Genomic DNA, 58,333 nt, shown 5'->3' on the forward strand with positions numbered 1-58,333 from the left:
AGAGAGAGAGAGAGACAGAGAGACAGAGAGAGACAGAGAGAGACAGACAGAGAGAGAGTGTTGCTGATATTTTCAGGGGTCCTGAGACTGTTCTTCAGGCAGAGAGTGAATTGATGAGGACACTGGCAATGTGTATTATGGCTTTGTTAAGCTTTGTCTCCCCAGGAACAGAGATTGCTGAGAATTTGCCTTGGGTCAGGATGAAGAAGAGACCTCTCTTTGGGTATTAAATGCTGTGATGGTATCTTAACCTTGCTGTAGCTCAGGGGTAGATGGCCTTTGTGCTCTCCACTGCCCTTTTGAGAATGTTCTTGGCATTAACTGATGATAATTGTAATTTGGTTGTAATCCAGGGTTGGGAAACTTGACTTTTTGTGCTCTGTGATTGACCAAATGAATATACTTTGTTTATGATTGGAAACTAATCTTAATCTCCATTTGAGAAGAGAGACTTTGTGATTTACTAAATGAATGTACCTTCCAGGGGTGGAGTAGTACTTGGAAATTATTGAATCACACTTGGTGAATGCTGTATTTTGATTTTCTCTGTTCTGTGAATGTTTTGCCTTAATTTGTCACTGAATAAAATGGAGAGTTACTATGCTGGTGTTCTGAACCTTGGAAGTTGCCTTTGCTTGGCATTACAGTCCCCTATTCTATTGTTAATGTATTTTTTGCTTAATGGGAAGACCTTCTCCATCCATTAATAGGTCAATGTGACCTGTTTGAGTCACTTGGAAACCTGAGTCTGTAATGGGAGGACCTTATGGAAGGGTGGAGCAGGGAGGGTGGAACAGAGCCTAGAGGAAGTTGGTCAGAGCAGTTGGAGCTGAGGGAGAGAGGAGAAGCAGGCAGCACTCTTTGAGGGTTTGTCTATGGGAAGGTCCTAGCAGAGGGGAAGGCTTGGAGATGGCGGTGCCCCTGTAGGGTTATACGTATAGATTTCTTTGTTGCTGCGATGGATTTGGCTTTCTGGTGTTTGAATAAATGTTTTGATTCCGTCAGAATTGTGCCAGAATGTTCATAGCCATTGTAGGTGCTGGGAATATCGCTTTGGTGCTAAACCTGTCTAATTTTCATTTTTCTTTGAGGCTTTGCTTGTTGCTGTTTTCCCTTCTTTTGTGTTGGTGTCTTGGCCTTCCCTGTAGTATACTTTAGTAGATCTATATGGTCAAGTTCTTTGTTGTTATTGTTTCCTCCTTTGGACTCTGCTCACCTGAGGGTAGGGATGTCCTGTCCTGAGCTTCAGGCTTTCTCATGTTGCTATTTTCAGAGCTAGCTCTGAAATTCTATAAGTTTTTAGTTCTTTCTGGGTGGTATGATTCAGGGAGAGCTGCGGTCACTGCTCTCTGGCTCTTTGATTTAATCTTTACCCAGGCAGGGCCCTGTTCCTCCGCAGCCATAAGTACCAGCACTCCTCTTGGCCCTGATGCTGAGTAGGTGCTTTGTTCTCCATCATGAGACCTCTGCTCTCTTGTGACTGACCACAAGCACTCCTCTCTGACCTGGAACTGCTATCCAGAATTGCTTCTAAGCAAGGGAGTTTCCAGTCAGTACCACCAAGTACCAGCAAAAGATCCCCTGAGCAGTTGTCTGACCCTCCTAACCATCTCTTGGCTGAGAGCTCCTGAAGTTGCTACTGCCAATGTTGCTATTTCTTTTCTTGTCTTTTTTTTTTGCTTTTTGGGGGGGAAATTGGGGTTAAGAGACTTGCCCAAGGTCACATGGCTAATGAGTGTTAAGTGTCTGAGGCACTTTGATTTGAACTCAGGTCCTCCTGACTCCAGGACTGGTGTTCTATTCACTGCACCACCTAGCTGCCACCAATGTTGCTATTTCTAACCCCACCACTGGTGCTGCCATTGTGTGCACCCCAGGTCAGTCCCTACTCCTGTATTATAGACCTTTCGCACTGACCTCTTAAATTGTCTTTGACTGGGAAAATGCCTCACCTTGGATCTCATTGACTCTACCACTCCAGAATTTGATTTGAGAGATTATTTTAAAGTTGTTTGGGGGGGGGGGGATATTGGAAGAGTTTAAATCCATTGCTGACTCTACTTTGCCATCTTGGTCCCATACTCTTAGTAATTACTTGTCAAAATTCCTTTCTAAATATGTCCATTTTCTTTAAGAAAATAATTTGTTATATTTCCACTTGAACACTCAATTATTGCTAGCATACTAGAGTTTATGTTGTTTTGGTTTTCAATGATTTTAGCTGCCTCAGCTCACCTCTAGTTAGATTAATTCCTTAATTTCTAACCTTATTTCATCTAACTTGAATTTAGGAATTAACTCATTTATGAATTGTACTGTATCGCTAGTTCTGGGATTCTACAAGCTTTTAGTTTTCACAAGGTGGTATGATTCAGGGAGAGCTGCGGTCACTTCCCTCTGGCTCTTTGATCTAATCTTTACCCAAGTGGAAACTGCAAGTACCAGCACCACTCTTAGCCCTGGCTCTGTGACCAGGTGCTTTGTTCTCTGGCGTGAGTGCCTCTTCTCTGCCTTGAAACTGTCACCTGTTTCTAATCTGTTCTATGCACGTATGTAACTTGGAGCTAAGGAGGTTACTAATAAAAAGCAGTATGAAGTTCTTATCTATAACTGGGAAGATCCACTTTTAATTTTGTCATGGGAATATTACTGGAATATTATAAAAAAAACTTTCATATCTTCCAATAATTTCATACAGACTTGTGGTTTTCCCACTTCAAGGGTCAGTACCATTTTCACTAAAGCAATTTTAAAAGGGATATTGTTATTTCTGATTTGTTCTGATGTATCTTGCCTTCTTGTGGTACTATGAGTGCCCTTTGCCTCACTGCCCCATATGTTAAGTTAATCATCATGATAGTTCCCAGTAAAAAGAACCTGCAAACCTATGCTCATCCTGAGCAATTCATTTTATCTATCTCAGTCTCCATAACATTTTTACTACATAACTGGGTAGTTGTGAGGAAAGTGCTGTACAAAAGTGACAGTTTAGTAAGATAGGTAGATCGATCGATAGATCGATAGATAGAAATTAATAGATAGTAGTTGTTATGTTTACCTAAATATCACAGAGACCATTTTCTACATTCTAAATTGTTTTCATTGAGCTCAGTAACTATTTTTTAAATCCAGTTGAATAGATTCCCCTAAACTACTCTGTCTGCTTGGTTTTAACTCCACAAACATTATGCCTTTCATAGCATAAGTTCATCACCTGTAATTTCATCATCTTGGAAATTGATCCAGCTTTGATATTCAACACCTAGGTATTCCCATTTGCTTCTCCCTTCATATTGAAGGCCAGGGTTGGAGGGCAGAGCAAGAAACTCCCCTCTGAGTCTCATTTTCTTTTTCATTTCCAATAGATGCTTTACTTATTTTCCACTCCATGAACATCATTCCCCAAGACAGATACCCTCTGGCCACCCCAACCACATTTTCAGTTTCCTTTTGTATATTGCCTTGTCCCATTAGATTGAAGGCAGAGATTTTTGTTTTCTTATTTATATACCCAATACTTAGATGCATATAGAAAGCTCTCAATGTTTATTGATCTTTAAAATAATGACATTTTCCCCCTATGGGATGCTAATAAATGGTTAATTTAAAAAATTCTTTTCCTATTAGTCATTTTTGTCCAATGTAAACATAACCAATTTGTACTTAAGAATATATATTCTATTGTCCTTTTTTTAAACAGACCCAGAGGAATCACAACAAAATGGTCTATGGACTACTAGGGAATCACAGAGTTTTTCAAGGGTTCTTTAAATCTATATGCAAATTGATAAGTAAACAAACTTTTATAGACTAGTCCATATATGAGTGCATATACATAGTGTGTTTCTAATTTTTGAGAGAATTAGAGATTCATAAAGGAACTTGGTGATCAGCTAGTTCAGTGCATACACAAAAGAATTCAAAGTAAAATAAGAACCTTGTTCTTGAAGCCCTCCCTTCTCTAAGAAATGGGGAGCTCTCTACTCCCTTGAAGCATTTCAATTGTATAGGGACATAATTTCAACTAATGATAATTTGGGGTAATATATTTTCTCAATGAGCAGATACTACACATGGAGAATAAACAAAATCTGCTTATATGAAAAAGTGGTATTGATACTAGAAATCAGGAACTACTGGCCTAGAACTCAGTTGGTTTAATTGATTATGCCAGCTGTCCACAATTAGACCACACTTCTCATTTTCAGCAACCTGTGGTCTACATCATTACTTAAGGTTACCTCAGAGAGGGTCAAGATTGAATAGAACTGAATATTTCTAAAAATCTGTTTCTGATCATCTAAGGCTACATTTGCAATTGCTATTACTCCACTCATGAGATTTCCTTGTGAGGCTAACCCTAGAGTGCTGAGTGGGGATTTCCTGTTCAGCCAAGTTTTTTTTTTAACTTTTATAGGAATAAGGATCTGTATTCTCCTGATTATAAAAATTCTAAAGCAGAAGTACTTACAGTTATGTGACTCTGGAGCCACATTTGCAATCACTATTAACCAAAAGAGTCACATGACTACTGTAGCCTCAGTGGAGTCTAGTATAACATAATTGTCTAATGTAGACTATGGAGGTCTTGAAGAGCTGATAGGCTGTGTCAGATAACTTTACATGCAGTTTTAGCCTTCATCTGATTTTCACTTCTCAGCTTTATTGCAGGGGGAGGGATTGGACAGGAAAATGATGCAGGCACAAGGAGAACGTCTCATAAATACTTTTATTTACAAGATGTTAAATAGACTAAATCTTCACCTCTTCCCACCCCCAATTCAAGAACAGTAGGCCTGAGTGGCCATCTGATGGCATGGATAACTCCTGTTGTGTTGGGGAAGAAAATTTCCCTCCCCACTTGTAAGGAGAGGACAGTGATCTTTGAGCTTGGGTGGTACAACCCACAATGGGAGCTCAGTTAAGTGGAAGACAGGGAACAAAGAAAGGCAGAGCTGGAGAACATACAACCATATGCTTGTGAACACACAGAGCAGAGAAGTGTATTTAGAGAACAATAACTTCTCAGCTATGTCATTTCATTTTATAGGTCTTTATAAGACTGCATACTATCAAACTACTGACAAATGGTAAGGGGCATTTAGTGCAGGCAGGATTCTAATGAAAGGCAAATTGCACCACAGACACTTGTAAAAAAAGTTTCCTTCCTTGTCTTTTGTAGACCAAGTAATAAATGCAATAGATAAAGTTGACATGTATATGTGGCTCCAAATCTAGTAGAGGGATAGGCATGTTTCTAAACAAGAAATAAAACAAGAACTCCTGATAATTTAATCTGGAAATTTGGCAAGTTGGCTCTTGACTTTCCCTAGGCTTAGGAAGAAATATAGCAGATGTATCTAATATGGGAGAGGCAGTGTCTTGGGGTCCAGAGAGACCTGGGCTTGAATTGTAACTGACACTTATTAACTTTGTTGCCCCAAATTAATCTTTTAATCTCGCTGAGCCCCCTAGGTCCCTTCTATTGATTCTTTCCTCTCTTCTTTATAATGCTGTTCAGTTTCAGGCCCTCCTTACTTGCCATCTAAACTAACTGTTCTAACTGATCTTGCTTCCAGACTATTTCTCTTCCAATCCATCCTATATGATGCTGCCAGATTAATCTTCCTAATGCTCAGGTCATATCACATCACTAAATAAAATCTCTCAAAACCTATCTATTGCCGGCTGTCAAGGTCCAAACTCCTTACCTTGGTATGTAAGGCCACTGATGATCTAACTCTATTAAATGAATAAATGAATGGCCATTTGCTAAATTCTTACTATATGGAAAGCAATTTGCTGAGTGTTGGGGATACAAAGAGACAAGACAAGCAAGACAATCCCTGCTTTCAATGAGCTCACATTCTCAAAGGGAAGGCAATACATATTGGGAGTTTAACCACGAAGTCCTTAAATGCCGCAGCAAGGTGGAGAGTAATGCATCTTCTTTGGCTTGATTTTCTTTAATAAAAGCCATACCCATCCATTATTATCTCATATCAATCTTCTTCATGTGCTTTCTGCTCCAGCCAACCTGGACTTCTTGGTATGTTCAGAATTCACACATCACTTCTTTATTCACGATCTCATTCCTTGCTTAGGATTCCATCTTCTTACATCTCTACCGATTTAAATGTTATATACACTTGAAAGGCCAAATCAAATACTGTTTTTGTAATGTAATCCCACCTGATTCTAGTATCCCCTGCCCCTGGAGCTCCTCTTTCTCTCTGAGTGGAGAAGGCTGATGGACAAAGGAGAATTCCTCCTGGACCCTCCATGTAAGGAGAGAACTCAGAACAGCTTCCTCATAATTTCCCACCTACCTGAACTCTTTTGTACTTCATCATGCCTCCCCTACACACACACGCACACCCCACTGTCAGTTATGCTACCCCATCCATTCTCCCATTAGATTGTGGGGTCATTGAGGGAAAGAACTTTCTTCTGCCTTTCACAATTTAATGGTCAAGACCACTAGGAAACTATGTTAAAGAAAATAGGCATGTGGAGGATAAATGAGAGATAATCTTAAAGAGAAAGCACCAGCATGCATTCTTTCAGAATGTAAGATTTTAACTCAGACTTGAAGGGAACCAGGGAGGTTATGAGGTCAAGACAAGGAGGGACAACTTTTCATGCATGAGGTACAGTCAATGAAAATGCCTGGAGTCTGGAGATGTTCTACCATCTTATGTGAGGAATGGTAAGGAGGTCAGGGTCACCGATTGTAGACTATGTGGCAGGGAATAATATGTAAGGATATTGAAATGGTAGAAAGGGACTAGGTTATGAAGACCTTTACAATCCATACAAAGGATTTTTTTTTGATCCTGAAGGTAATAGGGAGACACTGGAATTAATTGAGTAGGGCAGTGATTTGATCAGACCTATATTTTAAGACTACATTAATAACTGAGTGCAAGTTGGGCTGGAGCATTGAGAGACTTGTTGCAGGGAGACTCACCAGTATACTTTTTCAATAGTCAGGATATATAATGCTGAGGGTCTACACCAAAGATGGTAGCAACATATAAGGAGAAAAGGGGGAAGGAAAAAATCATATATCAAATACCTATGACATGGTAGACAGTGTGCTAAGCCCTTTACAAACGTTTCATTTCATCCTCCCCAAAACTCAAGAGGTGGGTGCTATTATTATCCCCATTTTACAGTTGAAGAAACTGAGGCAGACAGAAATTACGTGATTTTCCTAGGTTACCACATAGTAAATCTAAAGTTGAATTTAAACTGGTCTTCCAGACACCTTAGCACCTAGGTGTTCCTGGGAGAGCCAATCCTGGAATCATGAAAGTCTGAGTTGAAATCTGACCTCATCTACTTAGTATCTGTATGATTCAGGGCATGTCACTTAACCCTGTTTGCCTCAGTTTACTCCTTTGTAAAATGAGAAGGAAATGGTATGTTTGCCAAGGAAGTCTCAAAGTGGAGTCATGAAGAGTTGGACACAACTGAAAGGACTGAATAATAATAACAACAGCTTCCAGACTCCAGGACCAGGGCTTTATCCACTGCACTACCTACTTACTGTATAAGACACATGTTGCAAATGCAGAACTGACAGTACTTAGGAATAGATTAGGTCAACTAGGTGGCACAGTACATAGACCCAGAGTTAACAACACTAATTTTCCTGAGTTCAAATCTGGCCTCAGACACTTACTAAGTGTTTGACTCTGGACAAGTCACTTTTAATCCTGTTTGCCTCAGTTTCCTCATCTGGAAAATGATCTGGAGAAGTAAATGGCAAATCACTCCAGTATCTTTGCCAAGAAAACCCCAAAGGGAATCATGAAGGATTGGACATGATTGAAAATGACTGAACAACAACAACAAAGAAACACGTTGAAAATGAGAGGAGTCAAGGATGGCACAAGGATGGTGCTCCAGTTATGAGACTGGATGGCAGTGAGGATGGTAGTACTCTCAAAAGTACTAAAGAAATTTGGAAGGAGGGATGATCCTTGGGAAAAGATCGTGAGTTCAGTTTTGAACATATTACATTTTATTTCTCCGTAAGATATACAAGTGGAGATGTTCAATTAGCAGTTTGAGATGGGAGCCTGGGGGTCAAGAGAGAGATTAGGGCTGGCAATATCGATCTGCATGGTATAGTGAACAAAGCACTAGATCTTGAGTCAAGAAGACCTAAACTGGAAGCCTGCCTAAAAAATTGAATAGCTATGTGATACTAGGGTAGTCACCTTGCCTCTGTTTCTCTTGGTTTCCTCAAATGTAAAATAAGTATAATAATATGTAACTCCCAGGCTTATTGTGAGGATTAGACAAAATAATATCTGTAAAAAACACTCACAAATCTTAAAGATATATGTATATAAAATACATGCATATATACATATATTAGCTAATATTACTATCATCATGGGCATAGAGGCAATAATTTAATTAATGAGATCTGATGAGATCACCTAGTGAAATAATGTAGGAGAAAAGAAGAGGGGTCAGGACAAAATCTTAAGAGACATCCACACTTAGAAGGAACGACTTGGATAAAGATATAAAGAGGAGACTGAGAAAGAGTAGTCAGATAGAAAACTCAGGCACTAAAAGAAGTATTTGAAACTGAAATGTTGTTTTAAATACTATGCTGTTTTCTAAGTAAACCTATAGTAATGTAAGGCCAAAAAAATTAACTACCTTGGTTAATGGATTCATGGATTTAAAGCTGTAGAAATTTTACAGATCATTAAGTTCAAATCCTCATAAATGAGGAAACTGAGCTGCAGAACATTCTTATGATTGCTAAATGACTAATACAAGGTTACAAAGGTAGCAGAGCAGATGTTTGAATTTAGAGCCTCCAAATTCAAATTTACTGTTGTTTTTTTTGAAAATGCTGGAAGTTTTAGAGATGAATCATACATTAGCCCTGCGATATATTTTACATCATAGAGTGTAGCAAAACAAAAAGATAAAATGGCAATAACAATGTCAAAAGGTACCATTTACTTCTAACAATCAGGGCTCAATGATATTTATTTCTGTAGAAGATATAATCAAGAGGTGCCTGTTTCCATTCTGTTTGTTTTAATTTCATCTATTCTGCCATTTTGCTATCCTTTTCCTACCTTGAAGCACAGCGGCTTTGTACCTCTCCTTCATTATGTCTTCAGACATCTTCACATCATCATACCACATGTATTTTTTTGTTTTTCAGGCAACTGGAGGAAAACTATATCAGGAATTCCCGAGAAAAATTAAAGGGGAAACAATGTCTCTCTCCCACAGACCTCACACAGGATAGGAACAGACTTGTACTTTAAAAAAAAATCTTGTCAAACATACACTTTGACTTCACAAAAGCCCCATGGGGATTGAGATTATTTCCACTTTTGGGGCAAAGAAAGTAAGGCCCAGAGAAAGGTTAAGTGACTTACCTATATATCCTGACAATTACTAAATATAAGGATTAGGGTTCAAATACAGGCCCTCTCAAATCCATAAAACTATCGATTACTCTGTGATACCTATCTCCCAAAGGACAATTCAGTTATATACACGCATTTGTGATCAATTGACTGTACCGACAATGAGGAATTGCACAGAGAACGCATCATAAAAAAATGTCATCAGGGTGAGAAATGACCAGCAATAGCAGAGAATAATGTAAGAATAACCTACAATCTCCATTGAGATAGTTACAATGTCAAGGGATATAGAAGGAGGCTCCGCGAGTTGCAGAGGGTCATTTGTTGAGAATTTGCTTGAGGACATGGACAAGACTATAGGAAAAGAATATGTGTACAGATTGGGACCTGCACCAGTGAAGGGAGAACCCTGTGGATTAGATCACAGAGCCACTGAGAGCATCAAAGCATAGTAATGGACATACAAGCAACGCTGCGTAAATATTTGTTTATTGATTGATTTCTGTGGATACAATAAAGGACTTTATTGTATCAACACTTTATATGGTGACTTTCCCTTTTACCCACTTTATCCTTTTTCCTTATCTTCACTCTTTCATGTAGAAGATAAGTTCTCTGAGTGACAGATTCCACCTTTTCTCCCTTTTGTCTCCCCGTATTCTTCCTCCCACAAATTATACTTGAAGCCTCCTTTCTTCTCTTGGGTACTGAGACAATGGGCACTAAATGCATCTTTTTTCTTATTTTTTTTCCTTCCCTTTTCCCTCCCAAAGTCCTTTCACCTACTAGCCACAGGAAACTCAGTTTCCTTAGAGATAATTCCCTCAATGCCAGTGGGATCATCCGTAGGAGCCTACTGCCCTGGAAGAAGAGATCAATACTACTGTACTGCTACTTCTATCTCACCGGCAGAGAAAATGGGAGGGGGAAGTAAGAAGAAGGGGAGGAGGGAGGAAAGGAGGGAGGGCCAGTCTCATATTGCAAGACTTCAATCTTGCTCTCCTTATGCTAGTTTGGAGGAGTCTGATCCTGCCTGCACACGGGCTCTGAGCTGTCTGCCAGAGAAAACTCACTCCTTCACAGAGGAGTGAAAACTTGGGTACTTCTTTCTGCCCTTAAAGGAAAAAAGAAAAGAAGAGAAAAGCTTCCAGCACTTCTGGGAAAAGAGCTCTGGGCAAAGCAGCAGACTTCTGAACGCATTCTGTTATAATTCCTCCCATTTCTCCTTCCAAGGCTGGGATTTCTGGATTTTCTCTGGAAAAAGGAATAGTCTCCAAAAGTGCATCTTTGTTGTTTTTGTCATTGTCACCGTTGTTGATGTCACTTCAGCCGTCCGAGTGAAGCTTTGGAGTAGGGATGGTTGCATTCTTCTCCCTTCTGGATGTGGCAAGATGAAGAGGGGTCCAGAAGGGTGACCTCAGACCCCAGTCAACGAAAGGGTCCCTGACGTTTGGCTCGTGGCATTGTCTCCCCCTGGGTGGGGCAGGGTGGAGGTGGTGGTGAGGCGTGGACTTGGGAAAACGCTGGTGTTGTGGAATAAAAAGCCCGGGAGCCCAGAATTCGTGGAAGCCCTCATTCCACGAGTCTTATCCATGAGTTTCTAGCTTTTGCCTCCTCTGGCACCGTTTGAAGACGATGGGGTCTGCAGACTGATGAGCGGGACGGCGCTTTTCCAAACTGCAGGTAAATGTGCCTGTTGGGGGCTTTCTTCACACCTCCTTCTCCATTCCCCACACACATTTTCCTGCTGGTTCGGAAAGGGAAAAAGAGATAACTGCAATTGTCAAAGTGGCTTAATCTTGGTAGGGAAAGGAGAAAAGGGGGAGAGAGAGAAATAGGTCTTGGGGTGGCTCATGTATTATCCCTAGAGGAAATCTGGGAGGCCAGAGAGAAGACTCAGTTTTAACTGCTTCCAGCTATTTTTCTTTTACAAGCTTAGGGGCTAGTTAAAACCCTCAAACTCTGCAGGGTATATGCTGACTGCTGCAGAGAAGAAGACTGGAATCTACGGAGGTTGGATTTGAATCAGTTCCCTTACAAAGCTCGGCTGCCTCCGAGGTGCCTTTGTGCGCCGGCTATATGCATACATACAACTAGATATAGATGTGTCTATGTGTTTATGTGTGTATATATGTGCGTAGGTGTGCGTGTGTCTTTACACACACACACGTATATACATACATAATGCCTTTTTGCGCTGAGACCCTAGAGAATCGTCAATGGGATTTCCAGGTGGGGCAGAATCTACGCTTGAAATGGCCAAGAGAGGGAGAAAGGAAGATGCAGCTCTCCCACTTCCCACTGCGCTCTCTAAACACTGAGAGCATCCCCCATCCCCCATCCCCCACCCTCAATCCCCGTTCTCTTTCCTCTAGAGGTCAACCTTTCAACCTTAGAAAGGAAAGTAAGCTAAAACCCAGACTATGAGTTCCGCGACAGAGGAACTAAAGCTCCCGCGATTATTCTCGCTTCGGCGAAGGAAGCTGGGGAAGTCAGCAGCGTGCCCTAAAGGGAGAATGAGATCTGGCGTCAATCCGGGAGAGAAGCTGCTGGGGAGCCCGCCTCAGGCAGCCCCTGTTATTAGTATTAGCGTAATTTATGGCGCTCCTCTCCCGGTGCACGAGCAGAGGATCTGGAGCTGGTCCAGAAGCAGAGAGAGCAGGCCGGCCCAAATAAATTGTTCGCCTCCCTGAGAGAAAGGAAGTTTGACTCATTCCCTCCCCGCCCCAATTTGTCTCTGGTTAGCGGTGCAGTCTGGAGTAGCCTCCAGAGAGCCACCAAGAGACTTCGGAAACTGGCTGAAGACCCGGGATGTGCAGCTACTGCTCCGGGTCCTGAGTTCTTCCCCACCCCCCTCCCCTCCTGGAACCCGAGCCCTGGGAGATCCCTGTGGATTCTAGCTAGCCAGACGGTCGGTTTCCCTTGAGTTCTCCAAAGAGGGAATAAGAAGTGGAAGGAAAGACAGGCAGAGAGGAGAAAATGGGTGAAGTGTGGGAATCATTGCTGCAGGAAGCCTAAAATGAGTAACAGTCGGCTCGCCTTCCTCTTTGGTCAGGCAGCCAGCGGATCAGAGAAACTTTGGATGTCTTAGTAATATCCCTTTCAAAAAAGGCTGCTACTACCTACGGCAGATTTGAGTAGCAAGGGGACATAAAGGAGTAAATGACTCAGGCCAGAGTAGAAACTCTTCCCCTGACATAGTGCCACAGTTCATCTCTAAAGAACTAGATTCAACTATCCCCTCTGTATAGAACAGCCTTCCTTTTTCCTCACCATATCTAAGATGGGAAAATGAGTTTGGAGCAAATGTAGTTTCCTGGGTCATTTAATTCTTCCAGTCATCTTCTAATTTCTGTATTGTTTTGTTTCCTTTTGTTCCAAGTGGTAAGGGTGAGGAAAGTCATTTTATCTACTGTGGATTTTATAATTTTCAAGGAGTCTGGGAAATGAAACAACCGATATGTTTTAAAATTTGTTTTCCTTCCATATGAAGTAGAACTATTTTGACTTAAAGCAACGTATATCTTAAAAGAGGTAGGATTATTATTTTTAAAAATTCAGTGTAATCATTGTTGGACCACTGTCATAATATTCTTATCCCCAAAAGGTGCATTGTTGTGTGAAAAAATGAAAAGCAGATCCCTATTTCCATTAATGCTTTTTTAATGTCTCCAGTCCTTTTGCTCATTTAAATGGCCTTGGTCTCTGAAGACCCTTCCACCCCTGAAATTCTGGGAAAGATAGTTGTTTGCTATTCTTCTCATAAAAGTTTCCATAGACGACTTCAAACAACCATCATCAACACTATGATGTCCCTTGACAAACAACCTCTAGCATGAAATAGTGCATGTAATTCTGTTAACAAAAATAATGCTCTTATTCAAACAAAACACTATTGGAATTAATGTCTTTCCACACCCTAGCAAGGTTTTTATTGGTTCATAGCTGGAAATGTCATGAAAGAATGAAAATAGCAGAAGAAGTTTAAGAAAATCTTTGACAGGAAGAACGTTGCCCTGGAAAATGTTATCAATTATCACTAATAAGAATGAAAAATTTAAAAGTATATCAATGAAAGTAGAAGAAACCAAATTTCTTTTGCAAGGGTGAGGGTTGCAGCAGAAACATTCTTATCTTTTAATCTAATCATTTTTTTTGTGAAAGAGAGGATCATAGTTAAATTTGAGATTATACAAAGAATAAGAAGCTTAGAAAGTAACCAACCACTCTGAGTTGATGGAATATAAAACAAAATATAAGAGGAAAGTTAAAATGTATGTTGGTTTTCTGAAATGACTTAAGGGTGCTAAACATTCATTTATTATTTGAAGTCTAAGAAAGTTGTCACTTAATATAAACTAAAAAGTGTTCTGGAAAAAGAAACCAATGGCACATCAAAGCTAAAATCATATTTTGTTGTTTTTGTTGTTGTTTTTATCATCATCACCATCATCATTATTATTATAAAACAGGTGCCAAAAATAATGAAGTTTGACAAGATGCAGAAGGCAACTTTGGAAGCACTCTCCGTGGTGCTGATCCTGTTTTGGGGACATCCTCAGGATTCACTTGCATGCCCTCACCCATGTGCATGCTATGTTCCTACAGAAGTTCACTGCACATTTCGATCTTTAGCTTCAGTGCCAGCAAGGATTTCTAAGCATGTGGAAAGAATCAATTTGGGGTTTGTACCACAATTTTCTAAGAACTTTAAAAATATGTATATTTTTCTTCTTAATAACCTCTGAATGATTAAATATACATGGGGAATGGAGGGAAGGCTTTATATTAAATGCTGTCCTTTCATAAAATCAACCATAATTACTTCTCATGTGAAACTGGTTTCACAAGGTCTAAAAACAAAGATGCCTCTTACCAACCTCAATCTTAATTTTAGAGATGTGGTTTTGTCTTAATGATTCTGAGAAATTAATGTAGATCCTGCCAATTCCTTTACATATGGGATGACATAAGAACTTTCTGAAAATATTTTAGCAGAGTGAAAAGAATGAGTGGAACATTGTGACTTTTAAAAAGTCATATAGGTACTTAGTATTGACTTATAGAAAAAGTTGATATTAAATTTTAACAATTTGAAAAAAAATCATCTTCCAGGGATATTTTTATGTGTCAAATTGAACTGTCTTTTTTCATTCTTTTGGATTTTGCTGTTGTGATTTTACTTTTATTACTTTTGCTTATCGATTATCCCTTCAATATAATTTCTGTGGTCCTTTTAACTATGGAAAGATGGTAGATAATTCAGAAATTTCAGGAAAAAAGGAAAATAAATGCCTGAAAATCTTCCTTGTTGGATTATTTTCTTGAAAATGAAGTGCTGTAATTTTTAAAAGGAAGTAATAACTTCTATAATTACATAAGTAAAATTTAAATATACAACAATGTTTAAGAGAGTATAATTAGATTCTGTGGTCACAGGTGAAACAGTAGAATGAGACAGTAAAAGAAAGTAAAGATAATAAGGAAAACTTTCCAAGTCTGAGACAATAGATCATGTAGTACTACTCCCAACAATGGTGCAGGAACCCTCTTGGTTTGAGTCCCTTGAAAATCAGACAGTGATGGTGATAACATAGTCTGGGAAATATTGGCATTTCTATCAATCTGACATTTGTTCATGTTTATTATTTTTCCCATGGGGAGATAATCTCATTCTGGAGCATGAGTTCCATATTTTGGTTTACAGAGATGGAAAGGAGACTTAGATTCCTTGTTTCTTCCCTCTGCTTTTCATCTATATATGCTCTGATTATCTGATCTTCCTATTTCAGAATTATTCCATTCATGTATGTAGCTGGGAATATAACTAATAAACATTTATGAGTGTCCATTCTGCATGCCACCCAGTCAAAAGACACAATGAAGCAATTCTCCTGTGGATAATTGTTAAAAGGTAGAATTATATGGTTTTCCTTTCCATGATTTAGTTGAGAAGTAAGTAAGGAGAAATGTGATTTGAATCTTGTCAAATAATACAAGAGGTATTGAATATGACCTCTTTAATGGAATACTAGTAGATCTCTGAATGTGCTGGAGTTCTTAGCAAATCAAATAATAATAGTGGTGACAGTTGACCCTTTGTAACACTTCACAGTTTACAGAACTCTTCTCACAACTACCTTTGGAAGGTGAAAAGGACAAAGATTCAGCCTTGAATCCTAACACAAGCTTAAATTTTTTTTCACATATATCCATAAATTTAGTTTCCTTAGTGTCAAACTTTATTCTCCTCTCTAGTTGAAAGCAATGATTACTTTTATTCAGCACCGGAGATAAATAATTAGAAATGGGAAAGAGGAAGCAGTTAAAAAATTATTGAATATGGGCAGTATATTGTGATAACTTTTCTACATAAAACAGCAGAGATAACAAAGTGGGAACTCACTGCTGGGTTTTGTTTTTGTTTTTGTTTTTGAAAGTGAATGGCAACAAGATTTTTTTAATCCTATGTTAATATTGTAGAAATGTGACATTTAATTCAAGAAATAAATTGCTTCAAAATGTACTGCTATTAGCTTTACAATTTTGAAAAATGGATCAATATAATTCTGCTCTACCTATGTTTAGCTACAATAATGTTATCTTGAGGGAAGGAATACCCCCAAAAGAAAAAAAAATATGGCATTGTGCAATGTGACAAAGTAGAGGAAAGGAGAGGTAGATGTCTGCTGCATACAAAATTGAGAATCTGAGTTGTCTTTTTAGTAGTTTGGAAAGGTTTTAAAACTTTCAAGAGGAAGCTGAAATTATTGGCAGGATACTGAGGAAAGGTCATATTACTACACAGCTGTATACAACATACCCAATCAGTATATGATGAGTGATCTTCTGTTTCTACACATGATTATCTGGAAGAATTTCCTATAAATTATTTTCCAAATATAAGAAGGGAAAAAATGATTTTTGTCTGCCTGACTGGCCTTTTATTTTTTTAGAAGTGGTTTCATCAAACTTTTTTGGACACCTTTCTAGAATTTCTTAAGTGAACCATAAATAATAAATTATGCATTTTGAAACTTTGATTTCTTGGGTAGACAACATTGCTCTGCCAGTCCTAAACAATTATGTCCCTTTTCATATGAGGAAGGGAGAAGACCTGCCCTAACCTCCATTCTCACAGACTGCTTTCTAGACAATTTTTATCTTTTTAGAATTTGAACATCACTTCAACCTGGAAGTTCTTTAGCTTTCTGCTTCCTCCTGGAAATAGCTTCAGGAAATTTATATAGGAGTGATCAAGCTTATTCTTTGATATGCCCCATTCTAGCACATTCAGTGGGATCACAGATTGAAACTTGGAAGGGATTCTAAAGGTTATATGATCCAACCTCCTTATTTTATCTAAAAGAAAACTCCAATTCAGAGGGGGCAAAGTGACATTCCCCAGATTTCACAGGTTGTAAGAGATAGAGTTGGGTCTTGAACCCTGATCCCATCACTATTAATCCAGTCCTCTTTCCCTTAGACTACATTGTCTAAGACTACATTGCCCAGGCCAGGGCAAATGGACTCACTCCTATGTTGAGCCACTAATGAATAAGGGTGACTCACTCCGGCTTATGTATTGGTGTTGCCCATTGAAATACTTGGTCCTCTCCTTCTTAGAGGCCAGAATGTGGATTACTAAAGATTAATATTTATTTAGGTCCTTCAAAATGGGTCCATACACTGACAGAAGGAAGTAGGAGAAAGAGGGGAGCATCCCAGGAATTGGACATTAATATTTATGGAAAACAATATGCATTTGATTCATACTAAATGTGCATTTTCTACTCCAGCATAGCATTATCTACTGCATTCCTGACCTCCTTCCTTCTAAAATGGTTTCTTTAAAATATAGTGTCTTCTGGAACAATTATTGTCTCTGTTGTCTCTTTAATTCCCTCTCCATGGGAGAGAAGGTTTCTAGTAATGGAAAGAGCATTTTCTTATCATAACACATGGGGTTGAGTCTATTTCTGCTAATACTTCTGCTAACATGGGTCACATTAATGATCCTCATATTCATTGTATGTAAAATGAGGGCCTAAGATGATTTTTAAGATGCCTTCTATCTTCTGATCCAGTGAGGTGCTAACTTTGCAAAGACATGCATAGCTAAAAGACCCACAGGGAAATTTGACTTACAAGTAACAAGTTATGACAATTTCCCTTTGATGGTATTTCTGTTGTCATTCTAATAAGAAAACATGTACCACCTTACATCTAATTTACATCTGGCAGAGAGGTAGAGAAAATGTTATTTTAGGGATGAATAAATGAAGGCTTCAAGAAGCTAAGCAATTTACTCATTTTGTTGTTATTCAGTCATGTCCAGCCTTTTGTGGCCCCATTTGGGGTTTTCTTGGTAAAAATACTGGGATGGTTTTCCATTTCCTTCTCCAGTTCTTTTTATAGATGAGGAAACAGGAAAACAAAGATCTTTTCCAGGGTCAAACAGCTCGTAAGTGTCTGAGGCCAGATTTGAACTCAGGGAGATGAGTATGCATGAAGAGAAGTCTTTTGACTCTGGGTCCAGTATTCTACCCACTGTACCATCTAGTTGCCCCATAATTTACTTATAGTCCCATACTTATCCTAAGTTATATTTGTGTGTGTGTGTGTGTGTGTGTGTGTGTATTCTTACCTATATTTATTATACCCAAGTCTCCTGACTTGGGTATAATAATTGACTTGAATTCTTCCAAAATTTTATTTTCCAGTATAGCATACTGCCTTGCTATATAATGGATAAACAATCACAGGCCTGAAAGGTACAGTAATGAGTAAATAGTCAAGAGGAATTTAAGCATGCCTTTAAACACTTTATTTCAAAAACAAAACTTGGCAAATTGTGTAGCAAGAATTATCTAAGTGCCAAGTATTCAGATACTAATGAACACATGTACTAATATAAATTATTGATAAATAAAGTCTATTAAAATGATCATGTTAGAGGCAGATGTGGTTGAATGGTTAGAGAATTGTCTTAGAATCATGAAAAAATCTGTGTTTAATTCTTACTCTGATACATGCTATCTATGTGACCTGGGGGAAAGTCAATTAATCTCTCAGTTCTCCTAGGCAATTCTGGCAGAGCAGATCAGTAGAGAGAGTTTTATCACTGGGAGCTCCTATATTTATGAAATCACAGATCTAGCCCCCCCCCAAAGAAAATACTTTTAATTTAAGTTTCTTTATAACTTATCCTCATATAATTACACATATGGTCTCAGATACATTCTCTGTTCTTCTGAAGTTTATAATGCCAAGAATGACTGTCTATCAGGAAGAAAAAGGGAAACAAGTTTAATGGGCACAATGAGGTAGTAAGCTGTTTCCACAAGTGCTTATTCAGATTGATATTTCTAAATCTGACTAATCAATTATTTCTGAACTTAGATTTTTTTTAAAGCAATCAGTATCTTTCTGCATAACACCTTACAGGATTTTAAAATGTGTGAAGCAGAAGGGATCTGGAAGGCATTTATTCTAACACTATGATTTTACAGATGAGGAAAATAAAATTTATCTAAGGAGCACAGGAGCTAGAGAATGGGCAAGGAAGCAGGAAGACCTGAGTTCAAATGTGCCCCCAGAATTTAGTAGCTTTGTAATTCTTGGCAATTCACTTAACACTTTGCCTTAGTTTCCTCGTCTACTAAAAAAAAAAAGAATTGGAGAAAGACATGGCAAACTACTCCAGTATTTTTGCCAGAAAATTCAAAATGTAACAAGCAGTCAGATAAGACTGAAACAACTGTATGACAACAACAATAAATAGTATCTAAGATGTTAAGTGACTTGCCATGAATCAAATGGCTAGTAAATGGTGACCTCAGTCTTCTAACCACTGCGCTGGCCCTACATTAACCATTCCATACTTCCTCCCTCCTGAGGATCGCCTTGCCTTTTGTTTCTAACTTTGTCATTCTTTCTGTTTCCATATGTTCATTTATCATCTATCTTGTTTATAATTCCCTGCTTTCTTTTATCATACTTTTTTCTTTTCTTTTTGCTCTTTGGAGGGCAATTGGGGTTAAGTGACTTGCCCAAGTTCACATGACTAGTTTTTGTGTTAAGTGTCTGAGGCTGGATTTGAACTCAGGTCCTCCTGACTCCAAGGCTGGTGCTATATTCACTGCACCACCTAGCCACCCCCCCTACTTTTTTTTTTCTTATTGCCCATAGAAAGGCCTTGATTCCAAAGAAAAACCATATATACCTATGTCATTGAGAAAAGAAACTTACCTATAACTCCATGATCCTACTGATATGATCATAGATAGTCATAGATGTTAGATCTCAAGCAGAATTTGGAGAGTATTGAATGCAACTTCTTTACTTTAGAGATAAGAAACTAAGGTGGTTAAGTGGAGAGGTTTTCATTTACTCAAGTGGCACAGGTAGTCGGTGGCAGAAGCAAGATATAAATCCACCCCCTGTAATTTCAAATCCTATTTTTCTACTATAAAATGCTATATTCAATCTGATTGAGTTTACTAGCAAAAAAAATAATAGTCCCAGAAAAATGTTTTATGGGGCAATCTACCTCTCTTATTTGAGTTGCAAATTATGTAACAGAATCATGATCGTAGGTTTTAGAACAGGATGTAGTTATCCAGTTTGGTTATTGTTCAACCTATAGCACTAGTATAGGTCCTCAAGTGTGTCCCTTTGAATCCAAACTTCACAGAACAAATCCCCTTAATAAAGTGATTTGTTCTGTACAACTTGGGTTCCGTCAAAAGGCCACACCCAAGGACCTAGAAGAGCACATGTAGCATTGAGGCCGCAGGTTCCCCACTCTGGTTATAGGGTTTTCAGTGCAAAAACATAATGTGGAAAATGACATTTTTGGGGGTGGTAGGGGCTTGGCTTCTTATTGGTACAGATTCATTAACTGTCTTACTTGAGCTTTATGATGTCATACAAACTGATAGTTCATTGATTTCATGGGCATTTTATTGAAATATCCTTACTACAGAATAGATACATAACATTAGGTCTTCCCAAGATAAATATGAGGAATCTATGGATTTGAATTCATCAATAGGTCATATTGTTTAAATAAATCTTGAGAGGCAGCAAGGTGTGGTGAACATAGAGATGGCCTTTGAAACATAATAGCCTAAATTCAAATCCCACCTCATTCATATATATATATATATATATATATATATATATATATATATATATATATATATATATATATCATATGACTCCTGGCAAGGCATTTGACTTGACAATGACTCTAGGCATTCCCTAAGTTTATATGTTATAGGAAAGTTGTCTCTCTGAACTAGCAAGAAGAGTGTCCTTGTAAGCATCTCCCTTCTTCAGTAAAATCCTGGGTCCAGACCCCCTAAAATGCTTATTACTCTTTCTATTTGAATGAAGTATATCTTTATGAACAGTATGTCGAAAATAATACGAAACTGAGTCAGACCCTAAAGGCTCCACTGAAGTCATTGCCTAAATGGGAGATGTTCAGTAGTCAGAAACTAGTTGAGAGTCATAATGCTTGTGTATCAAAGGCATAATCCCATGGAGAAGGGTTAGAAATCCAGGATCTCTGCTTCTGTAGATTCATATAGAAATAACTTGTGATAACACCTGGCAACCACGCTTTCAAGGGAATCGTGTACAAATATGTAAGCCTTAAATGAGACCATCAGAGAGGCACAGAAAACATTCATCGTAAGATGGAGAAACCCAGACTTTTAAGAATATGGTAGACACTTGTACATAAATTACCCTGACCTCTGACTTCATTGAAGGAACTTGTTTCACTGTCTCCTTCATGCTCAACTCACTCAGCTTCATCTTGGAGCTCAGTGAACAAGATTAGCCTTTCTGTTAGTAGCTGTAGTCCTTTGCTGTTGGCTTCCTGGTTGTATACTCTGCAAATAGTTTCCACACATGACAGGGATTATCTATAGGTGCATCTGCTTCTGACAACTTCTATGTGTTAATATACTTCCCACTGTACTTACCTGACTACTTTCAATCCCAGCCTATTAGTCTAACAGTCAGGAGATCAAGCATTACACTTGGTGTCAGCAAGAACTGGGTTTAAGTCTGCCTCAGATACTTGCTTGTGATCCTGGGCAAGTCACTTAACTTCTCTATGCCTCAGTTCTTTCATCTGTAACATGAAGAGGTTGGACTAAATGGCCACTAAAATCTCTTTCCACTCTAAATCTTTGATCCTATGATTCTGGTTCTGCTACTGACTAGCTATATATTCTAACAAGACTTCAGTTGCCTAATAAGAAAACTGTGAGAATTAGACTAGAAGATTTTCAAAGTTCCTTCAATTTCCAACATTCAATGATTCTACAAAGATAGTAGTTAACTGGCATGGATTTGGTTCTTGCTGAATCAGTTCTTTTCATTTACATTCTATTCAGGAAAACTCAACATAAGCTCATAATTGGAATAGAGAATTTAGTGAATACAGGATATTTCAAAATCAGTGTGTGAAACATGGCTAAAATGGAGGTTTGGAAATATGTGCACACACATATATTCTGTGTGTGTGTGTGTAAGATACACACGTATATATGCACATTTATCGTATGCATTGTTTTCAGTATTCCTGCCTTTGTTGGAGAACAATTTTAGGTGTAAGAAGGGAATGTTTGAAAACCTCATCCATTCATATATTATAATAATGCCGTCTTTTTTCCTTTTTCTTTTGGTAAGATAGTATTATGTAATAATGTGGACATTAAAGTAGTCCTCTGAAGTCATTGAAATTATAGAAGGGAATAGTTTTGCTGTTGGGGATTTTGTTTTCTGTACTCATAATCTTGTAACTAGAAGTTTCTTTCTAAAGTTGGCTACAAGGAGAAACACTATGTGTGCTTGATCCTTGGTCCTACCTATTGATTTAAAGATTAGGAGTCTAGGACTGAACACATCTGCTTCTAGGAAAATGAGGCAAGTTGTAAACAAAGCCTTGAGGAGCTTAGTATCTAAGTATCTAGCTCCTCTCTCTCTGTCTCTCTGTCTCTGTCTCTCTCTGTCTCTGTCTCTCTGTCTCTGTCTCTCTGTCTCTTTCACTCCTCTAGACACACATGCACAAATACACACACAGAGACACAGACACAGACATAGACACACACACACACACACACACACACACTTTCCTGAAGTCTAATTATTTAGTCACCACTTGTCCCTTATTAGCCAAATGGCTCTATGAAATAAAATCAGAAACTTTTTGGTCTGTTGGCTTAAAACAAGTCATGACATTTTCAAAATAGATTCTTTTGAAGCAGAATAGTTTGACATTGTCTTCCCCAAGCTGATATACATTGTTAGCAATCTCTTTCCCCATTTTTCTCAAAATGGAGTCTTTAGTGATTGAATCTTTAAAGTTTTCAGAAGTGGGAATAAACCATGATATGGATTTTCTAGCCATTTAAGAATATATTGCTGGTAAATATATTTGCAGATTCTGAATTTTTTTAGGCACTAATGGCTACGATTTTTAAAATTTTTTTTTTGGAGGGGGAAGGTAGGGCAATTAGGGTTAAGGGACTTCCCCAAGGTCACATGGCTAGTAAACCTTAAGTGTCTGAGGCGAGATTTGAACTCAGGTCCTCCTGACTCCAGGGCCGGTGCTCTATTCACTGCGCCACCTAGCTGCCCCTGACTATGACTTTTGATCAGAGCATCCTGTGAAGCATCATGAAATGAAATTTTCCAGGGCTGCTTTTTTAACCTCTATTTCTGCAGACTGTATACTATGAATTGAAGGTAGCACCATGGTGCTTCTGATGACCTCTATTGTCAATCTTTTTCCCAACTGGAATTGTTCAGATGCCATATATTACTACTACTTCTGAGAAGCATTTTAATGAGGAAACATATGGATCAGTAATGATCAAAATTTTATGTCCCATTTATTACTTTTTATTTAAAAATAAAGTAACAACAAAGAACAATGCCTGCTTAATTGAAATGGTAAATGTTAAAGTAAAAATTCCAGTAACTAGGCTCCAATGGAATGGTAGCCTCATGAAGAATGCTTCATTTAGCTTTTGGACCCTGCATTTCATTGGAACAAAGGTAGACTGGTGTTCTTTAGGATCTGAGCCAATTTAAGTTTAAAATTCCCAGCTAGTTAACTTGCACCTGGGCAAGCAGACTGGTGGATCTTACATGTATACATTCTAACAATGCACTGTTTCTTTCTTCTCTAGGTTTAATAGCATACAGTCCATATCAGAAAACTCATTTGCAGGCCTTACCAAACTGGAGCTGCTCATGATTCATGGCAATGACATCCCAAGCATACCTAATGGAGCTTTAAAAGATCTAATCTCTCTTCAGGTAAAACTTGGAATTTATGAACATCGCTAATTACAGCCTATGTAATCCATTAGCAAGGACTGAAAAAATAGCTTTCTTTAACGATCAATAAAATGGCCATTTCTTGACATTTAAAGAGGAAGTACAAAATAATAATTTCACCATTTTTTGATCTTGCTCCCTATTCTTTTCTGTGGCATTTAAACATGAACAATAATATTCTTTCTTGTCATTGTAGGTCTTCAAGTTCAGTTATAATAAGTTGAGAGTCATAACAGCACAAACCCTCCAGGGGCTTTCCAATTTAATGAGACTACACATTGACCACAATAAGATTGAATTCATCCATCCCCAAGCCTTTAATGGTTTAACTTCCTTGAGGTTACTCCATTTGGAAGGAAACTTGCTTCATCAGCTTCATCCTAGCACATTTTCCACATTTGCTTTTCTGGATTATTTTAGACTCTCTACAATAAGACACCTGTACTTATCTGAAAATGCCATCAGAACTCTGCCAGTTGGAATGCTCTCAAACATGCCGCTTCTGGAAAACCTTTATCTCCATGGAAATCCATGGTCTTGTGACTGTGGGTTAAAATGGCTTCTTGAATGGGATGCAAGATCAAAAGGTAAGATTTTAATATAATTTAGCCAACAGATGTTAGGAAGTACCTACTGTATGCAGTACACCCTACTATATAGGGGTATACTCTGACCCTGCTGGTAAGATATTACAGCATTCAAATTATTCTGTCTAACCATTAACAAAAGAAATTCAAGCTCCATACACATAAGCCAAATTTACCCATCTGTACTCGAGTGAGACAAACACACACACACACACACACACCACACCTTTTAAAATGAAACTTTGATTCCACATATGGAAATTTAGAGTATTGTCATTTTGGGCAATGCATCTTACATGATACATAAACTAGATTTAATTCAGAGGAGGGTGGCTGGGATGATGAATGATCTGAAAACTGTACTGTCTGAGGTGAAATAGAAGGAAGTGGCAATGTGGAAATGAGAGATGAGAAAGTAGGAGGGATAGCATTGGCATCTTCAAAACTTTGAAGAGTTGCCATCAAAAATATAAAAACCAAATCAATGAGTATTTATTAAGTTTATCTACTATGCCAACCACGTCACTAGGCACAGACTTTTAAAGTTTTTTTTTTTTAATCAAAACATGGCTGCTATGTCATTGAGCAGTCTAATAGGGTAACGTGACATATTCACAGTCACCAAACTCAGAATTTCAGATTTGGAAGGGACTTATATGTCTAGTCCAACTCAAACCTGAAAAAAGTAGTTAATACAATGTACATTTGATTGAAAACCTCTGATGAATGGGAACGCACTTGCTTCTCTGGCAGCTGAAAAGTTGAATGTAAAATAATACATGATAAGGACATAGGAAAAGTACAAAGAAAATGCAACAGGAAAAAGGACTAGGCTTATTTTATGTTGCTCCAGAGGACAGAGTTAGAAGGGATGTGAGTTAAAAGGGAGATGCATTTCTGCTCAATATGAGACAGATGAAACATTTATTAAGCTATGCCAAGCACTAGAGATATAAATAAAAGTAGTTAAGGAAGTTCCTTCATTCATAGAGCTTATATGCTAATAGGGAAGGACAACACATAAAGAGAAGCTGGAATGCAAGGAGTGGGGTTATATGTGGAGATGGCCAGGAGACATGTAGAGGCCTGGTTCTAGAGAAAATGAAGACAACATTCACTTTAAGAGAGTCTGGAATCTTGGGGAAGAGGTGAAAGGTTCCAATTGAAGTGGGTGAGAAATGACTGAAAGTAGTTGAATTTAGGGAATGTAAATGAAACATTTTTCATTTTTCCTCCCAAAATCAAATGGACTGATTCCCAAAACAGTGGCTCCCCATCACAAAGGATGTTTGTCCTACACTGAATATGAATTCTAACTAAAATACCTCCTAATTTTTCAGTTTTGTGATTTTAATTAGATATTTGACTGCCAATTGTAATGCTCTCAAAAGATGCTGAGATTGTATCAATGAAACAATTCCTACATTCTAGGGGGTTACATGGGAGTCACCTTAGGAAGAAATGTACAACAAATGTTACGACATAAGGAAAGTAGCATGGAAGAGTAAGAAAGTTGAAGAAAAGTTGAAAATTCTGCAAAGCTAGGGCAAGTGTGTATTTTTGAGTCTATGACAGCTTAGGTAGGTCAGAGATAAACTATCTGGTTTTCAGTTACAAAACACTTCATTTTTTAGGAAAGCTTTAAGATTACTTTGTCTTAAAATCTTAATTGAAGACCTTCTCTAAGCATAGAAATGAATTTATGCATCATTGCAATGGGGTTAACCTAATTTTGTGTTTAAGTCACATGATGAATGTAACCGAAACACATTTTCTTGTTCACTTTTGAAACGAGAGTGGTAATGTTTAATGAATTCTAATGCAATTAAGTATCTTCTCACTGATTCTGAAGGTATCAAAGTTTAGACTGTCATAAATATCCAGGGGGAAATAGCAATAATATAGACTTCAGTGATTTAAGATTTGAAAAATAATTTTAAAAAAGTACCTCATTTCATCATCTCAACAGCTATGTGAGATAAGTACTATAGTTAATATTAATCCCATTTTACAGATAAGGAAATGGAGGCTGAGAGGTGAAATTTATTGTCCTGAATTATACAGCTACTAGGAGACTAAGACAGAATTCATAGCCAGGTTTTCCTGATTTCAAGTCCGGAATTTCATCGGTCATATATCATGTTGCACTGTGGCATCCAAGTCAATTAAAATCAGAAAACATTTTTAAACATTTACTACATGCATGATACTGCAAAGATGAAATTGACATAGACTTCAAGGACCTCACAACCTAAAAGAAGCAAGATAGCCTGAAAACACAGAATATGGAAAAGTCAAGGGAGAATACCTCAGTTCCTTTTTGGGGGGGGCTTTTTTGGAGGGGGGAGGGCAGGACAATTGGGGTTAAGTGACTTGCCTAAGGCCACACAGCTAGAAAGTGTTAAATGTCTGAGGCCAGATCTGAACTCAGGTCCTCCTGACTCCAGGGCCAGTGCTCTATTCACTGTGCCACCTAGCCACCCCAAATACCTCAGTGCTTAATCTGGGTGGGTGAAATCTTTATGATCTTACAGTATGCTTTAATTTTTCACTTATTATGTCAAGAGAATTATCTAAATTTCCAGATTATTTAAGGTGAAAAATAATTCTTGTGAAAAGAAAAGAAGTTAAATCTGGCATATTTCACACTGGGACCTTCTCCTTTGAACTAAGCATTATTCTAATGGCTTTGTCAAACTGCAATAATTTGTGCCATTACCTTGATTTCATGTTCCAGCATGCCCCTATTTCCCTACAGAAATTGAGTGCATAACTGGATGATCTTAGAATCACAGATTACTGACTGGTAAGGAACCCAGAGTCATCTGACCCAACGCTTTTTGTTAGAGACATTTTAATGAATTCATTTTATTGGTTAGATACCTTTTTCTTTAAACTTCCACTTTTCTAAATAAAGAAGGTTCAGGGTTTAAATTGCCCAAATGATCATAGATTACCCTTCCCCAATACCTAACTTCTGTTAATGTAATTATTATTTCCTCATTCATACATTTATCTAAGTGGCCTGAACAAATAGTGACTTCTAATATGCCCATCTACATATAATGAAAAAGTATTCTATGCCTTCACACATTCCAATTTTTTGTATACAGCTGCAAACTATTGATTCCATACTAATTATATTGACTTGCTAGCTTTTAAAGCTATTTTTGATTAATGCATATTCTAACTTTATTTGTTTAAATAAGCAATTCTATACAACATTTGGAAATATATTAGACCCTAGTGATGCTACCATCTATATAAATATGTTATGTATAAAATTCTATCCCTTGCAACAGAAACTAACATTTTGCTTTAGTTATTGGTTGCCAGTGTTTGTCCTACCTTAATTTTTTTTTCCTGGATGGCTTTTCTCTCTCTTTAACTTTCTTAATTTCCTAACTAGTACTAACCTACACACATGCATACATACACACACACATATGCAGAGTAGGAGTATTTTATTTTTGTCTTTCTGTCCACAGTGCCTATCACAGTGCTCCACACATATTAAGCATTTAATAAATGTTTGTTGAAATTATTGACAATAATTAATGGTCTGTAAGAGCAGTTGTAATTGCCTAACTGCCCTAATAAGTGTTTCCTTGTGACTGAGTCTTCAAAATATACATTCTTTAACTATAATACAGCAATAATAATCATTTCTCTTGAAGGTTATGTGATGGTTTCAGATCTCTCCTTGTCACCTGGGCCACTTATCTTTTAGACGCTTCACTACTCCTTAGCTTTTATTATTCAATTCTATAAAGTGAAAAGGAAAATAAGAAAATGTCTATTGTCAGTTTTGTGACTGTTCCATTTCAGGTTCAGTGAAGGCAGAGGCTACAAAATTATAGAAAATTTGTTTTGAATTATCCATAATTTTCAATGATTTGTTTTACTCTTCCATAAATAGCTTTTCATAGATTGACATCCTTTCTATAAATAGTCAAATTGGAAATTGTAAAGGAAGTCAAGGAATTTTACAGATGGAAGTGGTTTTAAATGTTGTCTAGTCCAATGCTATTTTGTAAGCTACTCTCATCTCTCAGTTCAGTTCTTGCCCTATCTTTTTAATCCTTCACTGGATCGATGATCTCATTAATGTAAGCTCCCATTTAGGTCTTCTCAGTGTATACAATTCTTATGCATGCCCTCTGTAACACTTCTTAATATATCACACATTTATTTTAAATTGTGTGTAGTCACCAAGATACAGATGATTCTAATACTGTCATACTTAGAGGCATTGTGGCATAGGGAGTAGTTAGCTGGGTAGTGGATAGTTAACTGGACTTGAAATTAGGTGATCATTATTCTGAACCCCACTTTAGACAATCATTAGCCATATACTCATAGGTAATTGCTTAGAGATACATTTCATTCAGCCTGTAAAATAGAGATATGAATATTTGTACTACCCGAATCACAGTGTTGTAATGCAGAAAGTGATTGGCAAAACTTAAATTAATATTTAAATGTGAATTATTATTCTTACTGGACTGGCTATGTGAATTACCATTCTTTGTGCATTAAATTGACTATCATTATTTAGTTCATTAAATGGATTCAATTGCTTAATTTTAGGGATTTTGAAATGTAAAAAGGACAAAGCATATGAAGGCGGCCAGCTGTGTTCCACGTGTTCCAGTCCCAAGCAGCTGAACAAGCAGGAGATTCACAATTTGAAAGACATTCTTTGTACTAAGCCAGTCATGCAGTCTCCTCTCAAACAGAACTTCAGTAGCAGCAGCAATGAGGAGGAGGCTGAAGAGGAGGAGGGGGAGGAGGACAGCTCGCTCGCTCTGGAAGAGGTTCAATTCTCTCCCTGGAACATCACTTTAAACATGACTGATGAGCATGGAAATACAGTGGACTTGGCTTGTGAAATCGTGAAGCCCACGGATGTTTCAAAACTTCAGCTGAACCAAAGTGATCCCCGGGAAATTGATATTAATGCTACCATTGCCTTGGAATTACAATGCCCAATGAACCGAGAAAAGTATGAGAAGCTCTGGAAGTTGATAGCTTACTATAGTGAGGTCCCAGTAACATTACAACGGGAGATCATGCTCAGCAAAGACCCCCAAATCTGTTACCAATACAGACAAGACACAAATGATGATGCCCTCTACTACACAGGAGTGAAAGCCCAGATTCTGGCTCAACCATCATGGGTGATGCAACCGTCTGTAGATATTCAACTGAATCGGCGCCAGAGTACGGCCAAAAAGGTACTGTTATCGTTGTATACACAGTTTTCACAAATAATCCCAATCAAAGACTTGAGGCAGCAAAGGAGCAAAACCTGGGTAATGATTGAACAGGGTGAGAAAGTGAAAACAGCTCAAACTGTGGTTGAAGGGTCTGTCTGCCAGTTGAGCTGCAATGTGAAAGCCTCTGAAAGCCCAGTTCTCCTATGGGTGCTTCCTGATGGCTCCATGTTGAAGGCTCCATTTAATGATCAAGACAGCAGATTTTCTGTCCTCAGCAGTGGTCAGCTCATCATAAAATCCGTGGGTCGTTCTGACTCTGGTTTGTACCAATGCATTGCTCAAGTGAGGGATGAGATGGACAGAATGATATACAGAGTTTCTGTCCAACCCTCTACCATCCAGCCAACCAAAAGGAACATAGTAACAATTGAAAAAAATCCTGAGGAACCAGTCATGTTGCCCTGTAATGCTCTAGCAATACCTGATGCTGAGCTTAGCTGGCTCTTGCCAAATAGACAGATATTGAATGGATTTTCTAACTCAACACATGCCTATATGTTAGAAAATGGAACTTTATTTATCCCTAGTGGTCAAAGCAGTGATAGTGGCTACTATAAATGTATAGCTATCAATCAACAAGGAGTGGACCATTTTATTGTTAAGGTGACAGTGAATAAGAAAGGAGGAAACAAGTCATCCAAAAGAGGCCAACTAAGAAAGCGCCTAGGTTCTAAGGCTACTTCCAAAATAAGAGACAACGTAATAGAGGATGAAGGGGGTTCAGGGATAGAAGAGACGGATTATTCTGCCAGGAGAATGCTTATTCCAAAAGACCAAGAAGAATCTAGTAAGTCCAAGAATGATGCTGGCTCTAGGACACAGAATAAAAAAAATAAAACAGGCAGGAGGAAAATGAAACATTGGAAAGATTTAGAAAGAGCCCCAGAGAGTAATGTTGCAGAAGGTCGGAGAGTGTTTGAATCCCGAAGAAGAATAAACATGGCAAACAAACAGATTAATCCACAGCACTGGGCAGACATTTTGGCCAAGGTACGTGGAAAAAATCTTCCCAAAAGTACAGCAGTGCCTCATACTGATTCTATTATGAAAACAACAGTGGCTTCATCTGTGAGACAGAAGGCTACACTTCCACCTCCTATTAGCAGCCCCTCCTTGAAACATGCTGTACAGGTAACATCTAATATGGAAGAGTCCTCAGCATCTGAATTTCTCTTTAATGAAGAAGAACTAGTTTCAGTCACAATTTCTTCAGCAAGTACTGAGCAGAGTGATTCCAGAACACTTCCTGCTGAACCAAAAATAACAAACACTCATGTGGAAGAATCAATGGCTTATGGGGCTCTGGGAACTCCTAAACCTCCATCTTTTGCAGAAACTCCCTCTACATGGACTGAACCCACAGCAACCTTTTTACCTTCTAAGTCAACTTATTCTGTACCACATCCGAATGCTTTTTCTGAGGACCCAACCAATGAGGAAATAACTGAAAGTGACCAACTTACAGTAGATAATATTGATTTCACAGCAGGTTCTGTATCAAATCAGGATGAACTGCCATTGGATACCATTATCTTGGCAGAGTCTGAGACTGTGACATACCTTTACCCAGGCTTAAAAACAGATCCCCAGCTTGATAAAGGTCATGGTGAAGACCACCCATCCATTCAATTCATTCCAATTCACTCAGCTGGAATCAATGATGTTGATGTTCCAAAGAATGGCTCAAATGGTTTAGATTCTCCAGCCTTGCCATTTGAAGAACTACTTTCTGGGGACCACAATATCCCAAAACATCCACATCCAAAGGTAAAATCCAAGAAAGCTCAAAGAATTGGCAATAGGGCAGACATTCATGACAATTCCTCAGTTCAGCAGTACACTGATAAGAAATATGAGACCACTCAAGAAGGAGAAAAATTGGAAAACGTGCCCATGAGCAACAGAATTTCTGAGAGGGCTAGACAAGATGCTGTGTCCACCACAGCAGTATCTGAACCCTCATATAATGTGATGAGTACTATTATTCCCCTTATGGATCCTGAGCAGATGACATCTATTACTACTGATGAAAAGCTTACCACAACAGCAGCCATTACAACTGCCTATACAAAAAATATTCCCACTAGTTCACTGATAACTCAACATCCCCGGAGAAGGCCTAATGGGAGAAAAAGACTAAGACCTCACAAACTTCATCGGAAAAAGCCAATTCTGCCAACTACTTTTGCTCCAGCAGAGACATCATTTAGTCCAAGAATTCTTGTAACTGAACCAAATATTGCAGACAAAGTAGATATTTCACTTGTTTCTGCTCCTTGGGTTGAAAACAAAACTACTCTTCCAAAAGAGTTAGAAAGGAAGAAAGATGTAGAGACAGTTACAAAGGGAGTATCACGTAGAAAATTTTCAAAGAGACCAAAATTAAATCAGGTCACAACTACCACAGTAGTCTCTTTTGATACTGCAACAGAAACAACCAATTATCCTACAAGTAAACTCACTATACCTATGACAACTGCTACACAAACCATAGACCTTCTTGCTACTGCTCCTCTGACAACTGAAGCCTCACATAAGAAAAGACCAAAAGAGTTCATGACTACAACTCCTTCTACCACAGAGATACATTTATCTCACCATCCATCACAAGAAACAACTTCATACATGTATAAGAATTTGTTTCGTGTGGATTCAGACAATGAAGAAATTGAAAGTGATTATGGAGTCACAGACAGCAATGACTTTGAAACCAGAACTGTGGCCCCCAGTGAATTATTCCCTGGTTTTGTGTCACCTTCTGATTCAGTTCACTCAGAGGTTACAAAATTTCAAAAAGAATCCCTTATTTTGGGGTCTTCAAGTACATCAAGCTGGGTGCCCACAAAGATAGTTCAAACCACACTTTCCCCAATAGTAGTACATCCAGGTGTTCCTGTAACTAGCTCTCAGGAAACTAGTGAAGATTCATCAGTTTTCAATGAATCACAGAGATCAGATATTCCTTCCAAATCTGTAACACTAACTGAAGTCCCTGACCCATCTCAACAGGAAGAAAATTATATCTCCTCTGTTCCCTCAAGCAGGACAAAAGAATATCCTTCAAGTCAAGTAGAAATCACTGCCCAAGAAAGTCCTCTTGGACAAGATCCTAAAACGACTGCATCAGCTGTTACCCATTCCATAATATCAGACAATCATGTTGTCACACCTAAGCCATCTAAGGAGGCGATATCCATTATTCCACCATCTCCATCTCCAGTGGAACAGACGCCATCTCCAATTGCCTTGGTACCTTTTACAGAATCTACCACAATGCCATCATTACATTTTTCAAGCACTTCTAGTAAACCCACCCAAATACCGATGGAGTCCAAAGAAAACATCATATTTAATCATGTAGGGGCCCCAGAAAGCAAAACATCTGAAATAGAAGATCAGAAAACAAAGTTAAATTTCAGTCCTAATGAATTTCCCACACCCAATTTTAACCAAAATAGAATTAATTTACCTTCCAAACAGGAGCAGTTCAAAGAAATACAGGGCAGTAGTTCCAATAATCGCTTACTCCAGGGTTCAGATCCTCCTTATCATCCAGGGAGGATGCCTGTCTTCCACCAGCGACCTGCCATAGTGCCTGAAAAGCATGAACTGCCAAGAGTGACCGTAAGGCCATCTCATGTAACAACACAAGGCTCATCTCGACATTTTATAACTTTGCAGCCACCTCTTTCCTTTACTAACAAGCCAGAGATAACATCATACCCTTCACAGTTTAGTTCAGAGAAAAGACTATCCGGAGTGACAACAATAACAACGACCACAATGACCATCCCATTGCCAAGGCCCAATCCAATCATTCCTAGTAGATCCAGTCATCCAGGGACCAACCAGTTTAATACCAACCCCAAAGTATTTGGAAATAATTACATCCCTGAACAAAAAGTCTCAGCTACAAAGATGCCAAGTCCCAGAATCCCCTACACAGCAAATGGAAGATTTCCTTTTCTGTTTAATAGGACTCCTACATTCACGCAAGTAGGCATCACTCCTAAACCACCAGCAACTATCCTGACTGCCTCAGTGAGTACAAGAGAGAAACAAATAACACCAGGTCCATACAGCCAGATTACAACACAAGGTACTATCCACAATGTCATAGGTGTTGCTGGAGCACCTTCAATATTCCATGGTCCTAGTACTAGATCACCACCTCTGATTAATTTAAAGAACCCTCCTCCGGTGTTTCCTACTCGAAGGACCATTCCTCATACAGCATCTACCATTCATTCCTATAGAAATATCCATCATAGTAATTCTAAAATCACATTTAGTGGCGGACCTCCTGCTCCAAGTTTTTGGGCACTTGGAGAGAAGCCCCACATCGTTACCAAGTCCCCTCACACCTTATCAATCATTGCTGAAACAGATGTTGTCCTTCCATGTGATGCAACTGGAGAGCCAAAGCCTTTTGTTACTTGGACAAAGGTTTCTACAGGTAAGATATTTTAATATTTCAATTAAACCCGTTCTAATGATGGATGAAGGCCGAGGGGAAACTGATTAAAAAGGATCCTGTAAGATAAAAATACCTAGATCTGCTCAGAAAAAGAAATGGTTAAGCTGGATTGGGGAGATCAGATAACACATTTTCTAGGCATCCCATGAGTCTGGAGACTCAGAAAGGATCTCACTGACAATTCATATGCTCTAAAAAGGAGAATAAATTTAGTGTAGCCATGGAAAAGATGTGGTTTGCAAAAATACTTTGAACAAATAATCACAAAATACTGGAACTATTGCAGATAGGATGTCCCCTCTTTCTACTTAGTGTTGTGAAATTTATTCTACTTAAGTCTTATCCCCATGCATCATTTCAACATGGTAATGATTCTTAATTCTCCAAGGATATGCCAGAAGTAAGACTCTTAGGATTAGAGTGGAAAGGGAGGTCATCTATTTCAATCTCTTCCTAATTTTATAGTCAAAGAAACTGAGGCTCGGGAGTCACACAGATAGTAAAAATCAGTCAAGACTTAAGCCCAAGACTGTTTACTCAAAAGCCAGGACTGTTATATTACATATCACACACACACACACACACACACACACACACACACACACAGACACACACATCAGGACTGTTGGCTCTAGCGAGGTGCTACTATTCTATAAGGATAAGTTCAGTAATAAGCAGTATTTCAGTTAAAAATCAGCCAAACTACATGTGGACACACTTGTCACTAGAAGGTAGGTCACCAAGTGATTAACTTTTTTTTTCAGCCATAGAAACTCATGAGAAATATCTACCTAGGTGTAGATTAATTAATCTGGATCAGTAGATAAGATACCTCATCAATGAAATATTTGTCCTTGAGAAAAGCACCCCATGACATGGAGAGCTGTCTTTATATTTCCTCATTGGCCATGTAAAGACAATGATTTTAAATTTAAATTTCATTTTTTAATTTCAGAACCTAAAAGTGTTTGCAGTGGATTTATTCAGTGATTATGACTACAAAAACTAAGAAATATTTTGTCACTGGGAGAATCTTACCCCTTTTGAAAGTGAGAAAAACCTCATCCATTCTATGAATCAAAGAAGTATTTAAGTGCTATGCACTGGGAATACATACATAATGAATGTAATTAATCCTACTTTCAAGGATTTTACATTCTGAGAGAGGAGATGACAAGTGGGTACATAATGATATATAAAGAATGAATATATATATATATATATATATATATATATATATATATATACACATACAAATTGGTAAAAAAACAAAGAAAAAGGTAATTGTGGAGGAAGAGCATTAGCAATTGAGGGGATAGGAGGATTCCTGTAAGTGGTGGTGCTTGAGCCAATCTTGAAGAAAGAGAGATTCTGTCAATCAGAGGCAAGTAGGAAGTGCCTAGTGTTCCTTGAGGAATAGCTAATGCAAAGGTATGGATACATAAGACATACTGTTCTATGTGAGGGACAGAGAGGTCCATTTGACTAGATCACAAAATCAGGGAAGGATGTAATTTTCAATGAGGCTGGAAAGATAGATTTGAAGCCATGTTGTGAAGCAAAGGAAACTGAGTATTTAGACAGGAGGAAAACCAGGATCAAGTAATGCAGAGAAGAGAGAGTTCCTTTGGGACAGAATGTCAACAGTGCCAAATGTAGTAGATAGATCAAGAAGAATGAAGACTAAAATAAGACCTCTAATTTGGAAATTGGGAGATCACTGACAATTTTGGAATGTGTAGTTTTAGTCAAATGGTGAGGTCAAAAGCCAGACTGCTTAGGCTCACTCAGTGAGTGGGGAGGTAGAGGCAACAAATGTAGATAGCCATCCCCCTCCCCTCAGGAATTTCGCTAACATGGGAGAAGATAGTTAGATTTTCATAGATTTAAGTGATCATAGCGTCTAGTGAAGTTTTTTGTTTTTAAGGAATGTTTGGAGGTGGTACCAAAGGAACAACTAGATAGAGGCAGGTTAAAAATTAGTGAAAAGGGAGAATGATTAAAGCCCCAATCTGCTATAGAAGACTGGAAAGTGATTATATCAAACGCACATGAAGAAACGTTGGCCTTGGCAAGGGAAAGGGCCAACTCATTATCAGATACTAGGGAAAGGTGGAGAGGATAGGAAATAATATGAGGTTTAGAGATGAAGAAGAGCATCAAAGAGGGAGCAGTATAGAATGGTATAATTTTGTCTGTAAAGTGAGATGGAGGTCTTCAGCTGAGAGAACAAGGAGAAAGGAGGGGAAGAAGGAGGGTTTAATGAGAGAAGGTTTGGGGAAAAAAATCTCATGGGGAGTGAATATGTGATTAATCCTTTCCTCAATTCAGCTGAATTATAGGGGCTAAGGCTTGACCATTTCATATTTTACATTGCATGAAAGAATTAGTTTTATTTTCATAGTCTCATTTTTGAGAATACAGATTAGCACAGTGAACAAGCAGAGACATTTCCTTTCCTTCATATGTGTATGTACATGCACATGTGTGTATATAATAAATGTGTGTATAATAAAAGGGTCATAGTGAAAAATTATTCAGTTATATACAAACATATATACATGTATGTTATCTACATACACATATAAAATAGAGTTGTTTCAGTTGTGTCTAACTCTTCATGACCCCATTTTGGCGTTTTCTTGGTAGAGATATTAGAGTAGGTTTTTTCCTTCTCCAGTTCATTTTACAGGTGAGGAGCTGAGGCAAAAAGGGTTAAGGGATTTGTCCAGGGTCTCCCAGTTAGTAGGTGCCAGAGTTCATATTTGAACCCCACTGAATCCATTATTAGATGAATTTATTTATTAAAATGTTCTTCCTTTTATTTGTCTTCTTCTAAGTTTCCCTTATTGGATTAGTTCTGCATACTGGAACAGTGAGGTTTCTGGTTACCCCATGGGCTTTGGAGTAATGGAGAACCTAATTATACGGCATTTTACTATAGGGCACCGATATGTGATTGAGTACCTTTAAACCAACACCATCATGCTCAACATGGATTTCTAGGGAGAATAATTTTTCACCATTACCCTTTCATCCCTATCATTAACATACACACTTGTGCATGTGCATATTCATATGAGTGAAGGGAAATCTCTCTACTGCTCCATTGTGCTAATCTGAAGTCTCAAAAATGAGAAAAGATGATATTTCTCATGGAGAGAGATGGTGGTAGCCATGCATCTTTAATATATCTGGGATTATACAGTGGTAAGTGGGTATTGCTCTGGAACTTATAGATCAACTGTGTAGAGCCAAATTTACTTTAAGGAAGTAGGATGCCATACTAGATAGCATTATGAACTTGGAAGAAGTGCAGGGTTCAAATTCTGTCTCTGACACTAGCTGTGTGATGATGGACAAGTGACTTAACTTTTCTGCATCTCAGGTATCTCTCTATGATTTACTTACTAAATTATAGATGACTTAAAAATCTATATCTATCATCGATAAAATAACAAGTTGTTTATGTAAAGATGCTGTGTGACTGTTGTCTGTGCAAAACACCGTTTTTTTTCATGAGTATCTTTGACTTGAGCCAAGGTATATCTCCTAATTAAAAGAGAAGAAAATAAATGCAAAGGCATAATAGAGGGTCCGGCAACAGGATATTCTCTCTTCTACATAAGATCATAGGTTGTGGAACTATCAGGAACCTTATAAATCAAGTCAAGCCAAGGGTGCACTATTAAATATTTGACAATCAGCTGTCCTAAAATGAAATATACTCATGACACACTTGTGAGTTTGATGGGTGTTAACATTTTCTCCATCACTTTCTTAAGTCTAAGCTAAGGGTCATAGCTACAACTTGCATGCCAAAATCCTACTACTTCTTATTTTTGTATGACCTACAAGCTAACAATGTATTTTTTTGTTTTTGCAATTTAAAGATAATGTTTTATTTTATTTTGAAAGGTAAAAATAAAAATTCTTAGCTTATAGATTGTACAAAAACAAGAGGCAGTTGGATTTGGCCCTCTCATCTTAAATTGTTTATCCCTGATCTTGACAATCAACGGAATAACAATTGCAGCCCTGATTATATATATATAGCATTTACCAATTTCTAAAGTATAAATGCCCACATTTGAAATTTAGAAATCAGAAATTTAACAGTTGGCTCTCAGGAGCCAATAAGGACTAACTCCACCCCTGAAAGCCCTCCCCTGTCCTATCCTCATTTTGCCTCATGAGATAGATAATGTGAACAGAATTTTCATCAGTTTGCAGATGACAAAAATTAAAGTCCTGGTAGGTGACTCATATAAGATAGTAAACATCCAGAGTAAGGGTGGGATTTGGCCTAAGATTTGCTGGTTTAAATCCAGTGCTCTAGATCTGGGGAGGCCACTTTTCTTCAACCCTCCTAAATTGAGAAGCAACAGAGTTTATTGAATTTAGATTCAAGGACTAACTACAACTAGCAAGACACAACTAGGTCTGCCACTTAGTTCCATTGCCACTACTAAGTGTTTTACACACTACATGATTGTGGGAAAATCAATGAAATTCTATGAGACTCAGTTTACTCCTTTATTAAAATGGGGCTAATAATTTTATTATTTATCTCAGGCATTTTTGTGAGTAAATTTCTTTGTAAATGTAAAACACTGAATAAATGTGTTATTACCGCAGGAAGAATTAGCTATATTGGGCAATAATAATTGGTACTTACTTTGATAGAATCCTTTTTGTACCTTGCTAATTTTCTTCTCTTCTTTTTCTTTTTCCTTTTTAAAATAACCCTCCCAGGAGCTCTTATGACACCCAACACAAGGATACAACGGTTTGAAGTATTGAAAAATGGTACCTTCATTATTAGGAATGTCCAGCTCCAAGATCGTGGTCAGTACATGTGCACTGCAAAGAACCTCCATGGTGTAGACAAAATGATTGTCACTTTATCGGTGACAGCTCAGCAGCCCCAAATATTAGCTTCCCACTATCAGGATGTCACAGTTTACCTTGGAGACACAATTGCAATGGAATGCCTGGCCAAAGGAACACCACCCCCACAAATTTCTTGGATTTTTCCAGATAGAAAAGTATGGAGGAGTGTATCAACTGCTGAGGCCAGAATTATGCTTCATGAGAACCGTACCCTAACCATTAAGGACGCTACCTTTTCAGACAGAGGAGTTTATAAGTGCATAGCAAGTAATGCTGCTGGGGCAGATAGCCTGGCTATCCGCCTACATGTTGCAGCTCTACCTCCCATCATTCACCAAGAGAGGCAGGAAAACATCTCACTGCCTCCTGGGCTCAGTATTCATATCCACTGTACTGCCAAAGCAGCTCCTCTCCCCAGCATCCGCTGGGTGATCTTTGATGGCACTCAAATCCGTCCTTCCCAATTCATCAATGGGAATTTGTTTGTCTTCCCAAATGGGACACTTTATATCCGCAACATCTCTCCCAAAGACAGTGGAAACTATGAATGTGTGGCAGCTAACATGGTTGGGTCAGCCAGGAGAACAGTTCATCTCAATATTCAGAAGACTTCTGCCAATGCCAAGATTACTGGGAGCTCCCCTCACAAGACAGATATTACTTATGGTGGCACGCTGCGCTTAAACTGCAGTGCTTCAGGCGATCCATGGCCAAGGATCCTCTGGCGACTGCCTTCCAAGCGGATGATTGATTCACTTTTCAGGTAAGTAGCAGATCCAATCTGTCACTTAATTCTGTGCAAATGACAGTGTAATTATCCCTCTTGTGGAAAATACACATAGTTCTATGGAGATTTTTCCTTCTAGATATTGGCAGTGCCCCTCTACAAGGGACATAATGGGGTTTATTGGCAGGTTGTGGCACAGTGGATAGAGCACTGGACCTGGAGTCAGAAAGAGGAGTTCAAATCTGTACTTAGACACTTATTAGCTATATGACCCTGAACAGGTCATTCATCTGCAAAACAAGGAGTATAATAACACCTTCTTCCCAGCATTGTTGTGAAGATAAAATAAGAATAATATTTACAAAGACCTTTGTAAACCTTAAAGCACTACATCTATGCTAGCTGTTACCCCTTTTTTGTATAATTACCCCTTAAAATAATTCTATGTACTGGAAAAAGATCACAGACCTTCTCAAAATTAAATCTCATTCACTGCCCTCTGCCCTAATATATGACATACATTTATGTCATATATATACTAAGATTTATTTATATGCTTATACTAAGATTATTTATACTAAGAATGCTGTTGGGGAAAATATTCTCTTTTAAAAATTTTTCTTCAGTATTTTAGTAGGCTGTTGACTCACTTTTCATGATTTTCTTGAATCATTCTCATTACTCTTCCCAATTTTTCCTCCACCTCTCTTACTTGATTTTCAAGATCTTTCTTGAGATCTTTCATGGCCTGTGATCAGTTCGTATTTTTCTTGGAAGCTTTTGATGCAGGAATTTTGACTTTGTTGTCTTCTTCTGGTTGCATACTTTGATTCTTTTTGTCCCTCAAAAAGGATTCTATGTCTTATTGTGCTTCCTTTGCTTGCTCATCTTACCAGCCAATTACTTGACTTTTGAGTTCTTTGCCACGGTAGAACTCTGCTTCCAGAGTGGAGAGAGAGCTGTGTCCCAAATTGCTGGGGTTTTTGCAGTTGTCAGAGATATGAGGAGAGCACCCTCTCTGCAGCTACCACACACTCTGACACACTGACATTCCTCACTCCAGGACCACCACCTAAGACTGTGACCCAGATCCAAACAAGTCAAACCAGAGCTATTACCCTTTGAATGGTTGCTTGGGCCCCATATGATCTGCAGGCCAGGAGCTCTGGAGGCAGCCACAGGGCAGCAGCTGCAGCTCCCTGCCACCTCTCCCCCTAGGGGGAGGGGCCAGACCAAGCTCTTCTGTCACCCATTTCTGAACAGAGTTACCTACTTAACCTTTTACTTTTTCTTTGGCGTTTATGGGTTGAGAAGTCTGGAAACCACCACAGCTGCTGGTGATTCATTCTCCTGAAGCCTGCTCCAGCCAGTATGTGCCACTGATCAGGACCACCCCAGGTCTGGGTCCATATGGCTCATGCAGGACTGTGCCTGGCTCCCAGCTCAGTGCCATAGATGCTTCCTGTTGGCTTGCCAGGCTGCCTTCAGTGGGAGATTTGACTCTCTCTGTTACTTTGTGGGTTCTGTAGCTCTATCATTTGTTTAGAATCATTTTTTACAGGTATTGGAGGTGGTTGGTGCAGGAGTTCAAGTAAGTTCCTGCTTTTACTCTGCCATCTTGGCTCCACCCCCTTATTTTTTTTTTAAGAATGATTGGAAATTTCTCCAAAAGTTTGTTTAACAATATTCCCTTTATCACTGAAATAGGAAATACACAAAATTCAATTTAAAATGAAATACCTCACAAGCATTATTCATATCAAACTTAGTAGAGGCTTTTTTATATTCACATAGATATTTCCACTAAATGGCAAGAAATAACCATGGAGGGGGTGGCTAGGTGGCACAGTGAATAGAGCACTGGCCCTGGAGTCAGGAGGACCTGAGTTCAAATTCAGCCTCAGAAACTTAACACAAAAACTAGCCTGTGACCTTGGGCTAGTCACTTAACCCCAACTGCCCTCCAAAAAAAAAAGCAAAAAAAGAAAGAAAGAAAAGAAGGAAGGAAGAAAGAAAGAAAGAAAGGAAGGAAGCAAGAAAGAAAGGAAGGAAGGAAGGAAGAAAGAAAACCATGGAATTCTGATGTATTTAGATAAAAATACACAGGATGTTAGAATATTCAAAAGTACAAAAAAAAAGCTTGGTTATACCCCCTGCTTTTTTCCCCAGAATGCCACAGATTAAAAGCATTTTCCTCTCTTTGCTAGTACAGGACCTTGAACATAGTAATGCAAGTGGTAAGCAAATGCTAATTGCATTAAATATATGCAGCCCCACTCTTACTCAATTCCCTTCCATGGAGAAGAATGGTTTATGTGAACAATTTTGTTGTATAATCTGGCTGGTACTAGGGTACCTCATTTTCCATAAAGAAGCCATATCCTGACACAACTTTTTAATATTTCTGAAATATTAGTATATATGAAATATCATTTTTAATCCCAGTCAATTTAGAATTTCAGCCTGCATTTCATATAAATCTACTCCACCCACCAAAAAATGTTCCTGTTGAATATATATTCTATTATTTGGTAGATTTTTAAAGGAGATAGCATCACGGTTATTCAGTTGGCTTTGGCACAATCAGTTGGCATTCCAACAGGAAAATGTGAGATCATGCAATTCACTTAAACATGTAACTGAACTCTTTTTTAAAAATTGTCTTTTAACATTCATATGCTTTCTCATGGTTATAAGTGTGTAATCTTTTCCAACTATAGTGGGTCTAAGGTGTATGATTTTTAGTGTGGTTGAATACATATTGATGATTAATAATATCCCTGTCTTATTATGCCTATTCATTATTTTATTTCATTTCATCATTACTGAACCAAATGACACTTTTAAAACATTTTCTAACCTAGAGCTTCTTTTCTTTGCCAAAGTGATAGTTTCTTTTTACAGTGATTTATTATAGATGTAGCATGAAATATCAACACAAGTAATTACTCAACTTGCACCAATATATGTTAAATAAGAATGAATGTCGCCAATAACATGCACATTGACTCTGGTATTAGACGTCCTGAGTTCAAATTCCATCTCTGACACACATGAATTCACTATACCTCTGAGATTCAAATTTCTTGTCTGTGTAACGAGGAGGTAAAGGTACATTCCAGTTCTAAAACTAAGATTCTATAACTTTTCATTCCCAATAGGATTCTTTGCCAATTGGTTTCAATTCACTTTTCCTTATGTGTATGTATGATTGTTTTATACAGTTGTAATTTCTATATGCTCAGATCTCCTAGTTCTATTTTTATTCACATTGGTTTTTTTTCCATATTAATTTGTATGCTTTATACCTATTGCCCTTAAATGCATTCTGGTATTCCAGCCCAATCTTTATTTAACAATTTATTTAATTATTCCTTTATTTTGAACATTTGATTTCTTTCCAGTTTTTTTTTGTTTGAATGTTTGTTTTTCATGATGATAAATGTTTCACCTATAAAAATCCTTGAACAGATAGAGTCTTTTGAAATGCTTTCATCATTAAAGTAATTGGAACAACAGTGGAATTAAGTCAAAGGACATGATTATTTTGGTAACCTTTGCTGTCTACTTCAAAATTCCATTCTAGTATGAGTCTCCTGGTTTGCAACATTACAAGCATTGTATGAGTGTATCTGTTTCTTCTTAACCTTGATAACCCTGGCTTTTAATGCTGTTAATTTTTTTGCCAATTTTATGGGTACGGGTAGTACTTCAAGTTTGTGTTAATTTCATTTATCTGTTAATTATTCACAGAAAGACATTCTGGTTGAACAAAGCCACTGAGTCAGTAATCCCTGGGTACAAGTTCTTTTTCTGAAACATACTGGCCCTGTGTCCCTAAATCTCTCAAATCTTCAGGCAACTAAGGCTGTAAACTGGAAACTTACTGACTGATCTTCATTGTTAGAAGATGTTTTTTTGAACCAAGAATTCCCTTAACTGATGAATTTCAGGTTTGGTCCTACTTTACCAGCAAATACATATGTGTTTGCATTTACATATGTATAAATACAAATATAAAACATAAACAGCTATGTTTAATTACAGACATAATTATTGAGGTTACAGTAAATTATTAGTGAGTTTGACCATTTCTCAAGTGGTTGTTAGTAATTTGTGTCCTTTGAAAATTATCTGTTGTTCTTCTTTGACCATTTATCTACTCAGGCCTGAGAGTTTCCTTTGTACGTTTTTACCAGCTCTTTACATTCTATTAAGTTTGATTTGTTGTATTTGCCATAAATATTTCTGCAGTATGTTTTTCTCCTTATTACTATATTACCTTTTTATACATTAAAAATTAATATAATTACCCATATTTATTTTTCTAATTATTCTGTTTATTTAAAAATTTTTCCCATAACAATTGAAATTAGACCATTTTCTTTCTCTTTTTATAATGCTTTATTTTTATGCTTGTTTATCATCTAATAGAAATTTCTAAGAAATATATTGTGAAATGTGTGTCCAAATTAATTTCCTTGAAAATTCCTAATTTTCCCAAATCTCGAAAGCAAGCACTGTTTATTTGGGGGGGGGTCATTTTATTCCTTGTGCCCAGCATAGTCCCTGGCATATAACATATGTTTGGTAAATATTCGTTCATTGATTAATTTCCCCACTAAACTATATCTTTATCTAACCAGTTTCATTGACATAATATTAATCAAGACAATTTATTTAAAGAAGATGAGTAAACAGTTGTTTCTATAGTCAATGCAAGTAGTTTGAATTCAATCCCAGGGAGAATTATGTTCTCATTTTAAAACAATGATTTAATAGAAAGAAAGGAAAAACAAACAAAAAAACTTTAGACATCAAGTTTGGGACTGGAACTACACCTATAATTCCAATCCAGACACCACAGAAGAAATTTCCTTAATAAAAGCATTTGTCGGGGCGGTCAGGTAGCACAGAGAGTAAGAGCACCGGCTCCAGTGTCAGGATTGACCTGGAGATCGAATCCCAGGCTCAGACACTTAGCACCCACCCAGAAACACCTGGCCTTGTAACCTTGAGCAAGTTACTTAACCCCAATTGTTTAGGGGCGACCAGGTGGCTCAGCGAGTAAGAGCACCAGCTCCAGTGTTGGGACGACCTGGAGATCGAATCCCGGGCTCAGACACTCAGCACCACACCCAGAAATAACTGGCTGTGTAACCCCGATTGCTTAAAAAATGTTCTGTGAAGTTTGGATTCACGTGTGGCCTCCATCCTGCAGGTTCCCACCTTTGCTATGGGGAATTTCCCATGTGTCAACTTCCTTTACCTATGTAGATAGACTTTTCCTCTGAAAATTTTAGTCTTAGAAAGTTTCTTGAGTTTCAAAAAGTTGCTTTCCTAAGGTCACATGGCCTGTAATTATTAGAGGCAGAACTTGAACCCTATTTAACTAGGCTGGTCTTTGGAGAACAGATTTGCCATATAATTACCTGCTATTCTGTATAATTAAAGGCTCTATAGCCTTGTAAGATGTTCAATATGGATTTTCCTGCAAAGTTCTCAGAACCTTCATGATGTGATGGAATACCAGAATGTATTTAGGAGTAATAAATATGAGGCATATAAATAAATATGGCAAAGTGTGATGAAATAAAACTGTGAATAAAAATAGAACTAGGAGATTCCAGTGTATAGAAATTACCACTGTATAAACAACCTCATACATTTATATAAGGAAAAGTGAAATGAAACGATGGGTAAAGAATTCTTATGGGAATGAAACATTACAGGATCTTAGTTTTAGAGATGGAATGAAACCTCACCCTCTCGTTACACAGACAAGAAATTTGAATCTCAGACATTTAGTGATTTGCCCAAGAATTCATGTATGTCAGAGGTAGAATTTGAGCTCAGGATTCCTGATTCCAGAGCTAGTGAACATGTTATTGGTTACATTCATTCTTTTTGAATGTAAACTGTTGCAAATTAAGTGTGATTACTTGTATTGATGTTTAATGGTACATCTATAATAAATCACGATAAAAAGAAACTATTACTTCTAAATTACCCTTTAACATTCATGTGCTTTCTCATGGTTATAAACGCGATTATATTTTCCAAATGTAGTAGGCCTAAGGTGTGTGATTTTTGGTGTAATTGAATATATATTGATTATTAATAATATCCATAACTTATTGTGCCTATTCAGTATTTTCAGTCCTCTGAATCAAGGACACTTTAAAGATATTTACTAAGCTAGAGCTAGAGGAGAGAAGACATTGGGGAACAAGAAAATATTTGAAGTGATGTCAAGCGATTGTAGGATTAGCATTATTCTGGTAGGTAGAGGGGAGCAATGAGTAGAAGTAACAATGAGCCAAATTTCTCATTAGTTACAGCTTTCCCAAAGTGTTAGTGGTGTTCTTTTCACTGTAATTTTCCATTTGGAAGCAGGGTGACCACTTTCCTAATAGAGTGTAAAACGGAACTGCCTATTCAGGTACCTAATGACTCCCTGAGGTCTCCTTCAACCATAAGATTTTGTTTTGGGAATTTTCTGCCTAGAATACAATAGATATTTAATAAATACTTGTTGATTGGTTGATTGATTTTTAATCTGGATACTTCTGACGTTAAATTTTCACTGAAAACTTTGCCTTAGATTTTGTAAAATGTTGAATGTCAAGAACAATTTAGAATTAGGCAGTTACATGTTGATATTTATAAGAATCATATTAACATACTAAATATTCTTCCAGTGATGATCATAGTGATGACATGAGTTTCATTGAAATCCATTTTGTAAATTTTACTTAGAGGAAATGTGGCACATGAACACCTTCTGACTTTCCAAGTTGAAGACAAAGTTTTAATGCCAGAGTTGAGGTTTTAGTTGGCAAGTGTCAGTCAGTTCTAGTTACGGTCACTTATGGAAGCTTCCTTTTGCCAGGTGCTGAGGAATCCTAATTTACCCATGAGATTCTGCACAGGAGTATTTTTGTATGATTAAAATTACATCTGCTGCATGCTGTTTTTAGTATTACAAGATATATCAGAAACACAGTCATCTTGAGTGAAAATAATGAAAAAATAATCTTTTCCTTTAGAAGTAAGAAAAATAAACTTCAATTTCCTTAAGGTTAATTTAGATTCAGTTGCTCCTTGACTGTGGCATTTCTTTTGATATTAATGCTCAAATGAGTCATGTGCCAAAGAAGCACTTGTACTAGCAAAGCTAATATCTCACTAAATCTCAAATTCTTGAACCAATGGTTGGGTCAGCTTAAGTTCAGAACATACCATGGAGGTCTCTTGTGCAGTAAATCATTTTAGCATTTGGACACAATTCCCTTAAGGCTACAAAATCCATTTGACATTTTCCAGTAGCAATTGATGCATGGCATCTATTTCTCTAGGAGCACATGTTTTCTTTTTGTTCTAGTGAACAGAAGTCAAGATGTATGATCAGGACACTTACATCTTCTTTCTTTTCTTTCCCATTTAGCTTTGATACCAGAATCAAGGTGTTTGGAAACGGCACTTTGGTAGTGCATTCTGTCACAGATAAAGATGCAGGGGACTATCTGTGTGTTGCTCGGAATAAAATCGGTGATGATTATGTTGTTCTGAAGGTGAATGTGATGATGAAGCCTGCTAAGATAGAACACAAAAAAGAGAATGACCACAAAGTCATCTATGGTGGGGACCTCAAGGTTGACTGTGTTGCTACTGGTCTTCCCAACCCTGAGATTTCCTGGAGCCTTCCTGATGGTAGTATGGTCAACACCTTTATGCAATCAGATGACGGTGGTGGAAGGACAAAGAGATATGTTGTTTTTAATAATGGAACACTCTACTTCAATGACGTGGGAATGAGAGAGGAAGGAGACTATACTTGCTTTGCTGAAAACCAGATTGGGAAAGATGAAATGAAAGTTCATGTCAAAGTGGTTGCTGAACCTGCAGCAATTCACAACAAAACCTACTCCATTATCCACGTTCCTTATGGGGATGTTGTTACAGTGGCCTGTGAAGCTAAGGGAGAACCTACTCCAAAGGTGACATGGCTTTCTCCAACCAATAGATTAATTCCAATCTCTTCTGATAAATACCAAGTGTTCCGGGATGGCACCCTTCTCATTCAAAAAGCACAGCGATCTGATAGTGGCAACTATACATGTGTGGTGAGGAACAGTGCTGGGGAGGACAGGAAAATTGTCTGGATCCATGTCAATGTCCAATCCCCCATAATCAATGGCCACCCTAATGCCATAACAACTGTTAGGGAAATAGCTGCAAGAGAGAGCCGAAAGCTCATTGACTGCAAAGCTGAAGGCATCCCAGCACCACGGGTCTTGTGGGCTTTTCCAGAGGGTGTAATCCTTCCAGCTCCCTACTATGGAAACCGCATCACTGTCCATCGCAATGGCACGTTGGATATTAGGAGCCTGAGAAAGACAGACTCAGTGCAACTGGTGTGTATTGGACGCAATGAGGGGGGAGAAGCCAAGCTGATCGTACAGCTCACTGTAATGGATCCCTTGGAAAAACCTGTTTTTCGGAACCCAGTCAGTGAAAAGATTACTGCCATGGCAGGTCATACTATCAACCTCAATTGCTCAGCGGAGGGGAGCCCTGAACCAAGCATTGTTTGGATTCTTCCAAATGGGACAGAATTACAGAGTGGGAAACACTCACAGAGATTTTACCACAAAAAAGACGGCATGTTGCACATCAGCAGTCTTTCTGCTGCGGATGCTGGAGCTTATCGTTGTGTGGCTAGGAACAGAGCCGGCTATACGGAGAGACTGGTGTCTTTGAAAGTTGGGCTGAAGCCAGAAATTAGCAATCAATACTCAAACCTGGTGAGCATCATCAACGGTGAGACCTTGCAACTTCACTGTGTCGCTCAAGGAAGTCAGCAAGCCCAAGTGTCTTGGACACTGCCCAGTGGCATGGTTTTAGAAGGCCCCCAAGTAGCTGGACGCTTCTCCCTTTTAGAGAATGGCTCACTGACTGTGCATGAGGCTTCTGTGTATGATAGAGGAACCTATCTGTGCAAGGTTGAGACAGAGTATGGCTCATCTGTTATGAGTGTTCCTGTCATTGTTATAGCATACCCTCCCCGAATCACTAGTGAGCCAACACCTGTCATTTACACTCGGCCAGGGAACACAGTGAAAATGAACTGCATGGCTATTGGGATTCCCAAAGCTGAAATAACGTGGGAGCTACCAGACAAATCACATCTGACAGCAGGAGCTCAGTCCCGCCTCTATGGGAATAAATTCCTTCACCCTCAGGGTTCATTAATCATCCAGCACTCCACACAAAGAGATGCGGGCTTTTACAAGTGCACTGCAAAAAACCTATTAGGCAGTGACTCTAAAACAACTTATATTCATGTGTTCTAACACAACTTTCTACATTGATGAATTCCCAAGGAACTGCAAAAACAGGCACAGAAAGTAAAGTATCATTTAGAAAAGAAGCTAGGGCTAAAAAATGTCATACTGTTAACAGAACATTGTCATGATGGATCTATGCCCTGTTGGTTTCATAGGATAACTTGGACACTGCCCCTTCTTGTCAAGGGAAGTAATGTAGACACTTTAATGGGGGACCAACACTTTTTGGGGATTTCCTTTCATGTTTACAGGATATATGTGGTTTCATGTGATATTTCATGGTACCCAAGACATCAGCTACATGTTACTGTCTAAAGCAAAGCTACCCCCAGTGGCTTGACAAGCACCTTAAGGATACCAAAGAAGTATTAACTATAAATGAACTGCAGTGATTGAAGAACAAAAGTGCTTTGTTACCACATTGAGGATGCATCTTTTAGTTACCTCCTTGCACATAATCAACTCTATCAAATGATTACTCACCTACCTGCTATTTTCTCTACCATTTCTTCAAAATCAAGATGCCTGATCATGGATTTAGAAAATGAATGATCTACTTCTAATAAAAGGTTTTCAAACATTAACCCTACAAATTATGTATGAAAGGACTATTTGAACCATTCTACAGGGGTGGAATTCAATCATCATATACTTTTATGTGTGTGTATGTTTTTTTTAACCTAGACTATGAGACTAAAAAGACATACAATGATCTCTGTCTCATTTTCATAAATTATTGGTCTTTACAAGACTCAGATATATGACTGCAGATATGGAAATTGATTTTCAGGTCCTGTCCAATCTCCCCCAATTTCACTACCCTATTATTTTGTTACTCACCTCTCCCTTTACCTGGCAGTGAGGACAGTGATGTTGGATTTCTCATAGCTAGGAGGGGTGTTTTGAGCTGCAGTATGAGAAGGGAGTAGGTTGGGACAGAGAGAAGGACAAGCTCTGACACTGTTGTAGACAAGAGTCACCTAAAAAGCTTCTGACTCTTCTCTGTGGTGTCAAAGATATGCACACCAGGACCTCTCTGCAGCCCACCCACCAGGTCACCAAGTTAGTTAACTAGAACCTAATATTAAATAGTCCTGGATAGTGGGTTGACAGTTATTTCCATGACTGCTCTAATGTGTTGATAGGGTCACTGTACTGTACATTTTATAATAAAGAAATATTTTCCAAACAAGTTGACAGTGATTTAAAAAAAAGATTTAGTGTGGTTGTTTTTATTTGGCTTTTAAAGAATTTCAAATAGATTTGAGCTTAAGCTTCTTCACCCATAAGATGCTTTGATAATTTTCAGAAGCATATTACTTGTATCTACCATGATCCCTTAATATTCTTCTCAATAGAAATTCTTACAGATAAAGAAACTAAGTCATACCAAGTGACTCCAAATAATGTGTTTGGAAAAGTGCCACAACAAGGGTATATAGCAAGTCAGGGATAGTAAGATCAGTGCCAATTGCATCTCATTTTGTCTCCAGTACTGCCCATCTAGAGAACAACTAAGGTGATTAAAGATGGGGGCAGGGAGGGGAAGCTAGGTAGTGTAGTGAATAGAAGACCAACCCTGGAGTCAGAAGGACTTCAGATCAAATCTGGCCTCAGACAATTAACACTTACTAGCTGTGTGACCTTGGGCAAGTCACTTAATCCTAATTGTCTTCCCCCTACAAAAAAAAAAGACAAACAAAAAAAAAAAAGATTTAGAGAAGCTTTCCCCTATAGAAAAAAAAGCATGAAAGAGGATTTTTCTTTGAAGAAAGGAAGGCTGGGGGTAGAATGACACAGCAATATTAATTCAGTTTAGAAAACAGCCATTGTCTCTTTTCATTAAGAATTAAAAAAGAAAGATTTAAACCAGACTTTCCAGGTTGTTCTGATATGTATTTTTGTTGAACTGAATGTATCTCCATTGGTATAACAAGCACATTAAAACTACCAAGAGACAAGCATGTATTGAGCCAGCTCATGAGAGCAGATGTTTCAATTTTCAGTGTATGCATTTACACCTCAGAATTCACCAAATGCTACAAATCAGAATTTGATTTATTTCATTCATTGTCTAGATTTAAGGAAGTGATGGAGAAAAAGTTAATAATGAAGATTAAACTTACAATGTATTGTGTGTACATCTTCTGCCCCCCACCCCCCCCCCCCCGTATAAGTAATGTCCATATTGAGGTTTCCATTTTAGGTTGTGTTAACAAAGTTTGTGAGATGGCAGATAGAGAAATATACTCTAGGAAGTAATCTCTTCTCCGTAAATAGAAATGTAAAGGCAATAAGTTGTGTGTGTCTGTGTGTCTGTGTCTGTGTGTAGGCAAGAGAGGAATATGAAGTCTAGTTCTAACACTGAAGAGAAGGAATTGACTGGAGTCACCCAGGCAGGTTCCAATTGATGACATACAAATCCAAATGACATGTAATAAACTGGCATGCAATCCAAAGCCAATGATAACATTTCTCTAAAAATTTTTGATAATGGGGCAGAAGGCATTTCTTTAGAGGAAGCTTAGGGTAATTCTACCTGGAAAGAATGATAAACCAGATGTCTTTTTCAGGTTGCTTGTAGCCTGTAAGTCTATGATTATGGGAAGAGAATAGTCATACCTAAAAACAATTCTTGCCTGGGACAATGACGTATATGTCTTCATAAATTTTCACTGCATATGGTTCTATAATCATTTCTTAACCAAAGATAGTTTCTTCCTAATGACTAGCTTCTGACATCTGGTGCATGTGCTTGTAAAGTTGTTTGCACATGCAAAAGGTCTTTGCTAGCAGTAAATTGGAAGTATTTGATTGCCCCCATGTTTTCAATGAAGAGAAACACATGCTCTTTAAATTTTAGTTCTCAGTTTCATATTCCACTCTTCTTCAGTGGATATACTAAGTCAGATGAGTGTATTCTTTTCCAGGCTACTGAACTGCACCTATTATCCTGCCTCTTTTGTATTTAACATTCACATCTGAAAATGAGAGTACTTTAATCATACTATTTTTATGGAAATTTATGCTTTTTAATTGCTCACTTTTTAAGGTACTTTCATATTATCAGAGTTATTGATACATAGTAGGTACTTAATACATGTTCATTGTTTGTGTCATTCAACCCTAACCCAAAACTTGTAAGGTAAGTAGGATGGATAATATTATCTAAGTTTCACTAATGAGAAGACAGAGGTCCAAGGGCTAGTTGAATTGAACATTCTACTCCTGTGGGAAGCAATTCCTGATACCTGTGTGGATAGAGTGATGGACTTGGAGAAAGAAAGCCATCAGTTCAAATTCTGCCTCAGTTATTTGCTAGATTTGTGACTTTGGGCAAGTCATTTAACTTCGTCTACCCTGAATTTCTTCATTTAGAGAATGGGAGTAATGATACTATGTACCTCCTTCACCAGGGTTGTGAGGATCAAAGGAGATTAGTATATGTAAAACACTTTGCAACTCTTCAAGCACTATGTAAAGGTTAGCTATTATTCTTATTGTATAATTTATCCATTTTAATGTCGTGATCTCTCAGTAGAATGTATGCTCCTTGAGGAAGGGACAATCAATTTTTTTTGTTAGAAATCTAGCACACAATGCTGTGTCTTGTACTTGGTAGACAGTTACTGAATTGGTTTTTTTTTTGGATTGGATAGCTGAAGGTCACAGATCAGACCAGTGATAGAGACTTCAATACAGAAGCACATACTCTGACAGTACAGATCTAAGTTTAGTGTAGATTAAGGTCTCAGCAATCTCTTCTTTTACAGATAAAGGTTTGAATTCAGCAAGACCAGAGTTCAATTCTTGCCTCAGATACTAGTTGTGTTACCTTGGGCATGCCACTGGACCTCTCTTTGTCTCAGTTTGCTCATCTATAAAATGGGGATAAGTATAGGGCCTACCTTAACAGAGCTGTTCTGAGGAATTGAAATAACATATGTAAAGTGCTTTACAAAACGTAAAGGGCTATATAAATGACATCATATATGGAATGCCTGCCTACTCTGTTCGTACCTAACATAGAACTGAGCACCCTAATAGTCACAAGTGACAAGCAAGAAGGTAGGGAATTGTCAAAAAATGTCAAGACATATACAAGAAATAGAGATAAGAACAGGAGAATGTTATGAAGTGCTCAACTCTGCTAAATAAACAATTAGAAAATTAAATAATATCAGGGGATAGAGCGCCTAGACCTAAGTTCAAAGCCAGCCTCAGACACTTACTAGCGGTGTAATCCTGGGAAGGTGACTTAATCTTTTTACCTCAGTTTCTTCATATGTCAAAGGTGCTAGAAAAGGAAATGCCAACCCACTTTAGTATGTTTGCCAAGAAAACCCCAAATGGGATCATTAATAGTAAGACATGAATGAAACAAAAACAAAAATAACAACAAATAAATTAAAAGGTATAATATTTTGCAGGATAGGAATTGAAGTCCTGCTTCTGGCCTATACTGGCTCTGTGACGTTGGACTAATAATCATTTAACTGTACAGTACCTTCAGCAACTTCTAAGAATATCAATTGCAAAAATGCTGCCTATATGCATTGGTATAGGAAGTTTCTTCACTGGGAGTTCCCTATTCACTGGGAGTCCCTCAAGTCTAGTTAAAAAAACAGCTGAAAATTTCCATTTGAGGCATCTAAATTAGAGGTTGGGACTAATGACTGATATAACTGTAAATCTCAAAATAGGCATCCATAAGCTTGGGTTGGGTGTGCCTAGGAGTTCCAATACAACCAGCCCAAGTTCTCTCCACCCATATGGATATTGGTTACTAATTAAAGTTATGAGAAGGAATAACTTCCTGAAGAAAATTAGTATGGAAAGAATAGAGGGCCAAATTTTGATTCTGGGTGTAATGAATCTTAACATTTACAGTGGAGTATGACTAAGAGAGTCCAGTAGAGATAGAAACAAGAAAAATAAAAAGCCGTATTGAAGAGAAGAATGACATGCCAAATGTGAATATTACAGGTTATGCATCTGTTTTTTTATAGGAAAATATGGAGGCAAATAGACTTTCAGGCATCCCAAATCACACTATTAAGGTAGTTGCCTGGAGGGGCGGCCAGGTAGCACAGCGAGTAAGAGCACCAGCTCCAGTGTCAGGACGACCTGGAGATCGAATCCCGGGCTCAGACACTTAGTACCCACCTAGAAACACCTGACCGTGTAACCTTGAGCAAGTTACTTAACCCCAATTGCTTAGGGCCGGCCAGGTGGCTCAGCGAGTAAGAGCACCGGCTCCAGTGTCAGGATGACCTGGATCAAATCCGGGCTCAGATACTGAGCACCACATCCAGAAATAACTGGCCGTGTAACCTTGAGCAAGGTTACTTAACCCCGATTGCTTAAAAAAAAAAAGATAGTTGCCTGTTTTTCTTTAATGTGGGACTAAATTGCCAATGGCTGAACAAGCGCAACCAGCTGTGAAACTTTGGGTAAGATATTTATCCTCTCAGCCCCATTTTCTCAACTTTTGGAGCAGGCTAATGTAACTGTCTACTTCGTACAGAACAAGTCACACAACTGACTGATTATAGATCAAATTAATGGTTAATGACAAACAATAGCATGGTGGTAAATGTTTAGTAACCATTTCTCTGGGGAAAACATACAGACAAGACATTTAAAATTTTTATCTCTATTATTACCATTTCCTCCCTTGATTTCTTGTACATATATCAACAAATAGGAAATTAAGCTCTGGTTTTCAGCATTGGCTAATTTCCTAGGTATAAACGCTCACACTGAAAATTTAACCATTTTTCAATTGTTTGAACTGGCTCTAAGACTTGCTTTTACAAGAGGAAGGGAATTTACATTTATATAGCTCCTGCTACTTTCTAGGAATTGTTTGAAGCACCTTACCTCAGATTGTCTTATTCAATATTTTCTCACTCAATCCAGCATAACCCGGCAAGGTAGGTATTGGTATTATTCTTATATTACAGTTGAAGAAATTGAGAAGAACAGAGGTTGAGTGACTTGCCCAGAGTCACAAGACTAGTAAGTATCTGAGGCCAGATCTGAACTCGTCTTCCTGACTCCTGGCCAGTGCTATGGTACCTGGCTGTCTCCAATTATTTCTTTACCAGAGGATGTGCATGTAAGTAGAAAACCATGCCTTTGACTTCCTCTTCATTTCTTATTTCTTGGTCACTTAGGGTAAGTGAAAGCTAGTAAAAAAAAGTATGTTAAGTTGAAATGATAACCTAGTTATTAATGATTTTAAAAATTCCCTTTTCTGATTCTCTTTTCTACCTTATCTATCTTCATATTATCTCCTGTCCTATCCATCTATCTTTTCATCTTTGTATCTTTCCTTCCTCTATGTCCCCATGCCTTTTTATAAACATGAAAGGTTTCTATTTCCCAGATTGTCTTTGGTGACTGTCATCTTCATTGTTTCTTAAATACCATTTTGCTTTTTGCATCTTAGATCAACATTAGTAAATTATGCTACCTATGCCAATATATTTCAAAGCATACAAGTAAGTGAGTTGCTGTTGATTTCATAGCATACAAGTGAATTACTGTTGAGAGGAGAATGAAAACATCCCAAACAAAGAATAATTTTACAAGACTCCTCTTTAAGAGTGTTTTCACAGTTGGAAAAGTACTTTTTGGCTACAAATAATGGAACATAATGATTTGGAAAGAATCAAAATTGGGTACAAGCTAAAGGACAATGGAAAGAGGAATAATGAAAATTAAAGAGGCAGAATCCTATTGTCAGTGATCACTTGCTTGTAAAAATGGTGCAAAATAAATATATATATATATATATATATATATATAAACATAAAATGGAGGACATTTCTGACTGCAAAAGAAAGCAGACTGATAATGTAGTGACAGTAAGGGATAAAAAAAGACAACAAAAACCTATTTACTCCACTTAAACCCAGGAAATATTGAAAGACCTAGAGGAAGGGCTCTTATATGTTGGGTATATCTTCTATTAAATATTTGTTCAAGGACATGGACAATACATATACAGGATGAGAAGGGCCAAATGGATTTCAATCTGAAATTAAGGAAATACACTGATATCATGAATCCATTGGAGTATCAAATATAAGAGAGGAATATACAATTTTAGGCAGTTGTGAACAAAATATGACGTTTAAGCCAAAACTATAGCCAATCTTCCATTTATGGAATTTAGTAGTATTTGTTTTGGAAACAAATACTTTTCAAAAGTATTTCTGGAATACTACAGATTAGATAGATCTTTTATTTGCAGTAAAGCCTTGACCATTCATAGGTATGCTTATTCTTTGTGAAAATCATGAAAATGAGAATCCCTATTGTTAAGTCTACCAATCCCCTCCAGTTTTGCTTGTAAAATAAAATATCTTTGCAAATAGGACAAATCACATGAAAAAAATTCTCTTCTAGGCAAAGGATTAGCTGTATGCAAAAAGATATACCCAAAGGAATAGGGGAAGAAAAAAATAGCCAATGCCCACCATCAGAATCAAGACCAAAATTCATTGCGCCACTCAATTCTATGCAGACTCACTTTCTTACTGTTGATTTTGGAAATTGAGGTATTTGTAAGGCCAGGATTTAAACTAATGGAGGTGGAGGGATCATTGTTGGGATTTTCCCTGCCAAAAAAAATCTGCTTTACTTAGTCTGTTTAAAAATCAAGGAAAAAGAATGTTTCTTGACAACATCAACATTAGAAATCCAAGAGGACAGTAGAATAAAGACCACCCAATGTCAGAACATATTGATGAAAAAATGTAGCAAATTTGGAGTATAGAAATGTTGGATACCACATTAGGAAAAATAAATAAATTTATGATAAAACATTATACACACATTTTGTAAGAAAAATTACTTCTTAAATATAGTTTAGTCACATAACCAAATATGGTAACATTTCTTTTGTCATCATTTTTACCATTGGGCAATGTTATGAAGTATAACTTTGTACTCATATTATTATAGCTTAAAGGGATCGCAGAATACAAATAATTCAAGCTCTTCATTTTTATCAGTGAGGATACTAAAATTCAAGAGTTAAAGTGAGTTGCTCAAGATCACACATTTTATTAGTGACAGAGCCAATAGCATAACCCAGGTTACCTATTCTTTAGCTGTTGCTTTTTTTCTCATTCTTCCATCCTGTCTTTCAATCTTGATAATAGCTGACATTCATCAAATCCATTCAAGTTTCACAAAACTTATGGTCTCATTTACTGACATCAATAAACCAAAGCTGCTGATCTCCAAAGGTTTGGGGGCAACACCCACAAGACATACATAGAACAAAAGCATGGAAATCGGGTAGACTCATTTTCAAAGAGATTTTTTTCAGGTTTCTCTCTCAAGTTGTCCCCATTTTGCTATGGAACAGAGTTGTCAAACACTCAGAATGTGGCCCAAGTAGATTCAGATATAATTGGGAAATATTTAACAAAATAAAGAAAAATACAATAAATAATGTTAATATGTTTTCTAAGAAAATGTTCAACTCAAAGGAATCTTTATGTACCTTTTCAATCCCCACACCTCCCCACCCCTTTTTATATGAGTTTGACATCACCAATTTGGGAGATACACCAACTCTATCATTACTGAAAAAGGATCAAAGACTCCTTGAGCCAATGTGACCCCTGCCTTCAGCCACGCTTTATCAGCATTAGTGTTATAAAAAGAAAGACATTATCCTTTAATCAGAAAGGATATATTTCTATATTTGTATCTACACACATATATGTGTGTATACATATAAATATATATAGCACTATATATATGTGTGTGTATGTATAGTTATGTGTATGTGTATTTAATTTTTGTTTTCCAAAACACCAGATGTTTTTGTCTGAAACAGGGTCTGCCAGAGAAATAACACTTTAAATCATACCTAGAGGCAGCTTGACAGATAAGAGTATCATGCTTAGAATCAGGAAAATGTGAGATCAAAATCAGTCTCAGACACTTACTAGCTGAATGCCTGTCCCCTTCAGTTTTCTTAACCATCAAATGGGGATAATAATAGAACCTTCCACCCAGGATTGATGTAAGGATCCAATCATAATATGTATAAAGTACTTAGCCTAATACCTGGCACATAGAAGATATTTAATAAATTCCTTCCTCCCTCCCTCCCTCCCTGCCTCCCTCCATTCCTTCCTTCCTTCCTTCCTTCCTTCCTTCCTTCCTTCCTTCCTTCCTTCCTTCCTTCCTTCCTTCCTTCCTTCCTTCCTTCCTTCC

General features: G+C 37.8%; 1 protein-coding gene across 2 annotated transcripts; it reads left to right on the forward strand.

Moving 5' to 3' along the window:
- The first annotated feature begins 10,021 nt into the window (after positions 1–10,021).
- Positions 10,022–51,051, forward strand: MXRA5 (matrix remodeling associated 5). Of its 2 annotated transcripts, XM_069072839.1 has the most exons (8): positions 10,022–11,096; positions 12,796–12,947; positions 13,886–14,097; positions 23,627–23,756; positions 23,974–24,364; positions 28,955–34,099; positions 38,876–39,776; positions 47,188–51,051. In XM_069072839.1, the coding sequence occupies exons 3-8, from the start codon at positions 13,898–13,900 to the stop codon at positions 49,094–49,096; spliced, it is 8,676 nt and encodes a 2,891-aa protein (XP_068928940.1). In that variant the 5' UTR covers positions 10,022–11,096; positions 12,796–12,947; positions 13,886–13,897; the 3' UTR covers positions 49,097–51,051. The 2 variants fall into 2 exon arrangements, with proteins under 2 accessions (XP_068928940.1, XP_068928938.1); XM_069072837.1 differs by lacking the exon at positions 12,796–12,947 and having other exon boundaries at positions 10,030–11,096.
- Positions 51,052–58,333: the final 7,282 nt, after the last annotated feature.

The sequence above is a fragment of the Petaurus breviceps genome, unplaced genomic scaffold, assembly GCF_028583685.1.
Source record: "Petaurus breviceps papuanus isolate PSGF00001 unplaced genomic scaffold, PetGlider_PUasm1.0 90849, whole genome shotgun sequence".
NCBI lineage: Eukaryota > Metazoa > Chordata > Mammalia > Diprotodontia > Petauridae > Petaurus > Petaurus breviceps.

Excerpts from the sequence above, each read along its gene's own strand:
- MXRA5 (XM_069072839.1), top strand. The coding sequence starts at position 13,898 with ATGAAGTTTGACAAGATGCAGAAGGCAACTTTGGAAGCACTCTCCGTG. Across the intron at positions 14,098-23,626 it reads GTGGAAAGAATCAATTTGGG|GTTTAATAGCATACAGTCCA; the intron begins GTTTGTACCACA and ends TTTCTTCTCTAG. Across the intron at positions 34,100-38,875 it reads TTGGACAAAGGTTTCTACAG|GAGCTCTTATGACACCCAAC; the intron begins GTAAGATATTTT and ends TAACCCTCCCAG.